We start from the raw sequence: 72089 nt of genomic DNA, 5'->3' as shown, positions 1-72089 counted from the left end.
TTGAAAGTTTCTTGGGAAGATCTGTTTTAATATTCAAAATAAAAATAATCATATTTTTTGTATCCAGATTATACAACTAATCCTATTTAGAAAAAAAAATTAAAAGTACAGAACAATTTGTAATAAAAATGATATTTTACTTTAAAAGATCTTTCTACGCGTATATTGATGATTAACAAATACATACCATTTTTTATTGTTCTTCTAGGGGAATTACTAGGCTTGCTTATGCAGTCGGTTCCGATTCTAACCGGACTGGTTGACCGGTTAACCGGTTTCAATTTTTCAAAAATCCTAGAACCAGAACCGAAGCTGACTGGTTCCGGTTTGGAACAGGCCAGTTAAGAACCGGTCGGTTCCGGTTCCGGAACTAGAACCGATATGTAAGCTTAATCCGAATTTATTTATAATTTTAAATAATTCAATACTAATAAAATAATAATTCAACATCTGGAAACATAACAAATAATAACTAAAAATTAAAATATATACACAAAACCTATAAACCAACAGTACAATAATATTCATATAAGGGTAAGAGTGATGCCAATTATAGTAGGTCGGACTAGTTTATGTTGGATATTCTTGAATAAAAAGGAATTTTTAAATTTACCATTTTTTTAAAAAGGTGTTTTAAAATTGAATTCCGTTTTCCTTTTTTTTGCAAATAAATATTCAATGGAATTTCCAATACTAATAGATCTTGTTGTGACTTTTTGGTTTGATACAGAATAGTTAATAAATTATTCACACACATATTAAAATCGTATATTAAATGAATTGTTACATAAATTTTTTATAAAGTTAAATTTCTATCGTATGAAATGATATTTTATTTGTATAGTTGTTTTATAAATTATAAAAAACTTACGATGTTCTACTCGTAGTAGTTAGTTCATAAAAAATGGATTGGATAAATAATTGTAGATTCAAAGTAACATGGTTTAAACATTTCACTCAATATTTCAAATTATTTTATTTCAATTCAATATTAATTCAATATGATAGATTTATTAGTATGTTAAACTACAAAAGAAATAAAATTGAATTGTAATCCGGTTCCCGGTTAGGAACCGGCCGGTTTCGATTAGAAAAGGAACCGATTTTATATAAAATGTTGGAACCGGAACCGGTTTTCCGGTTCCCGGTTCCTCAATTAACCGGCCGGTTCCGGTTAACTGAAAACGAGGAACCGTTTAAGCACCCATAGGAAATACTAAGAAGAATTCTGGAATATCATCGTTGAAGTATATATTCTTTGTTGATTTACCCATTTGTTAACAAAGAGAACGTTTGGAAGATGGAATTGGTTTGAGATATGAGAGAAGATTCGTACGAGTAATTGATTTTGTGTAGTTGTAGTGGTTCTTGCTTTTATTCGAAACGCGAAGCCGAATGTGAATGCCCCTCTTGTTGGTCGTCGTCGGCGAGGGCAAGTAACAAGGCCGCATTTCGATCTTCTTTCTCCTACGAAAATTATACAACTAAGTAAAAATACTAACACAAAAATAAAACACATAGACACATAGATGTTGAAAAATGAAATTATGAATTTAATAAAAATGAATTAACAAAAAATTAAAACATATTATAACTTACTTGAGCTCGAAGAGCGGCTAGCCTTCCCACCTCCTCCGCAACTTGTGCTCTAGAAGGGGCACGTCGACGACGAGTATCACTTCGATCTTGGGCAATTCCCTTGCCCCGATCACCACCACGACGAGATGAAGACTTGATATAAATATTTATGGAAATTGAAAGTGGAGAATAGAGAGTAGTGTGATTGTGTGAAGATGATAACGTGAACAACGTGAGTAAATTATGAGCGCAATTAACGTAAACAACTTGAGAGAATGAGGATGGAGAATAGAGAAATTGAGATTGAGAGAGAAATTCTTATTAACACAAGAATGGGGTGAGTAGAAATGAAGAGGATGGGGGTATTTATAGGGGAAAATTGTGATTAAAAAAAATTTAATTTTTGAAAATAACGGCCGAACCGCCGATTTTCGGTGAAAACCGGCGGTTTTTCGTCAATTTCAAATTTCAAATTTTTAAAAACAACGCCGGAACCGCCGGTTTTTTGGTCGAAACCGGCGGTTTCCGTCAACCCCCAAACCGGCGGCCGCGGGAGCGGTTTCTGAAAAGGCTAGGAAGTAGGCCTGAAAAGGTGTCGGGAGTTGTCGGGAACCGCCGAACCGGCGGTTCGGAACCGCCTGTTACGGTTCTTCAAAATTCACAAACCTGAACCGGCCTGTCGGAACCGGCGGTTCCCGTCCCGGTTTGAACCGCCGAATTCTAATCAGGTTCCCGATTATGAACCGATCGGTTTCTGTTAGAACTAGGACCAGTTTTGTATAAAAAGTTGGAACCGGAACCTGTTTTTCGGTTCCAGGTTCCTCAATTAACTGGCCGGTTCCGGTTCCGATTCATGTTAACTGAGAATCAGGGAACCGTTTAATCACCCCTAGGAAATACTGTGAAGAATTGTGGAATATCATCGTTGAAGTATACATTCTTTGTTGATTTAGCCATTTGTAAACAAAGAGAACGTTTGGAAGATGGAATTGGTTTGAGATTTGAGAGAAGATTCGCACGAGTAATTGATTTTGTGTAGGTATAGTGGTTATTGCTTTTATTGATTGGTAGGTGAAAATGATTTGAATTCTTTGTAGTATTGTCAACGAAATAATTAATGAAGAGTCTAAAATTGCATTGATACAGTGGTTGAGGTAGAATAGATAAGGGGTACAACTGTACCTACAAATTTTCACAATTAGCACGCATAGGATCCACTTTCATTTGCGCTTTGGTTGTATGATACTAAAATTGAGATTATAGTGGTTGAGGTATGATACTAAAAATGCATTGATACAGTGGTTGAGGTAGAATAGATAAAGGGTACAACTGTACCTCCTAATTTTCAATATTATTACGCATAGGATCCACTTTCATTTGCGCGTTAGTTGTATGATACTAATATTGAGATTATATGCAATAATGAACTGCATCTCAAATTCTCAATGGCAATAATTTAGATTCTCTATGCACGAAAAACCCAACTCAACTATAGAGATAAACACAAATATTTAAAAATATATTCAATATTCTATACATACGCATTCTCCATTGACAACTCACTAATTCATTACTATGATAATTAGATGAATGCCTAAATAACTAATATTATAATTAGATGAATACGTACAAAACACCAAAAAAGAATACAATTGCATTCGAAAAATCCCCCATCCATCGTCCAAGCATAATCTTGCGTTTGAAGTTGTTGTGATTTTTGTTTCCCATGTTTTGCCGAATCAATCTTCTAAGGTGCATGTTGGTCCACTCTTGTTTCCAAATAATCTTTTAAGGTTTATTGGGAAGATCTGTTTTATTATTCAACAAAGAAATAGTTATATTTTGTGTATCCAGATTATACAAATAATCCTATTTAGAAAAAAAATTAAAAGTAGAAAATAATTTGTAATAAAAATGATATTTTACTTCAAAAGATCTTATATTGATGATTAACAAATACATACCATTTTTATTGTTATTCTATGGGAAATACTAGGCTTGCTTATTGATAAGTCGTATTCTAGGCCTTGGTTACTGGTCAGTATATCGTGCATAATTGGATTATATCTGCAAAACAGATGCTAAAGTGTGCCGGGAAAGGGTTCTAGTCAGTATGGAAAGAGTCGGACAACTCAGGTGAAAAGGGCATCAGAATGTTGCTATACTGACCAGTATGCATGCCAAAAAGGCTCGAGATGGAGAAGAAGGATTGCTGGGAAGATCAACCACAAACAAGGGCAAAAGAGTCATTACATGAAGAAAGTCTACCCTAAAAATCAAGGGCAGGCCTCCATATAAATAGAAGCCACTTGAAGAGAGAATCATAATCAACTTTAGGACTTCTACACTTAGTTAGAATTCTCTCTCGGTAGATCATTCCTTTCAGCATTGTCCTACATCTTCTCGTTCCTCGCCACAGCCATGGTCACCTGAAGTTCACCAGTTCGCTGGAGTTCCACATTATCTTGTTCCAGCCAGTTCGTCGCGTAGTGATAGTCGTTTCATCTCCCGGAATGGCAAAACAATCTTTAATTGCTTTCGTAGTTAATCTTACTTGTTTTTCTTACGTTGGATCTGTTGTATTTTCAATACTTGCTAACTTTGAAGTACTTTGGTTGATATCCAGACGATTTATTACTATGAAGTTGTTTTTGTGCATCGGTTTCTGTTTGATTCAGTTTCTTTCTGCTTAGATAGTGTAGATCTAGTTGCTACTGTAATTTGTTGAATGCATATTTTCATTTCTAAGTTGATCGTTCTGAGTTTGTGAATTGAGTTTGATGTTAGATTTGGATTTAAGTGTTAAATGCGAAGGCTTGGTTCACGTGATTTCTGCCACCTTACATGCTACCCAGTGAACATAATTTCAGTTTCGCTAGTTTAATCTTTTGATTTGGAGTTTAAATTGTTAGATCTGTTTTCGTGAGTTGTTAATCTGAAACTCTCGTTGATGAATTCTGGGTTTGTTGATCTGAGTTTATTCATGTGGAAGAAAATAACACCTACATCTAAGTTTGGGACCACTTTTGCTTTTTAATTACTTTTTGCTTTTGTCATTTACTTTTCTCTACTTTTTCTGCTGGTACTCTACAGATTTGTCAGCCTAGTCACCTAACTACCACTTATTCTCTGATATTCTGTTTAGCCTTTTATAGTAACCCGTACCTTCCAGATATTTTCTGAAACATAATGTTCCCTCAATCTCACTTATACAACTGCTTGTTAATCATCTTTCACACCTCCTAGTCAGTAGTGTACCACTTTAATTTTCAGTCTAGATAAAATCTCAACCCAAAGCGTGGTAGCTAACCAACAATTCTAGAATATCACCACAATTACCAAAGTGCATTCATCTCTGTGGGATTCGACCCTTACATCCACTATACTAATCAGTAGAAGTGGGTTGAGGAATTATTGATACCAGGTTCAGGCTTAGCTGGGACTTCCATCCTCATCAGTAGGATACATCCTCTGCTTGACGCGACACCTGCTCAAACCTGGCACTTATCACTTATGCAGTCGGTTCCGATTCTAACTGGACTGGTTAACCGGTTAACCGATTTCAATTTTTCAAAAATCCTAGAACCGGAACTGGGACAGGAGCCGACCGGTTCCGTTTTGGAACCGACCAATTAAGAACTGGTCGGTTCTGGTTCCGGAACTAGAACCGATATGTAGTTTTAATCCGAATTTATTTATAATTTTAAATAATTCAATACTAATAAAATAATAATTCAACATCTGGAAATATAACAAATAATAACTAAAAATTCAAATAAATACACAAAAACTACAAACCAACAGTACTATAATATTCATATATGGGTAAGAGTGATGCCAAGTGTAGTAGGTCGGACTAGTTTATGTTGGAAATTCTTTTATAAAGAAGGAGTTATAAAATTGAATTCCATTTTCCTATTTTTTTTTTTTTGCTAATAAATATTCAATGGAATTTCCAATTGATCTTGTTGTGACTTTTGGGTTTGATACAATCCAGTTAATAAATCATTCACAAACATATTAAAAATCTATATTAAATGAATTGTTACATAAATTTGTTATAAAGTTAAATTTCTATCATATGAAATGATATTGTAGTTGTATAATTATTTTGTAAATTAAAAAAATGATTTTCTACTCGTAGTAGTTAGTTCATAGAAAAATGGATTGGAGAAATAATTGTAGATTCAAATTATCACGGTCTAAACATTTTAAATACTTCTGAAAACAGAGCTTGCAAATTTAATTCTATTTGAATCTTAAATTCTCTCAATATTTCAAATTATTTTATTTCAATTCAATATTAATTCAATTAAGTTAGATTTATTAGTATGTTTAATAATATATATATAAAAAATTGAATTCTAATCAGGCTCCGATTATGAACCGATCGGTTTCTGTTAGAACTGGAACCAGTTTTATATAAAAAGTTGGAACCGGAACTTGTTTTTCGGTTCCCGGTTCCTCAATTAACTGGCCGGTTCCGGTTCCGATTCCTGTTAACTGAGAATTGGGGAACCGTTTAAGCACCCCTAGGAAATACTGTGAAGAATTCTGGAATATCATCGTTGAAGTATACATTCTTTGTTGATTTAGCCATTTGTTAACAAAGAGAACGTTTGGAAGATGGAATTGGTTTGAGATTTGAGAGAAGATTCGCACGAGTAATTGATTTTGTGTAGGTGTAGTGGTTATTGCTTTTATTGATTGGTAGGTGAAAAGGATTTGAATTCTATGTAGTATTGTCAACAAAATAATTAATGAAGAGTCTAAAATTGCATTGATATAGGGGTTGAGGTAGAATAGATAAGGGGTACAACTGTACCTCCAAATTTTCACAATTAGTACGCATAGGATCCACTTTCATTTGCGCTTTGGTTGTATGATTCTAATATTGAGATTATAATGGTTGAGGTATGATACTAAAATTGCATTGATACAGTGGTTCATGTAGAATAGATAAGGGGTACAACTGTACCTCCAAATTTTCACAATTATTACGTATAGGATCCACTTTCATTTGCGCTTTGGTTGTATGATACTAATATTGAGATTATACGCAATAATGAACTGCATCTCAAATTCTCAATGGCAATAATTTAGATTCTCTATGCACGAAAAACCCAACTCAACTATAGAGTTAGACACAAATATTTAAACATATATTCAATATTCTATACATACGCATTCTCCATTGACAACTAACTAATTCATTACTATTATAATTAGATGAATGAGTAATTAACTTATATTATAATTAGTTGAATAAGTACAAAACACCAAAAAGGAATACAATTACATTCGAAAAAATCCCACATCCATCGTCCAAGCATAATCTTGCATTTGAAGTTGTTGTGATACTATAGAATTAGACACAAATATTTAAAAATATATTCAATATTCTATACATACACATTCTATATGGACAACTCACTAATTCATTACTATTATAATTAGATGAATGAGTAATTAACTAATATTATAATTAGTTTAATAAGTACAAAACACCAAAAAAAGAATACAATTACATTCGAAAAATCCCCCATCCATCGTCCAAGCATAATCTTGCATTTGAAGTTGTTGTGATTTTTGTTTCCCATGTTTTGCCGAATCTATCTTCTAATGTGCATGTTGGTCCAATCTTGTCTCCAAATAATCGTTGAAAGTTTCTTGGAAAGATCTGTTTTATTATTCAATATAGAAATAATTATATTTTGTGTATCTAGATTATACGAAGAATCCTATTTACAAAAAAAAAATTAAAAGTAGAAAATAATTTGTAATAAAAATGATATTTTACTTCAAAAGATCTTACTTAGCATATATTGGTGATTAACAAATACATACCATTTTTTATTGCTTGTGTTGGGGAAATACTATGAAGAATTCTGAAATATCATTGTATAAAGATACATTGTTTGTTGATTTAGCCTTTTTTTTTTGCTGTTCTTCACAAAGAGAAGGTTTGGAAAATGGAGTTGGTTTGGGACAATGTTTTAAAAACCGGACCGATGAGTGAACCGGCAATGCTACTGGTTCATGGTTTAACCGCTCGAACCGGTTTAACTACTGGTCGAACCGTTTTACTAATGTAAATATATAATATTAAATATATAATGTATAAAATATGTTAAATTTTGCAATGATAAAATATAATTACAAATACATAAAAAAAATTAAATCTTAACCATAATAAGTTATATATGTGAAATTATAAAATATAAAAATATGAAATATGGTGAATGATAAAAATAATTAATTTTTTTAATAAATATATAATTAATGTAGATAAAAGTTAATATTTTTATATAAAAATAGATAAAGATCATATCAATTATCATATATATATATAAAAAATTAAAATATGAATTGTTAGTTAGTTTTGGTAAAAACAATACTTTATTAATATCAAAAATTAGTTTATAATTAAATACTATTACTGTATACTCTTAAAAGAAAATATAAAATTATACATGAATTATAAATTTGTGTGGATAAAAAGAATATGTTTAATGTATAAGAATATATAATGTTTACAGTACCATCAAAAGTTAATGTGGTGGAGTGGTAGTAGTGTTGGTCTTCTTGAAGGGAAGTCTCGAGTTCAAACCCTTCAAGTAATAAATTTTACAAATTCTGACATTCAATGATAAAAACCGGTTTCCGGTTCACGGTTGGACCAGTTCAATCAGCCGGTTCAAACGGTTCATAGCGGTTCAACATGCTACTGGTTTAAAGAGGTGAATCGGATCGGACTGCTTGCCGGTTCGTGGTTGGACCAGTCGAACCGGCCGGTCCGGTCCGGTTTTTAAAACACTGGTTTGGGAGAAGATGAAATTGTGTAATTGATTTTGTGTTGTTGTATTGATTGTTGCGTTAATTGATAGGTAGGTGAAAAGGTGTCACGACCGCACTTTCTAAGGATAGAAAGCTCGGTTTACCGCGACCAAGGGAGGGTGAAAGAAGCGGGGAAGAATGGGGAAAGAACTTTGGGACAACTGAACATAAACTTTGGGTAATTGAAAATAACTCAAAATGTAGCGGAGTGCGACATATTACAATAAATTTGGAATATCGCTAATTAGGACTAACAAAACTGAAAATGAACCAGACATTTGCGGAAGCGTTCAAGAGAGAATGCCACCGTGTATGGAGACACGACGCATCCAAGTACTATTCTATTGAATGATCTTCATCGTCTGTGCTCAACGCCTCCCACCATCATCACTGCTCAACCTGCACATTTTTAAAACATATGCAGGGCTGAGTACTCAGTGTACTCAGTGGACACGTGCCGAAATATATTTTACTGAAAAGAAACTGGTTTTGTCAAGCCATTACTGAGTGAGCTCGGAGTTTTATCTTAAAAGGCCTGCGGACACTAAAAACATTTTCCAAGTAAAACTCTGTGACTGCAGTTTATTTTTTCTGGAATTAATGTCATATCTGAAACTGTGTGAACTGGGTATGCATGGGCTCACCTCACTTACAGACCCGAATTCGATTAAACTGAATTACAGACCCGAATTCGATTAAACTGAACTGGTCTAGAGGGACGTCGCCCTTGCTAGACAAACAGATAGACAAAGTTCAAAACAAAACTTGGCAAGACAAAACATACTGATAACTTAAATAACTGAAAGCATTCGTACTGAGAATGTAAATAACTTGAAGCATTCATACTGCAAATCATACTGGGAACATAAGCAACTCGAAGTATATTATATAAAGCCCATGTAATATCATTTCACAATAGCACTTTTCATAAAAACTATAATCTAATAGAAAGCCCACTATAAATACTTTTCGTAACAACTGAGATCTAGACAGAAAACCCACATCGTTCGCTTAATTTCCTTAACTTGAATTTCTCGCTCTAATCTTAACTCGCAGAGATAGCCCTTTGTGGAAAACATAAACATAACAACATACTACTTAGATTCGAGACAATATCTCATTAGAATGCATGCCTCCTATTAAATTCCTTTTATTTTTTTTCGTTCACCTTTATGGAAAATTCTGGAACTTGCATATTAATTAAATCAGGAAATTTAATTAATAGCACTTCTTTATTAAACATAATTATTTCTGTGACTTGAGAACGTCGTCTCTCTTTTTCTTTTCTATTTCCTCAGCGGCCGCCCGAGGCGTCGAGGGGCGATGCCGGTCGGTCCTTCACATTTCCAACTTCAACATTTTCCATCTCCGGAACTTAGTAGCTTACTCAGGAATTAATTAATTCAAGCTCAATTTCCTTGAATTAATTCTGACCCAAGCATAAATAATTTCCAAGCCAAACAAAATTAATCTCGGCATTAAACTATTTAATTTAGGCAACTCATTCCTTACTTGATTTACATTGGTCTATTTCTCCAACATATTCCTTAGCCCCTACCTTAAATAAGATAATACTTGGCCCAAAATAGCAACACATGATTAGTGAAATCCTTAAAATAATCGGCCCACTTTTCCTTACTATATCCTTTGAGTCCATCTTACTTCATTTAAAATACTAAGGCCCAACAATTAAGAATGCACATGAATCATTTATATTCTCCTCACATCCATCGGAACTCTCTCTCTAATCCCCAATTCTCCTTCAACTGACAAAAATCCTTAATTGAAAGGAATCAACGGCGGCGCCTCCACCAATCCCGCTCCCTCTTCTTCCTTCCGACGAAATTGCTGACCGCCGGAGCCCTGTCAACGTTCGTCATTTACCGATTCTCCCCATGTCTTCCCATCTCCTTCGCTCATCTCGGGTATCCAGTCCCGATTGTAATTTTGATTTTTTTTAATTTTTTTGAAAATTAATCACAAAGTTTTACAATTGATTTAATATTATTTTGTTCGAATTTAATACAAAGTTGAAGTAATATTTAAGAGAAAATAACTACAAACTTTTAGACATACAAAATTCTTGTAGTAGTTTGAATTTAAGAGAAAATTAACTACAACCTTTGAGAAATATAAAATTCATAAGCTATAGTAATATATTAACATCTTTTATCCATCCATAATAAGAAAATAAATTACATTAAGAAATTAAATTACATATTAACATCTTTCATCCATCCATCCACATGTAATCAAGAAATTAAATTACATTTTTCATCCTTCATCCATCTACAATAAGAAATTAAATTAAATTAAATTACATCTTTCATCCATCCACAATAAGAAGAGATTGACATATTAATACCTTTCATCCATCCACATGTAATTAAGAAATTAAACTGCATTTAATTATAAAAAAAATATAATTTATTAATTTTAAAAAACAAATCGGATAATTCAGGTATACCCGATTGGGTATCGGGTAACTCAATACCCGATCATCCAAAATTCTCACTACCCGATCCCGATCCGATACCCGAAAAATTGGGTTTCGGGTATCCAATTACCCAACTTTTCGGGTTTGGATATCGGGTATCCAATACCGAATATCCATTTTGACAGGCCTAGAAATGACACACATTTCAATCCTTGTTGACCCCACTATGCTCCTAATTCAATTTTAATTCATCAGAACATTTGTCCAACATATTCAGACTCTGCTACTTCTTAATCACTGAATACTAGTAGTAGTAATACTTTTCACTCACATCATAAGCTATTTTATTTAGAAGTTCAACGCCCATATTATATTATCTCTAAAAATATATTGGGGACCATTAAAATAGAATATTTCATAATATAGAAAATATATTGGGCATCTACATAAATCCAACTGGAGAGGGCCATAAGACTAGATTACGGCTTGATTGCATTATGCATATATTGAATGGAGCAAATATTTAAAATAATTATTTCGTTGTCGATGTTTTGTTTATTCATTATGGAACCATTTACAAATAATGATATGATTGATAGAAATCTATGGGTTCCATCCTAAAACCAATTGGTGATAGGAGGAGTGACCCATGGGATTTATATACTACTTTTAGTTTTCTTTTAACATCGATGTGGGACAGTTATATGTTATTTTTCTAGTTTCAATTGTCAACACCCTCCCTCAAACCCTTCAAGGTGAACTTGGAGGGGTTGGACTTTTTTTTTGATCGATTGGACAACTGGCCCAATTTTTTCCGATCGGTTGGACCACTGGCCCAAATTTTAAGCCCAAATATACTGTTGGGTCAGTCATTTTTTCGGTTTTAGCCCAGATATACTGCTGGGTCAGTTAAATTTGACCCACAGTCGGCGACCCGCTCTGATACCATGATAAAAACCATGGGTTCCATCCTAAAACCAATTGGTGATAAGAGGAGTGGCCCATGGGATTTATATACTAGTTTCAGTTTTCTTTTAACACCGATGTGACTCAGTTATATGTTATTTTTCTAGTTTCAATTGCCAATACTGATATTACTTATAATTAAATTCATAGCCATATTGAAAAAATTGATACGGACGTGTTATTATTAATAATGATTTTGATATTATTATTGTTATTTTTCTTTTAGAAAGCTGAATAATTGTACCTCTTTCATGATTTCATTATTGCATTAGTCAATGGATTAGGACTTAATACATCGAGATCTCTAGATTACGGTTTGATTGTATTATGCATATATTGATTGGAGCAAATATTTAAAATAATTATTTCGTTGTCGATGTTTTGTTTATTCATTATGGAACCAACCATTTACGAATAATGATGTGATATTCCTTATAATTAAATTCATAGCCATATTGAAAAAAATTGATGCGGACGTGTTATTATTAATAATGATTTTGATATTATTATTGTTATTTTACTTTTAGAAAGCTGAATAATTGTACCTCTTTCATGATTTCATTATTGCATTAGTCAATGGATTAGGACTTACTACATCGAGATCTCTAGATTACGGGTTGATTGCATTATGCATATATTGATTGGAGCAAATATTTAAAATAATTATTTCGTTGTCATTGTTTTGTTTATTCATTATGGAACCATTTACGAATAATGATGTGATATTCCTTATAATTAAATTCATAGCCATATTGAAAAAATTGATGCGGACGTGTTATTATTAATAATGATTTTGATATTATTGTTATTTTTCTTTTAGAAAGCTGAATAATTGTACCTCTTTCATGATTTCATTATTGCATTAGTCAATGGATTAAGACTTAATACATCGAGATCTCTAGATTACGGGTTGATTGCTTTAAAAGATTATGAATGAAGAACAAAAGATAAGAACACAAGTTGAAGAAGATGAACTCCTTTTTGAGAAACCGAATGGAAAACTCTTATTGATCGAGTAGTGAGTGTATACAACTGATTTTTCACACACTACAATGAGTAAACAAACTAACTACTTATACTAGAACTTAAGTGAAAGAGATCTTCACAAAAGTTTATTGAGCTAGTTCATAACCGCCTCCAACGGCTATCATCCGTTCTCCTTGATCAAGCTATCTTCCTTTCTCCTTGATCAAGCTGCAACTCCACCGTAGTCTGCAGTTTCACCATACGCATGCATGCACCCATGCTTACGCCTTGATCAACCAATAATGCTAACAATCTCCACCTTGGCTGGTCATGGCTTGATGTTCTCAAAATTTCATAGTATACAAGTTTACTAGCCTGCAACAATACTCAAATTTTTCTTTGCTCAACGGCTTGGTGAGCATGTCTGCATGGTTGTGGGCAGTGTCAATTTTTAACACCTTAATCCACCCACTCTCAACTTCATCTCTAATGAAATGGAGCCAAACGTCGATGTGCTTGCTACGCTCATGAAACATTTGATGTCTAGCCAAGCAAATCGCCTCATTGTTGTCACAGTAAATAGCAACTGACTTCTTATCTATGCCAAACTCTGAGACCAAACCAAGCAGCCATTTACTCTCTTTTACTGCCGAGGTAAAGGCCATGTACTCGGCCTCTGTTGTAGACAACGCTACTACACTCTGCAAGCTCGATTTCCAGCAAACACCCGAGCCAAACAAAGTAAAGATATAGCCTGTAGATCTTCTAGTATCAACATTGGCTGCATAATCTGAGTCACAGTACCCAACCAAAGGATCCCCCTTAGCTCCACCTTCTGAAGTGAACAGGATTCCAAGATTCTTGGCTCCATTTAGGTATCTCATCATCCACTTTAAAGCACTCCAGTGCTGCCTGCCATAATCTACCATGTATCTGCTTGTAGAACTTATAGCATGAGCAATGTCTGGACATGTACAAATCATCATGTACATCATACTTCCAATTATGTTGGAATAGGGAATGAGTTGCATCTCCTTGTTCTCTACCTCATCATTAGGTTTCTAATGTTTTGACAGCTTGAAGTGAACTGCCAGAGGAGTGGTTGTACTCTTCATGTTGTCAGCCTTGAATTTCTTCAAAAATCGGTTGATGTAGTCGGTTTGGAATAGCCATAGCTTCCCCTTACTTCTGTCTCTGATTATGTCCATCCCTAGTATTCTTTTGGCAGCTCCAAGGTTTTTCATTGTCTTTCATTTCAAGGAGTGAACTGAGCTGAGCTGGCTCTTTATTTTTCTGATCTCAGTAACATCATTTCCTGATATTAACATATCATCCACATACAATAGAAGATATATTGGCTCCTTATCCTTCTGCCTTTTTACAAAAACGCAGTTGTCATATTGTGATCTATTAAAGCCAAGCTGTGAAAGATTTTCTCCAAATTTCAAGTACCATTGTCTGCTGCTTTGTTTCAGACCATACAAGCTCTTTTTGAGCATGCAAATTTTTCCTTCTGATCCAGGGACTTTAAAACCTTGTGGTTGAGCCATGTAAATGGTCTCTTCTAAGTCTCCATTCAAGAAGGCTGTCTTGACATCAAGTTGCTCCAATTCCCAATCTCTCTTTGCTGCTATAGCTTACAAGACTCTGATGGAGTTGTGCTTGACATGTGAGAAAACTTCATTAAAGTCAACACCTTATTGCTGGTTGATGCCCTTACCACCAGCCTACCTTTGAACCTGATGTTGTCAGCTTGAGCTACCTCAATTTTCTTCTTAAACACCCATTTGTAGCCTATCACTTTCCTGAATTCTGCTTTATCAACAAGTACCACCCATGTTTTATTCTTGAGAAGAGAGTCAATCTCCTCCTTCATGGCTTGGATCCATTGTTTTGATTCTGGACTAGAAATAGCCTCTGCATAAGAACTAGGCTCTGAGTATTCCAGTTGTTCAGCTATGTGGAGAGCATAAAACAGCATTTCAGTGTCTCTGAATCTTGATGGAAGCCTGATATTTGTTCTTCTAGTCCTATCCCTTGCCAACTGATAGCCAGTGAGATCTTCCTTAGCATCCGAGCCTTCTGCTATAGTATGATCTGTGTTTTCATGTGCAGGATCAGTGATCTCACTTTATCTTTCATCAACATATGGGTCATTCTCAGCAACTTGAGCATCATTCTCCACCTCAAAGTGATGATCATTATCCACAGCTTCGAAAACTGATTCAATTTGCTTCTCTTTGAGAAGAGGCATCTTGTGCTCAATGAAGGCCACATCCCTACTCACCAATATCTATTGGTTACCAGGCTCTAGGCACCAAATCCTAAATCCCTTCACATTTTTTTGGTATCCAAGCATGATACATCTGAGAGCTCTAGTATTCAACTTCTCTTGCTTCTGATGTGCAAAGGCTAAACAGCCAAAAGACTTCAGTCTACTATAATCTGACTTCCCACCATACCATCTTTCATCTGGAATTGCTCCACCTATTCTAGATGCTGGGCATTTATTGATCAGATAGGCTGCAGTGGAGACTGCTTCTGCCCAGAAGTCTTTGCCTGCTCCAGATGAACTGAGCATACATCTTACTCTCTCAAGTAAGGTTCGATTCATTCTCTCAGCAACTCTATTTTGTTGAGGGTTTGCAGGGACAGTCTTGTGTCTCTTGATCCTCTTCTCTTGGCACAAAAGATCAAATTCTCTGGACAAATATTCCAGTCCATTATCTGTTCTCAAGGCCCTTGGTGCAGAAGCTTTTTCATTACTTACCTCTATGCACCAATCTTTGAATGTTTTGAATGCATCAGATTTTTCTTTCAATATGTACACCCAGACCTTTCTTGACCAATCATCAAAGATTGACATGTAATACCTCCCTCCACCTAAACTCTTGACTGGTGCAGGCCCCAGAGATCTGAATGTATATAGTCTAGAGGAGATGAGGAGGTGTGTTTACATGTTGGAAAGCTTTGTTTCTTGGACTTTCCCAGCAAGCAATCCTCACAAACTTCCATCATTTCCTCTGCACTGGCCTCTATCATGCCCATCTTGATCAATGCTTTCAGACTTCCCTCTGTTGGATGTCCTAGCCTCTGATGCCACATTTTCAAATCTGGTGTGGAGACTAAATGTGACTCACCTTCAATTACTGCGGCCTGAAGATAATATAGGCTACCATTCCTTTTAGCAACCATTTTGACCTGAGAGTCCTTACAAATCTGCATCTCACAATGCTGTGATATAAAGGAATATCCTTTTTCTCCACAGTTCCCAGATATATTAAATTCCTCTTGACTTCAGGAATATATCTGACATCAGATAGCACCTTGATAGATCCATCAACTAATCTTAACATGATGCTTCCCATCCCTCTGATGCAGCATGGCTGATTGTTTCCAAGAAGCACAGTGCCATGTGCCTCCCTCATATTCTGAAACCATTCTTTTGTGGGACACATATGAAAAGAGCAACCTGAGTCGATTATCCAGAACCCTTTCTTACATTTATCTGTCACATTCATGACCTCAGGCACCTCATCAATCTCACCATTCACAACATTAGAGTAGGAATTCCCTCCATTAGCTTGCTTCTTCTTCCAGGCATAGCACTCACGCTTTAAATGCCATGGCTTCTTGCACCAATGGCAAGAACGGGTCTCTTTAACTCCAGAGACTTCAGAACTTTTTGATATTCAGGGATTCTGACTGCTGATCAATCTTCTTAACTTCCCATTTCTGCAATTTCTTGGCCATAAGAGCAGCATGAACCTCAGCAAACGTAATCTGCTTGTCTCTCCCATATAAAATGAATCCCTCATTTGATCATATGAATCTGGCAGAGCATTGAGCACAAAGATGGCTATGTCTTCATCAGCTATCTTTACATCTACTGCCTCTAGATCATCAATGGATTTGGAGAAGTCTTCTAGCTGCTCAAGAATTGGTTTATCCTCCAAGAAACTATAGGAATATAACCTCCTTTTCATGTAGAGACAGTTAGCTAAGGATTTGGCCAGATATACCTCATCAAGTTTCTTCAAAATTCCAGCGGCGGTTGTCTCAGCTTGCACCTCTCTCAAAACCTTGTCTCCAAGGCACAAGACTACTGCACAATGCGCCTTGAGAAGCATTTCATCGTGCTTAGCCTTAGCCTTTTCGTCGAGAGCAGGACCTTTTCCCTTCGCATCTTCATCGGCTGGGGTTAGAGCAGCGGCCAAACCCTGGTGCACAAGAAAGGCTCGCATTTTCATTTTCCAAAGGCTATAGTCATTCTTGCCTGTGAATTTTTCAGCATCAAGACGTGTCGCCATTGCTATCCTCTGGGATCGTTCGAATCCTTCCCACAGACAGCGCCAATTGTTAAAATATTATGAATGAAGAACAAAAGATAAAAACACAAGTTGAAGAAGATGAACTCCTTTTTGAGAAACCGAATGGAAAACTCTTATTGATCGAGTAGTGAGTGTATACAACTGGTTTTTCACACACTATAATGAGTAAACAAATTAACTACTTATACTAGAACTTAAGTGGAAGACATCTTCACAAAAGTTTGTTGAGCTAGTTCATAACCGCCTCCAACGGCTATCTTCCGTTCTCCTTAATCAAGCTATCTTCCTTTCTCCTTGATCAAGCTGCAGCTCCACCGTAGTCTGCAGATTCACCGTACGCATGAATGCACCCATGCTTACGCCTTGATCAACCAATAATGCTAACAGATTGCATTATGCATATATTGATTGGAGCAAATATTTAAAATAATTTTTCGTTGTCGATGTTTTGTTTATTCATTATGGAACCATGTACGAATAATGATGCGATATTCCTTATAATTAAATTCATAGCCATATTGAAAAAATTGATGCGGACGTGTTATTATTAATAATGATTTTGATATTATTATTGTTATTTTTCTTTTAGAAAGCTGAATAATTTTACCTCTTTCATGATTTCATTATTGCATTAGTCAATGGATTAGGACTTAATAACATCGAGATCTCTAGATTACGGTTTGATTGTATTATGCATATATTGATTGGAGCAAATATTTAAAATAATTATTTCGTTGTCGATGTTTTGTTTATTCATTATGGAACCAACCATTTACGAATAATGATGTGATATTCCTTATAATTAAATTCATAGCCGTATTGAAAAAATTGATGCGGACGTGTTATTATTAATAATGGTTTTGATATTATTATTGTTATTTTTCTTTTAGAAAGCTGAATAATTGTACCTCTTTCATGATTTCATTATTGCATTAGTGAATGGATTAGGACTTAATACATCGAGATCTCTATGTTAAATGGTGTAGTACAATGGTCCCTAAAGTTGATCGTGCAAATAAATCAAGTAAAAATACCACTTGATTAACAAAACAAAATTTTATGATTCTGTCTGTGTCTCATTGCATTATTCAGTTGGGGACCAATTATTTGTTCGGGTGCAATTTCTTACAAATTGACCAATGGTGTCACGCTCGTATGAGTTTAATTATTGAATGGCTATTGTCTACAATACAGACTAATTAAATTTTAATTACAAAAGTTAAGAGTAATTAATGTTTAAGGTTTATCTAAAAAATCCTCAATCGTATCAAATTTTGAATTGAAAGACGATATGTAAGTAGTATGTTATTTTAATTAAAGAGTTTTTGATAGATGTAAGGACATGGGGAAAATCGCAGCAATAGGCTAGTTTGCCTTTAAAATAACGAAAATGTACTCATTTTGTTATCTATTCCACATATGGGAAAAACGCCAATGCCAATGGCGTGTATATAACTAAAAACGCCAATGACAATGGCGTGTATATAAGTAAAAACGCCAGCATGGATGGGGTTTTATACTGTCTTCATATTTCACCCGTATTTTCTCCAAATATAGTTTAAATAAAACACGCCACTCAAGTTGGCGTGTATAAATGAAAAACGCTTCTGAGGTTGGCGTGCTTAGGAAATAAGAAACGCCGAAACGAATTGCGTCTTTTGGTAAAGACGCCATCGAGGTTGGCGTGTTATAATTAGAGAGTAAAGACGCCAACACGAGTGGCGTGTTTACACAGAATCATATAGCCGCCTCATCCAGATCGCGAATAAACGCCAACCACACACTTCGCGAAAACTCATCCAAAGCAGCGCCCCTCTCGTCGCAATTTCGCCCTCCTCTCCGTGATTTCTCCATCCATTCATCAATCGGTGCTTGTTTTCCCCAAATTGGTATATTTTTTTGGTTAGTATGCTTATCTTTTACATTATTAGAGTAATTGTTGGATAGTTAGCTAGGGTTTGTAATGGGTTGTGAATTGAGTTGAAATTGATGTTGCATTGTTAGGGTTTAAGTGAATTTGTGTATTGTTGAGATAGTTGAGATATTTGATTTATTTGAGTTTTATTTGGCTTATAAACGTAAACCCTAGTGACAAATTATTGATGTATATTGTTTAGTTTGAATTGTTTAATTATTATTAAGCATATTGGCTTGTTTGAATAGCATTATTGTGGATTAATAGTTGAGATGTTGGTGTTTAGTTAGAGTATAAATTATTGAAATTGTTTAGGTTGATGTATGTTGTTTAGTTAAAATTGTTAATGTTTTGTAGTTAAACTGATGTAGTTAAATTGATGTATGTTGTTTAGTTAATTGATGAATTGATGTAGTTAAATTGATGTATGTTGTTTAGTTAATTGATGAATTGATGTAGTTAAATTGATGTATGTTGTTTAGTTAATTGATGAGTTAACGTAGGTGAATTGATATTTGTTGTTTAGTTAAAATTGTTATAGTTAAAATTGTTAATGTTTTGAATTGTGAATGTTGTGTAGGTGAACTATGGCATCATCTTCAAGTGCTCGCCGAAGACTCTTATGTGGTCCTGAGGACCCCTCCGTATTATATCTGCAGAGACAACACGTCTCGAATAACATATGGGCAGGAGTGCCATCAGAAGATGTACACTGCAGAAGGTACGAAGGAATCATTTGGGATGTTCCCATACATCCGCGTGTTTTGGCTGTAATTGACGAGATGGGGTTTGGCGGGATGTTGAGGTGTGGTCAACCGAAAGACGTTGACCACCATCTTATCACCGCATTAATTGAACGATGGAGGCCAGAGACTCACACGTTTCACTTTCCAGTCGGTGAAGCTACAGTGACTTTGGAAGACGTGGAGGTCTTATGGGGCCTCAAAGTTAACGGGGAAGCTGTGACGGGTTATATCCCCAGTAAGGATGTCGGTTATTGGACGCAAGCGTGTCTGGATTTTCTTGGCTTTATACCACTGTTGAGCTGAAAGAACTGGTTTGGAAGCAGACGAGTTTATCAAAACAACTGAGGGTTGAGTTGAATGATGACCACGACCAGTGCATATACGTTCAACGCGCCCGTGTTTATTGTCTGCTATTACTTGGTGGTCTGTTAATTCCGAACGCCTCCGGTAATAAAATTCCATTCTTCTACCTTCAATTTTTCATGGATGTAGGACGTTGTGGTAGCTATAGCTGGGGTGGTGCGACTCTTGCCTGCTTGTACCACAATCTTTGTGAAGCTGCACTTGCAAAGAGGTCCGATGTCGGAGGAGCTCTTACTCTATTACAGTTGTGGGCTTGGGAGAGAATCCCAATTATTAGACCGATGATGCTAAATCCCATGCCCATAGACTACGTACCATGTGCAATCGCGTAAGTTGTTCACTAAATATTTGTTTTTAAGCATTATTTTTATTAATTTCCATGTTATTCGCTCATAATTTAATTTTTGTAGATGGAATGGTCCGGCCTCTTATGTGAAAGCACCCGGACATTGCATTGAAACTTGCAGAGATCAATTCTCTAGAATGCACTCCAACCAAGTAATTTACGTAACTGAAATTGTTGTTTGTTTGTTGTTTTGATTGAACTTGTTTTGACTAAATTTGTTTCATATTTAGTTTATTTGGAGGCCGTATGTCATGCGAACTCTGCCGGAAGTTTGTGTTGCCGGTCGTCCTATATGGACGTCGATCACAACACTTATTTGCTGGAATATGGTTGAGCCACACTTGCCACAGCGAGTGTTGTGACAATTTGGGATTGTCCAACCGTATATCCCGTTTGTCGACCGGTTCCACGGAATTGATTTTGCGAAACAGGATCGGCGAGGCAAAGCTGGCCGGAATTGGGTTAAGTGGCACGCCGCTCATATACAAAATTGGGATAATAGGCACAACATGGTGTGGACCGATTCGGAGTACTCGATGGAGCCTATAGCAACTTATGAGTACATGGATTGGTTTCGCCGGATAACCGTTGTGTACCTAACAAAACCCGGCGTGCATGCTCAGGAGGGCTTCCATGAAACGGCGTCCTCCCATAACTATGCGGTAAATTGAAGATGGTCTCCAGATATCTGGGGAAGTTGAGACGATGGACTACCGTCCTTCCCAGCACTCTGAGCTGGACATTGACATGCCCGTGCGGCAAAAAGGGAAGCGGCGTGGAAAGAAGAACGCTGGTGGAGAGTCGTCATCGGCAAGGATGGATACTCAGTTGGGTGATGAGTCCGATGGCGATTTTATGGCTCCACCTCCACCAAGATCTGCCGTTCGGGGTCGTCACTCTGTCAGCCACACTGGTGGTACAGGTGAAGATATCAGTCTCAGTGATGTCCACCAATCTCCACCACGGTCTTCTGTGAGAGACGACGTTTTTGGTATTGATTTAGAGAATGCCGTAGTTCAAGATACTCCTCCGTCTAGAATCCCTACCTCCAGAATCGGGAAGGGAATCTGTGGTCTGTTTATGCGGAAAAGGCGAGACCCGTGAACGTTACTTTGCTATTTTTTGTTTATTTATTAAGTTGAACGTTGTAATATTTATAATTTTGCTTGTTTATTGAGTTGATCATTATAACTTTTCAACAAATAGTTTTGCTTATTTATTGGACTGAACATACTGAAGTGGAGTATTGGAATGAACATATAGTTTGTGCATAATTATTGTAACTTTGTCATTGGAGGAGGATTGTAAAGAAACATTATGCGCAAAAACACGTGTTGGCGTTTTATACTTGGGGCGATTTCTGCTCGAGATTTAGACACGAAAACAGACATTCTGCATTGACTCGCCCTTCCGGTTGGCGTGTTATAAAAAACGCCAATGTTGTTGGCGCCTTTATGAAAAGACGCCAACTACATTGGTGTGTTATACTTGGACGATTCCGTTGGAGATTTTAGCCACGAAAAACAGACATTCTGTATTGACTCGCCCTTCCGGTTGGCGTGTTACAAAAAACGCCAATTCTGTTGGCGTCTGTATGGAAAAACGCCAACTTGAAAGACGTTTTATAACGGAAAAACGCGCCTTTATAGTTGGCGTTTTATGTGAAACACGCCAATTCCATAGGCGTCTATAATTAGTAAACACGCCAACTGTGGTGGCGTTTTATCACGTAACACGCCAACACGAGTGGCGTGTTTTATTTAAACTGTATTTGGAGAAAATACGGGTGAAATACGAAGACAGTATAAAACGCCATCCACGCTGGCGTCTTTACTTATATACACGCTATTGGTATTGGCGTTTTTCTCATATGTGGTAGATAACAAAATGGGTATATTTTCGTTATTTTAAAGACAAACTAGCCTAGAAATGCGATTTTCCCTAAGACATGTAACCAATGAACTATTTTATGATATATAGTCGGCTACATGACAGTAATATAATCTCATTTGAGAATAATCGTTATCCATATAGCATTTCATTTGTTTCTTTCAGTTTCTTATCCTGGTAGACCACGAGATAATTAAGCTGGCAAAAAATTTTATATTGATTTAGTGATACCGAGTAAAATTACTATACTCCCTCTGTAAAAAAAATAGACTAATACATTGGTAATATGAGTTTTAATGAGAAATCAGTAAAGTAAGAAAAAAAATTAGGTAAAATATAGAGAAACTTTTCAAAATAGTCTGCCTAGAGAATATGAAAATTTTAAATCGTTCTTCTAACGTCTGGGATCATAACCCTAGCTTATATTTATATAAATTATAAGCCTTTTATTTTCTATTCGGTCTCTTATCAAATAGAAAATCTCATATGGTATTTACACTTATTTTCATAACAAATAAATACATATGCTCAAACTTAATCTTTATTAGATCACTTTAATTGAGCTACTAAAAGATAGTCATACACATTGAATTAGTCATGTAGAAGCCCAAATTTCTAATATACTCCCTCCGTCCCGGACTACTCGCACATTTCCTTTTCGGTACGGAGATTAAGGAATGAGTGTATAGTAAAGTCAACAATTGCGTCTGTAGGTGATAATTTTTACTAAAAATGGAAAGAGTGCAAATAACTTGGGACGCCCAAAAAGGAAATAAGTGCAAGTAGTCCGGGACAGAGGGAGTATTACCCTTTATTCTTATTTTCTTCCTCTGCCCAATGAAGTTAGTGCATTTTCATTTTGAACAAATTTTTTTTCTCTCATGAGGTGGGCTTCATTTTCAACTAACAACACTTCAATTACTTTTTTTCTCTCTAATACTTTATCAATTTTGTATTAAAAGCTATGTAGTATCCAAAGTTCTTATTTTCAATGAGAAATGGGAGTTTAAAATTTTATTTATTAATACTCTCTCTGTCCCTGCCTAAGCGAGACGTTTTTATTTTGGCACAGGAATTTAGGTAGTGGTGTTTAGTGAATTAAATTATTAATAGTAAAGTAAGAGAGATAGTAAAGTAAGACACAGAGAGGATAAAGTAATAAAGAAAAAGAGAGAATAAAGTGAGAAAGAGAAAAAAGTAAGAAAGAGAAAGAGAGAATAAAAAAGTAAGAGAGGGAAAAAAGTAGGAGATATAAGAGAAAAAAGTAGGAGAGATGAGTGAGTTGATTGTTGCCAAAAAAGGAAACGTCTCACCTAGGTTGGGACATACCAAAAAGGAAAACGTCCTACTTACGCTGGGACGTAGTATAAGATTTGACTTTTAAATTTTTTTTAAAAAAATCTAATGTAATACTCCCTCTGTCCCACAATAATTATCACTCTTTTCCATTTAGGTCTGTCTCACAATAATTGTCACACTTTATTTTTACCATAAATGGTAAGTAGGTCCCACATTCCACTCACTCACTTCACTCACATTTTATTATAAAACCAATATAAAAAAGTCGGTCTCACATTCCACTAACTTTTTCAGTCCCACATTCCACTCACTCACTTCACTCACATTTTATTATAAAACAATATAAAAAAGTCAGTCTCACATTCCACTAACTTTTCCAACCAATTTTTTTTACATTTCTTAAAACTCGTGCCCACAATAAGAGTGACAATTATTGTGGAACGGGGGAGTATCACCTAATCAAAAAATTTAAATTTTCTATCAGAATTTCTTACCCTAGAAATTTTGATAAGCTTCATAAAATTAACCGTTTTTTTTCTTTTAATACTTTAATTTGGCTTTTTTTAAGCTAATTCTTCTTCATCTCTATTAAAAACAAAAATTTTAAATTTCTTTCACCCAGTTTTTTTTTATCTAATTCTCTCAAAGAAAATGTAATTTTTTAAAAATAATATGAGTTGTGACACTATAAAGTAAGAGGAGAGCGTACATAAACTCTATCTATATTCTCATTGATCCCCAATATTATGGTCCCATGGTTAAAAAAACGTTATTCTTGATAATCATTTATTAAACCTTAGCTCCAAATGATACAAATCGAGAATTGCTATATAAATCGCTCATTCACATAACTCAACAACTGCACATACTAATAATATCCCAATCATTTATTCAAAGGAAAAAAATATGGAGACTCTAATGTCAAACTGGCTCAATCCCGTGGAAAATACACCTGAAAAATACATATTCCCAGCCAACCAAAGGCCTGGCTCCCAACCTTTCCCAGTCATGAACGACATCCCTCTCATCGATCTTCAACACCCCAATCCACAACACATCATTCACCAGATCATCGATGCATGCCAACGCTTCGGAATCTTTCAGGTCATCAACCACGGGATCCCAGGAAGCCTGATGGAGGACACGATGGCCGTGATGAAGGGATTCTTCGCAGGGCCGGCCGAGCACAAGGCGAGCTTGTACTCGACCGACCTCACCAAGAAATGCCGAATCTACTCTAGCACCTTGAACTACGACTCCGAGGAAGTCCATTACTGGAGAGACAATCTCACTCACCATTGCTACCCTCTCCATGATCACATCCACCTCTGGCCCCACCACCCTCCCACTTATAGGTATTGAGTCGTATCATAGGGTCCTGTTAGGTTGCTAACTATCTTAAATTGCTAGCTATGTCAACGGTTGACATACAAATGCCTTAGTGTTGACAAAACATAGGTTGTATACATAGTTATTAGCAGTTAGCAATTAGCAAATAGCTACTGTTCACATTCCACATATCATATCATATATTTCTCGATAACAATGGTGATTCTGACTCCTTTATATTAAAGTTGACAAGTCTCCCCTTTATATCAAGCCTTTTAAGGGGATGAGTGATTCGTTTCTAACATTACAAATTGCAGACAAGTTGTTGGGGCATATGCCGTTGAGACGAGGAAGTTGATGGTGAGGATTTTGGAAACCATATGTGAAGGGCTTGGGCTGAAACCTGATTACTTGGAGGGGGAGATGACCAAAACACAGCTGTTGTCAGTGAATCATCACATTCCATGCCCTGATCCGAGCCTCACGCTCGGGATGCCGCAACACACCGATCCCAACCTCATCACCATCTTGCAGCAGTGCTCCGTCCCGGGCCTCCAAGTCTTCCGCCACCACCAGTGGATGGACGTCCCCTCCGACCCCACCGCGTTCCTCGTCGTCCCTGGCCTCCAACTCAAGGTTTCAAAATTAGATTATAATTCCTTTTTGCGCGTCATTTCATTAAAATAAGTATTTTTTTTTTCCTTTTCTTATTTGATGAAACAACGTTGTTTGACCATCATCCTCAGATGACATCGTTTTGTATGAGATAATTGAAAAAAATGAAATTTTATGATTTTTTACAAACCTTTGACCGGGATCTTAACATACTTCATGATTTAAATGACTATTAACTAATTGTTTTATTAAGGTGATGAGCAATGGGAGATTTTGGAGCCCGATTCATAGAGTGATGACGCATCGAGAAGAGGCGAGGACGACTATTGGGACGTTTCTGATTCCGTCGAATGAGATCGTCATTGAGCCAGCCGGAGATAGCCCTGCAGCCTATAGAGGGTTCACTTATGCAGAGTTTTTCAAGTGCTTCACTCGGAGCAACTGTGATGCTGATACTGCACTCACCTACTTCCAGACCAACTCTAAATCACCAACACTACTCAAATGAATTTCTCTTTGTCATGCTTGATAAATTTATCAATCTATATTTACTTTTATTACGAATTATATGTACAAGCTTGCAAGTTTGTGTAATGGGATTGGGGAGTCATGAACTTTATGTATAGAATAACATTTGAATTTAGATCTAATTGGACACCAAATTTACAAACATGTGATTTGAATTCTGACCCCCTAAAGCTGTAGAGCTTATTTAAAAAAATAGAACTGAAATACAAAAATTAAATAGGGAACAATGCATTTTTGGTGGTGATCAAGTTATAGCCTGTTAAGGGTGTTTGAGCATTCATTTTTGGTCGGTCTGTGCGCGGGAGTCGCTCCCGTCGGGCAGATAACTCGGCGGCTGGTAAAACACTCCGCCGTCCAATTAGGATCGGCGGAGGGAATCCAAAATTAGGATTGGAAAACACACGTATCTTTGGTGGGGAAAATATTTCATTAATTGATTGAATAAAATGATAACAATCTCTACTATTTATAATACTCTAATACTACTACCATAACTTATTGAACAAGAAACAAATATCTAAACAAATATGGAAAATATACGGTAAACCAAAATATAACTAAATAATTCGGAGATATATAGGATCGTATCAACTCCCCCACGGTTGAAATCCACCTTGTCCTCAAGGTGGAACCATAAAACCACGAAGAGAGTTGAAAGTAGAAGCTTTCGCGCGGTACCTCCTCCTGGATCAAATGCCCACCACATAGTTGTGCGTCCCCCTTCATCATTTCCATCAAAAAACACCAATAGAGAACCGTGTTGGGTATAAGATATGGCGGACACCCCCCCCCCACATTGTTGTCGTGACAATTCAACGCTAAAATGAAAAGTTTTGCTACACCTCCATGAATGCTCAAACACGGCATGTCATTTCCCAGAGGAATCAACCTTGCATCGGCGTCGAGCGACGGTAATCGAAGATTCATATTTGTAACATTACTGACATTCAAATCCACATAGACACAAGCAAGTGCTTGCGAACCGAAGTGAGCATCCCTTGTCTTACCCAATTCTTCCTTTTTAAATTTAAACTCATCCTCAGACAACCTTCGCTTCTGTTCCATTTCCTCTTGACTGTCCTGTTTTTTCATATCAATTCCAGCCTGGATGTCATTAACAAGGCTCTGATTCTACATGCACTCTCTCTTGCTCGGCTTCTCAGTCAACACATTGAAATCTTTTTCTTTCGGCTCTAAACTAGATCAAAGGGCATCGTCTTTATTTTCTTTCTCCAGCAAGGTCGCTATATCTTCTTTCATCTCCAATTCCTTATGTGTTGGAACACTGAGATAATCAATCTTCTCATCATATGCCCCGACGAGCACTTGCAGCAGCGTATTGTCGGTCTTGACGATCTCTTCGAGGGACTCGTCATTTGGTACAACAAGATTAGTACCCCCATTGTGAGCAACGTTGTGGGGAACATCCTCAGTTAGATTATCGTTATCAATATTCTCCCCAAACAATGCATTCACGCGGGCGAGAAGGGCGGCTTGGTCAAATTTATAAATACGCAGTTTCTCGTTGTAATCACTTACGGTGGCTAATTGGGCTGGGCAAGGCGAACGACCCATGAGATAGAGAGTATTGGGCAGATCATGCTGCTTCCCCGAATCAATAAACTTGCTGAACTGTTGTGGCCGGTGCGTGAAGTCGGAGCGTGGCGGGGCAACGGCAGGCAACGGAGTTGTGTCGTGACTCAGGAATCGGTCGAACTGCGGTGACCGGTATGTAGGTTGCTCGGCGCGGCCATTATGAAGATGTTAGTGTCGCCTCGAATACTCCTCAAAACCCTGTCGCTGACGGTGGTCTCTGCGATCGTCCCACCCCCTTGATCCCAATTATTAGCAATGGTTCGCGGATAGGGTTGGTCGTGAAAGCGCCCCCGATACCTCTCGTTAGGATGTCATGGAGGAGTTGGTCCATCTGCGAGCGGGAGCGGCGATGGGTCGCCATGGCTGTCCTGCACTTCGATGCTCTCCCCGTCGAGAGCCGGCTCAGGTCGTGGCGGAGCATATATTCTTCCAATACGACGATCCGTGGCATCCCACTTGTTCTCCAACTTATCAAACGCAGCAAGGAGATGATCCAGCTTGGCATGAATCTCTTTCCCGCGTGCGGTCTATGCTGTTCTAGGAATCGTCCAGCGGCTATACCTGTCCGGCTGGTAGAGTGGTTGTTGTGGGTGGTCGAACTGCGAGGGCTCTCCCCCCTCGGCCTTCCAGGCTGCTGGAACACGTTTGGGTGGCAGCTAAAAGCTGTTAAACCTGTGTGGCAGGGCTTTGCGATAGCGGAACTCCAAATCGGGCAGCGACTGTGTATGCTTGTGAACGAAATGGCGATGGTGATTGTGTGTCATGATGACGGATCGAGGTGTGGTTGTGGTGGATGATGATCGTCTGACTTCAACGCAGAACGCGGGAATCCTTCCCGTCAGGCGTTGCAGAAGCAGAGCTGTCTGACGGCCTGTGCTCGGCAGACAGGTGGGACAACAACCAAAACAGTTGCTGTGCGCGGAATGGTTTCCGTCGGGCAACGATGTAGCTTTAGTTCGAGATGGTGGAAGGGTGAGATCACGATGAAAGCACCAGTTGTTAAGGGTGTTTCCCTTAACAAGCACCGGCGGCGAGTTTCGCTCGGCAGTGGAGATAAATTTCCAACGGCCAACAGGCTCGGCGGACGGTGGTGGAGTTTCTGTGCGCGGGAGTCGCTCCCGTCGGGCAGATAACTCGACGGATGGTAGAATAGGGTCATGACCATTTCATTCGAGTCTGATGTCATGTGAGAAGTGTCTGTATTTGTGTGTTTTTTTTGGGAATCTTATTCTTTTGTTTCCACCGGCATCGTCTTTGCCCCCTTTTCCTGGTTTAGAAAGACTGGTTTGAAAGGACCAGGAAAAACCTATTTAGAGTAGAGGTAGTCGCGGAACCGCCATCAGGCCTGGTTCACTCTTGGCTAAGCTCTATGGGCGGTGGTTTTTCGATCTGATTTCTCACTTGAATGAATAGGGAAATAGTAAACCTTCTTATAATACGATATTTCGAGTTGGATGAAAAGAGCATCGACGGAAACATTCCTCACAAATCGGTCATACTAACTCCGTAACGTTTTTTATGCCATATGTATTGGTGTTGTACCCTGCGATCCTAGTTGAACCTGTTTCATATCTACTAAAAATTATTCAAGATTAGGTTTTTTTAGCATGAATAGGAAGGCATTCATGATATAAGGGTCAAACTGTTGTGCTTTTGTTTTTCTTCTTCTTTATTGTTTGAGTTTTTTAATTGGCAGACATTTGTTAGCATGAATTTGGTTTTTGAGCATGAATTGGGTTTGGGTTATTTAATTGGCAAACATTTTTAAGAGTTGTGTTGGTTTATATTTTATCATGATTTGGTAGGCATTCATCATATAATTGGCAGACAATTTTTAATTTTTTATATTATGTGGATGATGTGGAGCAAAAGGAAGAGAATGTATAAACTAAGGTTCTGAGTGTTTCTGTAGCAATTTGTTTGATATTTTTAATTTTGTACATTTTCAGTTTGGAGACAGAATTTATCCGCATATGTGATAATTGAATAAAGAATTTACTTTTATTTTTAGCTTTTCTTAGGCTTTGGACATGTTTTGCTTGATTAATACATATTCATAATTAGAGCCAAAATATAATTCATGCAAATTTAAAACTTTGTAATTAGGATTTGATTTTAACTTCAATGGTTTATAGCATTGTAACAGTTGACAGTAATTTTGTTCATGGAATCTCATCAAATATAATTATGAGTGGATTCTTCTTGCTTATTGAAGACATACTACAAAAGCATCACACACGTACCATGATCATTATCCGTGAATTCTTGAAACTTAGTAATGGTTCTAAGCGGATTAAAAAGAACTAGACACGACGTTTATTTCGCCGTTTGGTACGCATACTACCTAGATCAGTCATCTTACTAGATTGATATGTGTTACTGATCGGGACTACATAAATAATCTACGCATGGACCGAAATTATTTTGGGAGATTATGTATTCTTCTTAGTGAAGGAGCTGGGTTGGTAGATGGATCATTTGTTAAAGTAGAGGAACAAGTGGCTATTTTCTTAAGTGTTTTATCACATCATAAAAAGAATCGGGTGGTTAGTTTTGATTTTTGGCGGTTCGGTCAGACAGCTTTATTCTATGTCCATGTTGTCCTCCGAACCATCATACTGGTGCATAGAATGTTTATATCTAAGCCAACTCCGGTACCTGACTAACAGTGTTAACCCTAGGTGGAAGTGGTTTAAGGTAAAATGTCTAAGATTTACTCACATGAATCGGATACTATAGAATTTTCGTAGACGTTTTTTTGTCTAGTGTTCATTGATAATTATATATGTCTTGACTTGTAGGGTTGCTTAGGTGCGTTAGATGGGACATATATTAATGTCTGAGTTCCAATTGGCTAACAAGCCAAGTTATCAAACTAGGAAAGGACAAATAACCACAAGTACCTTGGCTGCGTGCACAAGGGACATGCGTTTTGTGTATGTTTTACCGGGTTAGGAGGGGTCCGAAGGTAATGCACGTATCATACGAGATGCAGTTTCTCGTCCATTTGGTATCAATGTCCCCAAAGGTAATCCATGTGCATGTCGTCTAAGCTAATAGTCTATTGTAGAATGTTTATCTATAAATTCCTTCAGCATAAATCATAACAACAATGGATTATGCACTTGTAGGTAATTATTATTTGTGTGACAATGGGTATGCAAATAGTGAAGGTTTTTTGACACCTTACAAAGGAGTTCGATATCATCTGCAGGAATGAGGTCCGGACACTAAGAGGCCTAAGAATCCTCGTGAAATGTTCAATATGCGACATACGAGTGCAAGGAACATAATTGAACGGGCTTTCACTGTTCTTAAGACGCGTTGGGTTATTCTATGTAGTGCATCTTACTATCCAATCGAAACATAAACTATGTTGATAATGGCTTGTTTTCTGTTACACAATTACATAAGAGGGGAGATAACAATCGATCCAATTGAATATTTAGTTGACAATAACATGTTTGACAATGAAATTTTTGCTGAGGAAGATGATACTGAATATGTAGAAGTTATTGATCCTACAATTGATTAGAATAACAGATGGGATCAAATGTCAGCTGACATGTGAATGCGTGTGAGTATCATATGTGTCTAAGATTGAAGCAGCAACCTTATTCCAATAACATAGTTTGAGTTGTGAACCTAGGATGAGTGTTGAAGCCATGTAGTAGCTTTATTTAAAGAAGATACTATGCGTTGTTACCTCATGAAGCTGAAAAGTATTCAGTCATCACATGCTTGCTAGAAGACCAAAAAACGTAACATTCAAAGAATGCAATTATATCCAGATTGAATATTATTTTCTTCTCACTTGTGTAGCTTTATTCCATAGTTTGAGTTGTGAACCTAGGATGAGTATCATTGCTTCACACCGTAAACAAAAAATGGATTCGAAACCCAAATCTCAAGATGAATATCTTTATCATGGGATATGGATGGATGAACTAGACAATTTGATTCTTAGTTGTATTCTGAGAGAGAAGCAATTGCATAAGTTCGAGGGTATGATCATCCCGCCAGAATTCTTGTATGAGGCCGAAGCCACCGTCGAGGAGGAGACATGCAGTCATGTTAATAGGGACGACGTCTATAACCAGTTGCAATTCCTGGAGCGCCGCTACCAAACCTTCAAATCATTGGTCGAGCATCCGAATACACGATTCGAGCCCTCGTCGAACAAGATTTTTGCATCTGAAAAAACTTTGATGGTCATCCTAAAGGTTATTTTGATTTCAATTTTTTATTATGATGTACTGATAATATTAGAGGTCTCCAAACCGAACCGGCCCGGACGAACCGCCCGGAACCGTCACCGGCGGTTCCGAACCGGAACCGGAACCGTCGGCAGCGGTTCGAACCGGGACCGGAACTGCCCGAACCGCCGGGCCGGTTCAGGTTCACAAAAATTGAAGAACCGTAACCGGCGGTTCCGAACCGCCGGTCTCGCCGGAACCGCCGGTTCGGCGGTTCCCGACACCTCCCGACACCTTTTCAGGCCTACTTCCTAGCCTTTTCAGAAACCGCTCCCCCCGCCGCCGGTTTGGTCAGAAACCATTGACGGAAACCGCCGGTTTCGGCCGAAAAAACCGCCGGTTCCGGCGGAAAACCGGCTGTTCCAACGGTAATTACAAAAATTTGAATTTTTAAAATCGACGAAAACCGCCGGTTTCTAATTTTTACGTTGTAATTTGTAAATTTTACGTTGTAATTTGTAATTTTAAAGTTGTAATTTGTAATTTTGAAGTTGTAATTTGTATCAATAAAATTGCATTTGTACATCGCTTTATTCTAATTTTATTTATGCAAAAATATTTACATTTTTTACTTGAATTACAAATTTACAAAAAAAAAATTAAACGAACCGGCGAACCGGCGGAACCGGCCTGGAACCGGATTTGCACCGACGGTTCACGCGAACCGGCGGTTCACGGTTCACTAACCGGAACCGCCGAACCTTGGTTGGGCCGGTTCAGGTTCCATCATTTTCCGAACCGGAACCGGTGGTTCCGAACCGTGAACCGCCGGTTCCCGAACCGTGGTGACGTCTAGATAATATGCTCTATGTAATAATAGAATTTTGGAGTTTCTTGTGATTAGAAAAATGCATGTGTTGGAGCATATACAAACAATGGAGAACCAGAGTTCAAGCTGCTCCAGAAGCATTGTGCTCTCGGACAATACCATTGATCTCAATCTGGATGTTGATGAGGGCCAAGGTGAAGAGCATGAAAGTGGATATAAGCATGAGAGCCAGCTACTACCACACAAGTTGTTCGGTGAGAGTTCACACTCCTGAGCCCGTGAGTCATCAAATTCCGAGGAGATTCGAGCTTATGCACGTGATCGTGACAGGGAGCTTGGACAATGATCTGAAAATTTCAATTACCACGGCTTTGACAACGCCCCAACAAGAACACTAGACTCCTCAAACAGTAGCTCTTGTGCTTCGTTAAAGCCAACTTTATGGTGGCGCCGACCATAATCGTGAGGTGAAATGCAAAATGAACAACACCATCATGAATCTTATCTATTGTGCTGCAAACAGAGAATTGCCACTTGGCAAATAAGTCGTATCTTGCGACATGGTTGTTGTCGTCTTATGCATGTTGTGAGTGCGTGGTTTCATGTGTAGTCCATAGAACTATTTCAATTCTAAAAATTTCACTCTGCGATATGTTATGTGACTTTGTTTGTGAAATTAACATGAGTTTCAGAAAATATGGCCAAGTGTAGTTCATTCAATTTGCTAATAGTTTGTATTAAAAGAAAAGTTGTATGAATTAGAAGCATGGATGTTGTCGTTTCTCAACATTAATTTACTAATGGTTACCAATGTTGGCTAAAAGTAGAATTGGAGTTTTAAAAGGTGCTTGTTTTGATAGTATAAGCATCGCTTCTGAGTTATGTTAGAGCTGAAAATGGCTTTTGGTCACTGATTTTTTTGTGATAAGGCATCCATGCTCTTAACATAAAGTAAGCATTAAAACACTTAATCTTTCATTTGATTTAAAAAATGAATACGATAATTTATATAAGAAAACATAAGCATACTTCTTAACATCTCACCTCATCATTTATATAGATATAGTATGACTTCACTCCTACAAATAATGATTCCGAAACAATTACTAGTTATACTAAATATAAACCAAATAATTAATAAAAAATCATTTATTCTTATAAGTCCATGAGGGCACAATAAGCATAAGCAGGGAATTATAAGTAATTGGACACAAAATTACAGTCATAATATGTCACATATATATTCTGAGGTTCCATAGATTCCACTAATAAAGTCATAACAACAGTCACCTAATACAGACCAAGGCCGAAGCCCAATATTTTAAGCTCATACATTTGAGCATGACAACAAAATAGACAAAAGATCATGAGTGCAATTATAGTTCACTGCACATAAGGAGGATTAGATATCATCTCCCACAAAATAGCTAAGTCAAAAGATCAAACATCACGAATTAATGGTGATTCTTCTCCAATGCACGAAGAACGAAGTATGGTAGAAAGCTTCAGGAAGGTTATTGAATAAGTCCAAATGTTCGACTTTGCTGAAGATGAATTCAGCGGTGTCGATTTGGTGCCCAGGAGTTATGCCTTGTATATTACCAAGCATGCCAAACACTTTCTTTCTTGCCTTGCTAACATCGAACTCAAACTCAGTCCTATTAGCCAACTTATCAAGCCTAGAGCTGGTTTCATCTTGTCTTTTAGCAAGCAATTCAAGAAAAACGTCAGTCCTATCAACGAGTTTGCGCTTCTTACCTGTTCTCTTTGGCAATTGAGTTGGGGTGTTACCGTTTGTCTTTGCGGAAAGCTGAGTTCCGGTTTCATTGTCTCTCGTACTCTTATCAGCACTAGCTTTAAACTCAGCCTCTTGACTCTCATTACCCACATTGAGATTTGAGCGCACGCCATGGTAAAGCTCCTCCAAATCCCGGCCACCAGAGCTCGTTGCCCGATCCTTGCCAAACATGTCTTTCCATTCATCAAACATATGCCACGACTTGAAACGCTTGTAGCTTGCATTGTTATCCATCTACAACAACATTAAACACCCATCACCAATCAAACACATTAGCTCTTATAAAACATGTGTAAACATAAGGGAGGGCCAATAATAGTAAGAAGCACACCCTAACAATTTGTTCTCATTAGTCGTTATCACAATCAATCTTGTGATCGCCCTTGTAATTGAAGCCAACGCCACTTCGTTTGATAATGTTAAAGAGAATAGTAGATTTTTTTTCCATTGTTGGAACTGATATGGGTTCACCTTAATGTCGCTTTTTGGGCATTCACGCTTGATGATTTCCTCAATCCAGGCTAGATACCCGCCACAGAAGCCGTTATCTGATTTCCACTTGTTCACAACAAGGATCTTTTAGGGCTAACAGTAAGGCCTCTTCCTCACGAGTAGACCAGCTCCATCAAGACCGATCTGTCTTCGGTGTGCAACCAGCCATTTCTCCAAGGAAATCTATACCAACAAAATCATATGGATGTGGCTAGGGTATTATGTAGCTAACAACAAAAGATAAGGTAAGTCAAAATAACTCACCTTCAATCATTTGAGATGTGTTCCAATTGGACTCTGATCAGCCAATGTCTCCCATAATGAGCCAATCTGCTAGGTATTAGGGGATGACACATTCTTAGAACAAAAAAACATTGGTTCTCGATGGGTATCCCCATTCAACTTCAAATAACTATCTCCTAAAATATGAACCATACACCATTCCACTTGGTTTTTTGTTGGGAAATTAAGTGATATGCAGAATGTAAGTTATATTTTCCTAATATGAAAGTTCGCAAATGAGTTAAAAATATCCAAAATCTGCTCTCAAAATGTAAGGTAATATAGGGGTTTGAAATCAATGTTGTCCATAAATTTCAGTCAAATCCATAATAAAGATCAACTTTCGTCTAAATAAATAAAAAATTGAGCTCATACAGGGAGCGCACGATATAGCTTGAATAATTATTTACAATCTCCAAAAAATAGCTTGCTCTTGATTTCCAGCAAGATAGTGTTAATAACTTAGGATTAAATCAAACTTTAAGGTAATTTAATTGAAGACATACATGTTTATACAAGTTTCGTCCGGAGTCTTCGAGCGCACAACAGTGAGATGTTGAGGAAGAATAAATGAAAGGAAATTATATACTCCATATTTCAAGCGCTAGGGCAGATTGTGGTGTATTGGAGAGAAATAGAAAAGATTGAGGGCAATAACGTATACACAATGGATATCCCATTGTGTAAGTGGTGTGTCAAACATGAGGTGAATTTTAAAAACTTACCTTATAATGTACTATCAAACAACAATCGATAAATACGCTTACTCCATAATTTGGATTATTTTCTGATTTTGTTTCTTCTCATGCATTTTCCAACTTATGCTTTTAAACATACCTCTAGTCTAATAGATGTTACACTTTCTTATTCAGTTTCTCCCATAAAAAATACTTCATCTGTCCCAAAGAATATGACTCATTCCTAGAGCGGCACATGAATTTATGCAACTTTATTTTGTGTATGGAGTGAAGAGAGTAAAGTAAAAGAGAGACTAAAATTGAGATAAATGTGTTTCTATTTTTAGTAATGAGTCATCTTGATTGGGACAAACCAAAAAAGAAAAGTGGGTCATCTTCAATGGGATGGAGGGAGTATTACATTTTCTTTTTTAAAAAATTTTTCTCTCACATTAATATATATAAATATATTTTCTCTCGCCACTAAACACAAAAACATATCCTAAAATCTTATGTCATCACCCAAATGACATCTATTATGAGGGACGGAGAGAGTAATATTATTGGTTTCCTAAAATCTTATGTCATCACCCAAATGACATCTATTTTGAGGGATAGAGAGAGTAATATTATTGGTTCATGAGAGAAACACCAAATTCAAAATATTTCAGTTAGGAAATTTCCTTCTTTACATGCATGTATCCTCCATCTGTCCCTATTAAGAGTCTTATTTGGTTTCGACACGATATTAGAAAATGTAAAGAAAAGTTGGTTGAATAACTTGGTGGAATATGAGTCCTACTTATATATGCTCCCTCCATCCCTAAAAAGTATGAACTTTCTAATTTTACAATAGTTAAACAACACATTACCTCAACACATCATTTTATTTACAACCTATATTATTACATTTCACCGCTAATAATGTGGAGCCCACTCTCCACTAACACAATTTCCACTAAAAAGTATGAACCAAGATGGTCATACTTTTCAGGGTTAAAGTGAGTATTAGTGTTATAATAAAATGTAGAGTGAATAAGTTGGTGGAACATGTAACTAAATTTTTGATAAAGGTGAAATAGAACTCTTAATAAGGGATGGATGTAAATGATATAATAAAACACCTAATGGAGAAGGAAGGTGATAGAAAATATCCCTTGGTTGTTGAAATCTTGATTCGCATTCGCATCCACTCATATCCACTCTTATCCATTGACGTGACCAAAGACGACTTAACGGACGTAACTTTTTTTTTAAAACGGACGTAACTTGGTGAAGTTAAGTAGGGATGTCAATCGGGTCGGCCCATCGGGTTTCGGGCCGGCCCTACTCGGGTTGCGGGTCAATCGGGTGCGGGCTAATCGGGTTGTGAATTTTTTCGGGTTGTAAAAGTTCAACCCTAACCCTAAAAGCTCGGGTTTCGGGCTAGCCCAGCGGGTTAATCGGGTTGCTACCGATAAGATTAACATGCAATCAATCCAATAAATAACGATGAAAATTAGTTATATTCATAAAATGTAAAATATTTAATTATGATACATTTGAGATATATGGTCAAACTCAATCATAAACATGATCAAATACTAATATTTGAGATATTTCGAGAAATTTTAATGCATGTTGTAGAAATTTAAATATTTTTTTAAGTGAATTTGAAGTTTTTAATTTATTTATCAATTATTATATTAATAAAAATTCAATATATAATTTATATATTTAATATAAAATTGAAAGTTATTTTTAGTTATCTATATTATAAAATTAATCAATAAAATGTCGAATTATGAGTAAAAAATAGAATAATAGAAATTTTATCGGGTTTTCGAGTCAGCCCATCGGGTTTTCGGGTCTAGCCCTAATGGGTCGCGGGTTAATCGGGTGCGAGCTAATCGGGTTTTAATTTTATCGGGCTAGAAATTTCCAGCCCTAACCCTATAAATTTGGCGGGCTATTCGGGTCAGCCCACGGGTTGCGGGCTTGTAATCCCTAAGTTAAGTAACAATAATTGAAGCATTACAATTATTGCACATCACCTTGTTCGAATTTCATCGCCGATCGCTGTCGCTCTACGCTAAGGTCAAAATTGCAGTCAAAATCTAAATTTCATACTACTAACTCTGAATCGTGTGTTGTTTGGTTTGGAGAGGACGGATGTTTGAATTAGTCCCATAATTTTTGGTTGTTTTAGGCCGACTGCAGATGGAGAGCAACCAAGGGCAGGTGATCAGCGGCGAAGCAGTGCCCTCCGGCGACGATTGGAGGAGTCAGCTGCATCAGGACTCCAGGCAGAGGATTGTAAACAAAATGTAAATCTCCATCTTTCCTTTGAATTATTTTGGTGGGGTTTAATTTTTGTTTCTTTTCTACTTGAATTTTTTTTTTAATTATTAAATTACTAAAATAATATTGTAGATGAATAATCGGCAAAATTTGAATAGAGACAGACAAAGGCTGGACTGAATAATTACAGAACTAAAAATTCATATTTTTATAAACTGAGGAAGTAATGGAGATTAAAATATTTAAAATCTCGCATGCGTTTCTTTCATAAAATGTTGGGTTTCTTGCACCGCCATAGAATGACGTGCCTTTATAGGCACAACAAGGGATCCCACTTTGAAACTAAGTACCTAAAATGGCCAAAAATAATTAAGATATTTTTTTACGGACATATGAAGTACTATAAGGTCGAAAATATTTTTTGCGTCCGCCCCCTGCACCTATGAGCTAAGGAACTTGTATGTTCTCTCCGTTCCTATACTTGAGAACATTTGAAAGTTGAGTAAATACCATTTCATATGATGCCTAATTAATATCATGGTCAAGTTTGCCATTTTTTTAGTCAAAATATACTTTTTTTTGTCATCAATTACAGACTAACACTATGATGCTCAATTACTAGATTGAAGACATTGACGATGCATCTTCCTTTTTCTGGAGAAGAGGGACCGCAGGAACTCAAGAAAATAGCCGTCAGATTTGAGGAAAAAATATACACTGCGGCAACTAGCCAGGTATATATATGGCCACATGGTTTCCCTTCAGCTATTTGAAAAATCTATACTAACTTGGACCTATTTCATTTTTTTACAGTCAGATTATTTAAGAAAAATATCTCTCAAAATGTTGACAATGGAGTCGAAATCCCAGAATCCTATGGCGAATTCTGTTAATAGAGAAAATCCCCAAGATCCAAGTAAAGAAACATCTGTTCCATTTTCAATATCCTTGATGTTTCTATATGTTTCTGCTTGATTTGTAATGTGAACTAGTCATATCAATATCTCCTGAATAAGTAAAATATTTAGGAATTTTATGTTATACTGTTAATTGGAATGTGATGCTAAATCAAGAGTAACACATTTAGATTGTTATCTTCATATCTTACCACTGATTTAGTTGATTGCTTCTCCTTCATTTAGTTCTTGCAGCAGTGGGCCAATATCTTCTCACAGATGATCCGGAGATATTGGATTTGTCGAGCGCCCTCTTAAACATGCCCCCACTTGGTTCCCCGTCAATGGATGAATGAAGGAGAAAGAGAAGAGAACCACTGCATTCCTTTGTCATGTTGTCACTTTGCTTTCTTAGTTATGTTTCTGTGACTCTATTGCATGTTTTAACCTTTGGAGAAACCCTAAAAAGGAACTTATTAGATATCGGAGTCAATGGTATCTACTAAGTTTTTTTCCCACCCTTTTCTCTTTTTAATCTCTCTTTTTATAGGATTCTAATGCATGCTACAATAAATTGGAATCAGGCACCAACTTGTGTGGTGCCATTATCTACACTTTCCTTTGTTTTAATGAGTTGAGTAAATTTACTATTTTATTCTATATGTTCCACTGAAGATAATTTACTTTCTTTTTTGATTTGTCTCAACCAAAATAGTTCATTATTAAATATGAAAATACTTTTATCTTTATTTTATCATCTCTTTTACTTTACTTTCTCCATCATATTATTGAGTGACACGAGATTTGAAGAGGAGTTGTTAGGTGGAATAAATAGAGAAATAAAAATTGTTTAATATTTTAATGAGCAAAGATGCGAAATAGATTTATTTTTAAATATAGGAAGTGGATATCTTGAGTGAGACAAATTAAAAAAGAATATGAATATCTTGAATTGGAGTGAGTATAATTTATCTAATTTGTGAATCAAAGTGGAAAAAAATGCTAAGTGTTCGAAAATTTAATTAATCTAGATTTAAACATTCAGTTAGTTAATATAACTTGAGGAGGAATTGAACCACTAGCATTGTTGTGCAAGGACAATTTTTTCTATCATTTTGCTTTTATTAGTATTCTTAGTTTTCCGCATACGACATATGCGGTTCTATATACTGCTCCGTCCTATAAAAATAAAAATATTTTTTTTCGTCCATCTCATAAAAATATCTCATTTTTATTTATAGAAAGTTCTCCCAAATTCATTACCCATATAAAAATTAGTCTGAACCCTTACAGAAAGTGGAAAATTTAACTTTACAAATTCAATTGATATCCAATAACACCATAAAATAAATAAAAAATTAAATCAAATCCAATAATTACCATCTACAATATATAATTAGAAATCAACAGATTTATACTCAAATTTCTCATTATTATATGTAGCAATAAATATACAAATTTATTAATAGGACCCAAAAATAATCATTCGATATTTAAGAACTAACGAATGAATTACATCAATTTAACAAAGATGATCCTAGTAATATAAAACCTTAATATCAATCGTTCTAAATTACCGATGCTAATAAAACGAAAAAGACCAATATCAATAGTCTAAAATATTAAAAAATATACATATTTACTTTACTAATAAATTATGTCGCTTTAAATGGATATCAGTTATAAAGTTGTGATCAAACTATCCGGGCCTCACAGTCGTGGGTTGGGCCTGCATAGCCCCTTTGGCACATATCCCTTCTTGATCTCACTTTTTTTATAGATAAATAAATATAAATTTAAAATATTTTTTGGATTTTATAATGCAAAATATGACTATATATGGTATAAAACTCACATATACGGGGAAATAACCGAACTTTTGCGTAAACCGAATTTTCGACTATTAGGTTGTAATCGAACTTTTGCGTGAACACTATCCGAAAACAAATCGAAACCAATAACCAACTTATTCGGTTTGATTGTCAGTTAACTAATAACTACCTAACCATTAATAACTTCTAAATATGTGAACGAATTAGTATATTTAAGACCAAATATCAATTTTGTCTCATGGATCATTTACTTGTAAATATTCACGTTAGCTAACTTATCATTTTATTATATAAAATTAAGTATTATATAGAAAAATTCCAGCAATCAAAACATTCCTAAACTAAATACTCCATGCTCTATTTTTGGTTTACCAAAGGAACAAGAAATTCCATGGTTTTCGATTACGAAATTCTTTTTTTATTTTAATATGGAAAAACAGTATAAAATCACATAAGTAGCAACGTCCATAATCACAATTTAAATATAAAATAATTGCTTTGTACATTGATTAATAACTTGATCTACAATTATTGTATTTCGCCACAACTGTATTTCTTCCATTTCCATCTGCGGTCTCTCTCTAAATCCTATCAGGTCAAAATTGCAGTCAAAATTGCAATTTCATACAATACCTACTTTCAATCGTCTTCTCTTGGCGGTGTTTGAATCACTCGCAGAATTTGTAGTAGCTGTTTTAGGCGGCTGTGAATGGACGGCAACAATTGGCGGACAGCGCAAGGGCAAGTTCAGATGCCCGGTCAGTTAATCGGCGGCGAAGCAGTGACCTCCGGCGGTATGGAAGGCGGCGATTGGAGGACTCAGCTGCAGCAGGACTCCAGACAGAGGATTGTAAACAAGATGTAAATTTTTCCATATTTCCTTTGAATTACTATTTTGGTGTTGACCGGGCTTTCTCGAGCTTGCCAATTTTGTTGGTTTATCTAGATTCTATACCTGTTTCGGAGTTTCATTCCTCCTTGGGCGGTAGGGAAGAGTGTGAACCTGTTTTTGGGCTTAATAAGGAGCTTGTATGCTAGTTTATTAGTTGATGGAACCTTTTATTAGGCTTCTTAACGAAGATTAGCCCCAAGTCCCCATCGTTTGACTCTCTCTTAGCTGCTGCTTTAGTTTGAATCCGATCATCGGTAGATCAACGGTAAATCTATATCAACTTAAACAATAGTTATGATGGAATGGAATGTGATTCCTACTTCCATTCTACTCATTTGCTAGGTACGATGGAATGAAAATGCAAAAAAATTGTCATTTCGTTCCTATCTTCATTCCATCCCACCCTAATTCCATTCCATCATACCAAGAAGGGCCTTAGTATTTCATTTTGACACTTATTAAGATGGAAAAAAAGACAAGCATGATTAGTATTTGTATTGCACTTGCAATGTCTGTAACACTGTCAAGTAACATAATGTTACTCATCATTCCTTCCTCTCGCCAACTGTATGTATCTGTTTGTCATGTATATTTTCTATAGGATTTCCTTCTCATTATGTTTAAATATTCAAGGATATTAAGAGATCTGTATGTTTTATAGCCTTCATAGAGTGTAGGACCTGCTGCTCTTCTAGTAGTGTATGTTTTATAACCTTCAAGTTGATTTTGTGGTTTAGAACCTCTAGCCAAGGATGTAAATATGGGCATGTTCGTGATAACAATTTTTGCTAAATATATGTTGATGTCAATATCATGGGATTATGTAATCTAATATGGTGATAATATTGGGTATTGAATGTGAGTTAGTGGGCAGCTGAAGCTAGAATGTCTGGTGTGGTGGATTTATTCAACTGGTCCCTGTTGTGTGCTCTATGCAATTTTCCCAGCCGAACGTCCAAATTGGGAGGGATAGGAGAGGGGGTGTGTAGAGGATATGACATAGTCTGATGACCACTTGTCAAATAGGATAGGTAGTTTTAAAGTTTTTCTTTCATTCTTGGGAGGATCTAATGGTGATTTTGCATATATAAAATGCAAGTTGAAGTGGGATCTATGTTAACGGGGTATGCAAAGTTCAAGTGCAGATGAGATGAGGAAGGAGATGTCGTATTTAAAATTCTTGTACGGCATTGCAATTATGTAGAGTGTGTTTTTTCTAAATAAAATAAATAAATATTAACAAGCCTGAGGCGCTTTGGCTTTATATTTGGAGAATCGATTGATGAGATCAGTCTAGAGAAAACATCCCATATCTGGTTGTAATGCATTGAGGCTATCCTTGAGAACATCTGAAAGTTGAGTAAATACCATTTGATATGGACTTATGCTGACCAATATTATTGTGAAGTTTACCTTCTTTAGTCGACATCATACTCTTTATACCCAAAGATCAGTAAAATATTTTTCTACACAAAGCTTTCATTTCCAGCTCATGTCATCAATTTCAGACTAACATTGTGATGCTCAATTACTAGAATGGAGACATTGAAGAGGCATCTTCCTTTCTCTGGACAAGAGGGACTGCAGGAACTCAAGAAAATAGCCGTCAGATTTGAGGAAAAAATATATACTGCAGCAACTAGCCAGGTATACATGGCCCATGGTTCCCTTTAGCCATTTGAAAGCCAATATTGTACTTGACTGCTTGGTCTTCTCGTACTGAAATCCATAGTAACTCTGACTTATTTCATTTGTTTACAGTCAGATTATTTAAGAAAAATATCTCTGAAAATGTTGACAATGGAGACGAAATCTCAGAATCCTATGGCGAATTCTCTTCAGCCTAATGCTGGAAGTAATAGCAAAAATCCCCAAGATCCTGGTAATGAAACCTCTGTTGCATTTTCAATGTCCCTTATATTTTTCACGTTTCTGCCGGATTTGTAATGTTAACTAATTGATATCAATATTTCCTGAAAAAACGGAAGTATCGAGAATATATATAGGATGTTTAGATATTTCAGACATTGCTCAAAGTATCTCGCTTCCCTGGGAGAGCTAATCGTACCACCAATTAATTTACTTTTTGATGTCTGCTTTATGTTATCCCTTTAATGTATATTGTGTAGTAAGCCAGTAACAGTGTAGATTGAAACTCACCCAACTTATGACCATATTAGAGTTAAACATGTAATTTGCTCAAATTAGCAATGCATTAGCTTGCTTGGCTCTATAGACTTGTTAGTTCCTAATTTCATATCCCTCTTAGTCTCTTCAAAGATTAGTGTCTTTGAATGTCGAATTAGTACAAATAGTGGAATAGAGAATGAGGTTTAAATTGTAATTGTATTAAAAGGTTTTAAACACTCGCTTGGCATCTCACCTACATTCTTTCTATATTGTGCTTGACCCAAATAACTCTTTTCATTCATCAGTCCTTAGAATTTCTTATATCTTAATAGACGAGTAGGAATAGTGTGTGTATAACCATGCAATATATTTGAAACAAAGTCCACATTCAGAGAGGCATGATGAACAAACTTATGAGATAGATTTAGTGGGAAAAGTCAAAGTTATTCATTTTGGTCTATTACTGGTGCATTTAGCATTGTGTAGATTGCTTAATTACTAAGTATATCTTAATTATAACTAAAGCACTTAACCAGGCTATATTGTTTGATAGTTGAGTACTGTCCATCATGAACTACGTCCCAGTGTAGTCTTAGATTCATTCCTGTTTTAGTAGATGGCCGTTTTCAGCTATCCTGGTACATTTTCTTCTTGTAGATGCCTATACTCTGAATTTACATGTAATATAGCTCTCCGTACTTACTCGATCTAGTTGCTATAGCTTCTTTCTTGGAGATTGATGATTTTTTCCCATAAACAGACTTTGTATTCATTTGACTTGACATGATTCCTAGCTATTAATAGTTAATATACTTGTCCTCTTTGTGTGCATCTTTGGCAGCTTCGCAAAGCATGCAGTCCCAAATGCAAAATCAGGTTCAGCAATTACCAATCCCAATGGTCTCCAATCAATCTCGGCAACAGATTTTATCCCAAAATATCCAGAATAACATCCCATCAACTGGAGTGTCGAATTCTGCTGGTTTGACTTCCTCAATGCCCCCTGTTGGTGGCATGTCCCAGGGTGCCATGCCCAATGTTTCTGTCCAGAATCCTAACATGCAAAACATGTCTAATGTTTCTGTCCAGAATCCTAACATGCAAAACATGTCTAATGTAACACCGAATGCGGTAGGGAATTCAATGGGGCAAGGTGTGCCTGCTAATATGTATGCAAACTCTCAGAGACAAATTCCAGGTAGGCAGCAACAGGTCGTTTCTCAGGATGCTCAACAGCAGTCTCAGAATTCACAGCAGTATCTTTACAATCAGCAGCTACAACAACAATTTTTGAAGCAAAAATATGGGCAGGGAGGTGTGCAACAATCCATGATGCAGCTACAGCAGCAGCAGCAACAGCAGAACCAAAACCAATTGCAGCCGAATCAGCTCATGTCCTCTCAGCCGGCAGTTATGCAATCTTCTTTGAGGCAAGCATCAGCTTCATCAACACTTCAAAATCAACAGACAACTCTTCAGCAATCAACTCAATCTATGCTTCAACAGCAACCACAACCAATCCCCAGGCAACAGCAGCAACAACAACCTGCCGTCATGCATCAGCAGCAAAGTTCTATGTCTCAGCACCCAATGTTGTCCAGTCAGCAGCAGCTTAGTGCGCAGCAGCCAAGTACTGCAAACATACAACAAAATCAGATGATTGCCCAACAGAATAACATGCTCGACACACAGCATCAACATCAGCAACAGCAACAGCAAAGGATCATGGCTCAGCAGAACAACATCTCCAACATGCAGCAGCATCAGTCAATCAATCAACAAAATAACCTTCCAAACATGCATCAACAGCAGTCAACTGGTCAGCAGAATAACCTCCCAAATATGCATCAGCAACAAACAGGTGGTCAGACAAATATTTCAGGTTACCAACAGCAGCAAATGGGTGGAATTCAACATGGTAATTCCAGCTTACAACCAAATCAGCAACCTGTTCATATGCTACAGCAATCCAAGGTTGCAGTTCAGCAGCAAATGCAGCAGAATATGACAAATATGTTGCCTAACCAATCTCAACCATCCCAGTCACAGCCAATGCAGCAGCAGTTGATGTCACAGATCCAATCACAGCCAGGGCAGCTGCAACATCAAATGGGTTTGCAACAACAGTCAAATACATTACCGAGAGACATGCAACAAAGAATTCAATCATCTGGTCCCATGCTTCAACAGCAAACCACAATCGATCAGCAGAAACAGTTGTTGCAATCTTCAAGAGTTATGCCAGAGGTGCCATTGAGTAAGTTTTCACTCGTTAGATATTTCAGTTTTTCCCTTTTTCCACTTCGGTCCCATATTCTAAGTATGTAATGATGCCATGTTTACATATACGTTGTTTCTATCACGGTATTTTACTGAAAATCTTTTTTAAATAAATATATCTATGCTGGTTGCTCTTAGTTATACATTTCCAAAGTCTTCTCTCATTTTATCTTTGTTAAGTAATTGAGTTATGGACTACTCTTACCTTATACTACTCATTTAAACATTGTGAGCATTTATGAAGTCTCTAGAAGCATCTTGACTATTAGACAGACTGTGTCTGGCCATTTCTCAACAACCTGTTGCTTGATTGATGGATTATCAATCTTTAAAAGATATCTATTGTATAACTTGTATGCAAGAAACACGATATTATCTTTAAGAAACAAGAGTGATAGCCTTAGATTGTATATATGCTTAAAATATAGTTGCTCGCTTGAAAAGATGATCAAACTGTTTGCATCTCTTCCTCGCCGCTGCTGCAATAAATTAATTTTGCATTATAGGCATACATTCATTCCTAGGAATTGATATGGATTCAGTGTATGCTGCAAAGCAAACATTGAATGCGAGCTATATATTGTTGTTGAGATAATAAGATTGTTCTTTCTCTTGTCCTCACAAATTCCGTTGCATGTGCTATTGCTTCGATCTATTTGTAAGAGTTGGTGTACTTTTCACCTAGCTAACCCACAATAACTGTAGCATCTTTAGATTCCTCCTCACAGACTGGGAATGCAACTGGAGGGGATTGGCAAGAGGAAATTTATCAAAAGGTATTGTTCGATGCATCTTTCCTTTTTCAATCGAGGAGAATTTTTAGGTGGTTAATTGCATGCATTCTCTACTAATTTCATTATATAAACTGTTGTGCTTTACCTTATGGGTCTACATGATTTTTGTGTATTAAAATATTGGTTTACATTATGAGCTGTTCTTTGTTGCAGATTAAATCCATGCATGAGATGTATTACCCTGAACTGAATGAGATGTTCCAGCGAATGGCTGCGAAGCTGCAACAGGTAGTTACTTTAAAAAGGACTTAGCTGAATGGTGAAAAGCAAGGCAGTCTAGTTTTCAAAATTACACCAGTCTCATTATCCTTGCCCAAATACATCTTTTCTTGATTTTGATTCTCTCCAATGGACATGTCTTAAATCTGTTGCAGCATGATTCTCATCCTCAGCAGCCCAAGAACGAGCAACTTGAAAAACTAAGATTTCTTAAGCTTATGTTGGAACGGCTAATTATGTTTCTGCGGACAAATAAGAATGACATCCAGCCCAGTCACAAGGAGAAGATTGTGGGAGTTGAAAAGCAGATTGTGAATATTCTCAACTCAAATAGGCCTAGAAAGCATGTTCCTTCAATCCAAGGGCAGCTCACCCAGCCTCACATGCATGCCTTGCAACAGCCTCAGCAACAACAGCCTCAAATGTCTCAAATGCACTCGAATGATGGTCAAATGAATTCTCAGATGCAAACAATGAATATACAGGGTTCTGTGATGCCTACACAGCAGAATAATTTGACCAGTATACAGCATAATACCTTATCCTCTAGCTCTGGTGTTTCGAATTCTCGTCAAAATATGCTGGATGGACTGCAGCCTAGTTCAAATACTGATCCTGGGCAGGGAAATTTACTTAACCAAATGCAGCAGCAAGGAGCTATGAACCCCATACAACAAAATTCGGTGGGTGGCTCTCAGCAGATGGCTAGCTCTATATCTTCACAAAATGGGCTGACATCGCTCCAGTCAAATGTTAATTCCTTGCAATCAAATTCAAATATTCTTCAACCACAGCAAGTAAAACAGGAGCAGCAAATATTTTCGACCCAGCAACTAAAGCATTACCAGCAAAGGCAGATGCAGCAACAATATTTGCAAAGACAACAATTAATCCAGCAGCAGCAGCAACAACAAACTTCTCAGCAGCAATCGGGACCGCTGCCTGGACAGCAAATGATGCAACTCAATCAAATGAATGACACAAATGACATAAAGATGAGACACCAGATGGGTGCTAAATCTGGAGTTCTTCAACAGCATAACTCGTCTGGCCAACGAACTTCATTTCATCACCAACAAATGAAGTCTGGAACGCCATTCTCCATGTCGTCACAGAATGCTCTTCAGGCAGCATCCCCACAGATTGGTCATCATTCTTCTCCACAAATTGACCAGCAAAATATTCTGACTTCACTTAACAAGGCTGGAACTCCCTTGCAATCTGCAAACTCACCATTTGTTGCCCCATCTCCTTCAACTTCCATGGCTCCATCACCGATGCCAGGGGACTCAGAGAAAATGAATTCTGGTGTATCATCAATCTCAAATGCTGTAAATGGCATGCATCATCCAACCACTACAGTGTCAATGCCAAACCAGTCCCTTGCTATCGGAACTCCTGGGATATCAGCTTCACCTTTACTTGCAGAATTCCACAGTCCTGACGTTACTCATGGTGTTGTTCCAACCATTGTTTCTGGAAACTCTAATGTTGTTGAACAGCCAGTTGAACGGTTAATAAAAGTGGTATGTAGAACCTTGTGTCCTGGTATATGGCAAACCAATTCAAATCCTCACATTCTTTAAGGGTTTTAAAACCTCATTATTGCATCTTATCTAGTTATACTTCTTTGCCTTTTTTTGACAGGTGAAGTCCATCTCTCCGAAAGCTTTAAGTGCCTCTGTTAGTGACATTAGCTCTGTAGTCAGTATGGTCGACAGAATTGCGGGATCTGCTCCGGGTAATGGATCACGTGCTGCTGTAGGTGAAGATTTGGTTGCTATGACTAAATGCCGCTTGCAGGCCAGAAATTTCTCCACTCAAGATGGACCTAGTGGTACGAAGAAAATGAGACGTTATACTAATGCAATGCCATGTAATGTTGTTTCATCTAGCGGGAGTGTTAATGATAGCATCAGGCATTTAAATGGTAATGAATCTGATGGAGAATCCACTGGAGCATCGAAAGCCAAAAGCCCTAAAATTGAGGTATGTCACATGCTTAACTCTCTTCTCTGCTCCTTCACGGAAGTTAGTGGCATGCGATTGCACATTAGTTTTACTTATTTATGTTGACCCATGTAACAAATTATCACAAGCTACTATGTTGATGGGCTCAGGGATTATCTAGCCAGTAGGCTCAGTACATGGAAAACAAATATGATGTCAATGTTTTAGCATCAATATGACTGAATGGTGCCAAAAATATGATTAAGTAGTGTAGTAAATCAGCACTGGTATCTAACCTGTCCTTCTGCCACCTTGATAAGCATATAAGCTAGAGAGCCTTAACTTAACCCAAAATCATGGGCAAGGGTAAAGGTTTGACTCCCACTTATATATCATTCCCCTCTTTCATGTGGAACTGATGTATGATTCGTATCAATCCATCTCCCTTTTGAACCGGACGTCCATGGATGATGGATGGCACACACCGGGTGGAAACCCAAATACAAAGCCCAGCATCCATTTGATAGCCCTTAGGCCCACATCTTCGGGGGAACGAACCCCTTTGGTCACACCTTTTGGTAGCCCCTTTCCATAGGATGTCTGGATTTACGTGATAAGCACATAAGCTAGGGAGCCCTAATATATCCCAAAGCCATGGTCAAATTTAGGGTTGGCTCCCCCTTATATGCCACACTTTCATGTGGAACTGATGTGGGATATGTATCACCACCCCAGAAAATGAAAAAGTTCTATCTCTGGGTTTCTTGGGAATGTAGAAGGATTAGAAATAAAGAAAAAAAGGAAAGTTCATTGGTTTCTTTAGAAATAGATTGTTCACTACGCTTATAACATGGTTCATTTAGAAATAGAAGTTCACTAGGCTTATAATATTCCTTTAAATTATTGTTTAATCAGACCTACTCTGTTTATTGACTTATACCTGATTACTTAACAGGTTGCCTTTGTGTTATTAACTTTCAAGTTGATTTTTCAATATTGCAGGCTAACCATGCACTTGAAGAAGAGTTGCGAGACATAAATCAAAGACTTATAGACACTGTCGTCTATATCAGTGAAGATGATGTTGATCCAACAGCAGTTGCTGCTGCTTCTGAGGGTGGAGAAGGAACTATTGTGAAGTGCTCTTTCAGCGCTGTGGCTCTTAGCCCGAATCTGAAGTCACAATATGCTTCTGCCCAAATGGTGAGATTTTGACTACTTTTAGCCTCATCACCTTTTCACCAAATTTTACACACTTATTGTGTGCGTTTTACTTTTACCAAAGTGCAGTCTCCAATTCAACCTCTAAGATTGCTGGTTCCAAACAATTATCCAAATTGCTCTCCTATACTTCTGGACAAGTTTCCAGCTGAAGTCAGGTGAGTTACACAGATTCAACATTCATTTTTCTGGCCGCCATTCTCTTGTTTCTTTATACCATAATACTATGACTTTATGTTCAAATTATTCCACTAGTGGTATATAAGGATGATACTCAAGAAATTCTATTTTTAAACTTGTCATGGTAGTCCTTTAACTCTCCACATCCTCCTAACAATGCTGGTTTCTGACATTCCATGCCTGCTATTTTGTTCATTTTTCCCGTTTCTTAAGCCAGATTGAACCTGTAACTGGATTTGGAAGTCAGAATTATTTATATTTGAATTAATTTTGTGAAGTTAGATCTTAAGGAGGAAAACAAATAAAGGAAACTTAAACTGAAAAAGGTAGGGTCCTGAAAGTTTGAGTGATGCATGTAAACCAAGTGTGTTTTCTGTTCGTCAGATAACAAGTGTATGTTCTATTGCTTTCGTTCTTATTATTTGAGTTCCTGAAGGAAAAGGATACCACTAATACGTACTAATACGTTGTGAGGTATATGCACTCTTTTCTTATGTGTATTTTCTTTCCAGCCTAATTTATAAGTATAAATATATCCTATCATGGTGCATAGTAACGTACGATGACTGAGTATTGAATAGCCTAAGACCACACAACCTACTGTGGGTCAGATTCATTCCAATTCTCTCAGCTATAAAAGTTACTACAAAATTGGAGATGTTTCTTCATGAAGCAAAAAACTTATTTTTAATAACCCTCGGGGTTAGAATTAGATTATATAGTCAAATGTAAAATAGTTATTGAACTGAAGAGAATACCAAAAATAAGATATGTCTGCATCAAGAAATTTATTTAAGATTTTGGCTTTTTCACATCAGCCTTGGACACCTTATTTGTTTAGGTGATGTTACCTTCTCACTGTGAAAATGGGCACATTAAAATCCTTTTTTCGCTTCATTCACAGTAAGGAATATGAAGATCTCTCCATAAAGGCCAAATCAAGATTTAGCATTTCTCTGCGAAGTCTTGCACAGCCAATGTCACTTGAGGAGATAGCCAGAACATGGGATAATTGTGCTCGCGCTGTTATTTCTGAATACGCCCAGCAAAGTGGCGGTGGAACCTTCAGCTCAAAATACGGAACATGGGAAAACTGCCTCAGTGCAGCCTGAATGAGTGAAACATAGAGCTCGACGAATAAGATACTTGCCATGTCTAATGTAACCTCTGTGAACTCGTGAGATGTGGGTTTGCAAGCTTCTGTAAAGAGAGTGTCGAAAATCGTTTTTCACGTATGAGAAGTTGTGTATTTTATGCGATGTATATTAATGTCTTAATCTATCTTAGCTATAAATGATTTTAATGGAGTTTTGGTGTGTGACCATGTACACATGAAGAGTGGTGAATATGCAAAATGTCTGACATATACAGATATATTTGGGGTGATGCTGTAGCAGCTTATCAAAAATTTGAAGAGTTTGATCGCTGTTATAAATAGTATCATAAATTTTTGATAAAAAAATCATGGACATTGGACAATATTGTCGGTTGAATAGCAGATATCACCGTCATTACAAACAAAAACTTTACAAATTTTTAAGTAAATTATTTTCAAATAAAAAAATTGTAATACAAACAACAATTTGTGTAAAAAGAACTACCAAGACAGATTTATATCGAGAAGAAATTACTAATAAATTTAGAAAATTTGGGAATAAGAATAAATATTTATTTTAATACCTAAAATTCAAATTAAAATATATACTACTTCTTTATTAAATATTTGACACTTTTAATAACAACAAAATTATTACTACACCCGTCCCATCAACTCGCACTTTTTTTTTACATCCCAGAATACTTGCACTATTTATATTTTAAATAAGAGTTATGGTATTTAATTAAGATATTAGAGTTAATTAAGTGTTCTCTTATTGTATTTAAAATACTAATTTCATTATAGTGATTAAATTTATTTTTTTAGGGGATAGTCTTTAACACCTTGGTGTTGCACTATTACCATGGCCTGGCTCACCCCAACCAGTAACATGTTTATCATACCCAACACATCTTGATCGGTTGTTGTTGCTCCACTTGTACTTAGATGAATGATGTAGTTATGTATGTAAGGACTTGAAATGCTTGAATATGCTGCTGTGATGAGAGCAAATTTGTCACCATAATAAGCAATTTATAAGTAAAGGAAGATGGGCTCATATCATCTTTTAAAGGCTTATAATCTTTTTGACATATTAACCAATATCCATGTGTGATTTAGCATGATCAAATCAAACTCCCTTGAACGGCCTCTCTCCACAATGACACATATGGACTAGAGAATGTTATCTTGATGGTTTTTGGTTCTCCATCTAACATGTAGACGATATAATCATGACCAAATTAGCGTTCTTTCTCACATCCTCTAGATCGGAACTCAATTGCTCGTACAATTTGATCATTCATTAACGTTATTTGAGACACTTTTTTCACTCGGTTTAACAAAATGATACTAATAAATAGTTAAAACGGAGAGAGAATAATGTAGAGAAAAGGGACCGAAGGGAGTATAATGTATTTAGAAGGTTTATGTTTTTATGAGGATTTATGGAACATGTTAGCTAATTTACAAAATGTTACTCCTACAAGTAAACTGATGTGAGCCTTGGTAGGGTCAACCCTAGATTTAATCAAAACCCAAATAAATTCTCATCAAAATAGTTAGGTCATCCGCAACACTGTCTCTTATCCGTCCCTTACTATTCATGGGCCCCACTGTACTTTTTTACTCCATCTCTTAACTAAGGGACGGAACCTGCAACCCTCCATCTCTTATCCGTCCATTTAATTACTATTCATTCAATTTCATTTTTTATTTTTATTTCCAACAAATTCAATTAATAAAAACACACTTCATTAAAAATAAAATAAAATTACAACATAAAATAAAAATACAACTTAGAATTCAAAAAAATAAAAAAAAACACATAATTAAAATCCTAAAAAATATAAATTACATAATTTAAAATACAATTTTATAGAAAATAAAAAAACTACCCCGCCGGCGAATCATCCCCCGAAGGCGGTGGAGGTGCCCTGAAGCTACCTGGAGGCGGAATACCAAGTTAACTTGCCATAAACTCAATTCCGGCAAGATATGCTTGGTATTGGGGAGGCGTCATGCGGGAAGTGTCCGCCATTGTGGCGGTCATGTACATGGACATTTGGGAGTTTGAGGGTGCCACCGAGCCCGAGCCCGCCTGGCTTGATTCGGCTCAGCCCCTCCTCCCTCTAGCCGCCTTCGCCGCATTTCTCCTTTGCGGCCGACGGCGCCCACGGGAGGACCCCCGACATCGTCTGTCGTGCCCTCAACCTCCTGCGAGGCAAACTCTTGTGCGGCGCTGCCAGAACCGCCCTCACTAGACGAGTATTGGCCACCCGCCGTGTGCTTAGTGCGCTTCGAGGTCGAGCCCGAGCTGGACCGGACACCACCGGCCCACCTTTCCTCGTCTTTGACGACCTCCCAAACATCGACATATTTGAATTGTTTGGCGGTGTCATCGTAGTAGACTCGCAAAGCCTACCTCAGAATGTCGGCTCCTGTGGCTCCGCTTTGGTAATGAGCCGCTTCACTCTTGTAGATGGCGCAGAAGTTTTTGACCTCTCTGTCGAATCGGTCAAAGTGAGCGCGGAGCATCTTATATGTGCGGCGGCGGGACCCCTTCGGCTTAATCTCGTGGTAGGCCTCGGTGACCTTTTCCCAAAAGCACTTCCGGGGTTGTTGATTCCCAACGATGGGATCGTACGAGACGCTGATCCAGGCGTTGTACACCACCAGCGTTTCTTCGGGGCTGTACGGATGCCGGCCTAGATCCTCCTCCTCCTCCTCGTCCGCCTCCGCCTCCACCCTGGAGCTTCCACCGCCTCGGACTCCTCCCCCGCCTCGGCCTCCTCCACCGCCTCGGCCTTCTTCCGGAGTGGGTTCAACGGAATAATCCTCCCGAATCTGGGATAATCCCTGCGAATACCCCGGGGCGGAGGGACAGGCGTATGCATCCACATCAAAATGGGGTGGTTGGTACCCCCCGGCGTCGACGAACCCTGGGCGCCCGGCGTCGAAGAACCGGATCCACCACCCATGACATTGTACATGCCCCCCAGTCCCCGAACGCGTTGATGTCGAACCCTCTGGAGCCGCCACCGCCAGAGTTTCCGTCGCCGGACATTTTGTGATGAGAGGTTAGATGAAAATTGGAGAGGCAATGGAGATGATTTGGAAAGAATAGATGTGTATTTGTGTGTGAAATGAGGATGAATTATGAGTATTTATAGAGTAAAAAAACAAAAAATAAATAAATAACGGTAATATAACTGTAATATTACCGTTTTTTGTTTTTTAATTTTTTTAATTCAGATTTTAAAAAAATGATTTATTGCTTCAGTGTGACGATGCCCACTAGTGGGTCGGCGAGTGGGCGCCACGCATTGCGCCGGAGCGCGCCACGTCGCCCTGGCGCGTGGCGAGACGTCTCGCTATCCGTCACGGCGAGACGGAACGTGTGGCGGGCTGGGGACGAGACGGGGCGCTGCAACACGTCACACCGCCGTCTCGTCTCTTAGTGACGGATTACGGGCCACCCACGTGACGCCAGTGACGGAACCAGAAATATAAACAAGCCGGTGCTGAAATATTAAAATTATTTTAAAATTTAATAATATTCATTTTTTTAAATAATAGTATCAGAATTTTTAATTTTACTTATAATCTTTTTACAAAGTCAAAGAGAATAACATTTTCTCAAGTGAAACTACCAAATTCTAAGACACTTTGATAACATATTTTTTTATAACTATTCACCATGAAATTATAAAGATAATAAATTTTTAAAAATATTACTCCCTCCGTCAACAAAAAAATAGTCTCTTTTGTGTTCGGCACAAGTTTTAAAGAGAAATTTAGTAAAGTAAGAGAGAATGAGAAAAAATGTGAAGTAAGAGAGATATGAAAAAAGTAGATAAAGTATGAGAGAAAGGAGAAAAAATGGATAAAGTATGAGAGAGACTTTCCATTTATAGAATGCGATTGTTTTTTAAAGACATCCAAGAATGGCAAAATAGATCTATTTTTCATGGACGGAGGGAGTACCATTTTCTTGTATGAAACCATATCCCCTAAACTCTTACTCTCATTAGCAATTAATATAAAAAAAATAAATAATAAAGTATACAAATAAAAAATAAAGAGATTTCCATCTAATACACAAATAATAGATACATAAATTGCTGATATGAGGAACTAAATTCATACACCACGCAAAATTGATAGTACATGAATTTGAACTTATAAATTGATAGTATAGTTTTGTATGCGGAAAAGAGAAATAAATAGTATATGACTTAGAGTTATAAAAGTAATTATAGTACTATTACTTCTTTCGGATTGATGATAATTGCTAATAAATGAGTCATTACCTGTCAATAAAAAAAAACAGCTAGAGAGCCTAGGATAGTATATTAGATAGTGAGAGATATTCGGTCAGGAATTAAATAGGAGTTATATTAAATAGCTTCTACTCAACTAAATACTAATGGCCCAATTAAATTTATTATGCATTCCAGCCCAACATCAAAACCTAAGCCACTTCATCTTCTTCCTTAAGCGCTCAACAGATTCTGCAACTGGGCGGCACCCTTACAATTTCCTGTGGTACTAGTGATCAGGAACCAGCAAGATGCTGGTTCCGTCACTGCGTGACGCGTTGCGGGTGGCCTTACAAGTCTGACTATCGAAATCCTACTTAAAATGCTTCTTCACAAAATTATTTGCGCTCGATCCAGACTCGATTTATAGATTACAAAGATGGTTCGAACAAGATTTTTATCCTCTATTAAGACGGCATTTTGCCATTGCACGTACGTAGTTATTAATTTTTAACCTCGATTAAGATTTTTATCTATTTTGTTGTCCAATTTAATTATTACTCTCCCTTTTCCACTAAAATAGTCCATTATTAATTTTTGGATCAAATTATAATTCACATGGATCTTCAAAATTCCTCCCATGTCAACTGAGAGAAATAAATGGGAAAGAATTGAATGATAATAAAAGTGGGGAAAGTTGGACATGATGATTTTGGTACTATTGGTCAATTGCGTTATTGATCGGTTATTATTAACCGAAATTAAGTTTGGTACAATTTTGGCTTTCGGTATGGTTGACCAATAATCGAACTGGCTTTCGGTATAGATTTATCGTTGATAATCATTTAACATTTATAATTTGTCTCAAATATAAATACCCAAAAAATCATTAATAGATACTCATTGATCTCATTTAACATCTACACAACGAGACATTGTAATGTTCAGAGAGGCAACGATCGATGGTGGTGTGTTTGAGAGAATTGTCATCTTTGACAAAGATGACTAATCAAATACTCCCATCCGTCCATCATTAATATCTCATTTTTCTTTTTTCGTTCGTCGGTAAATAAATGTCTAATTTCACTTTTACAATATTTGCTAAGTAACTCATTCCATTACTCCTACATTTTATTATAAAACTAATACTCCCATTCGATTGCCGCTACTCAATCTCAGTCACCGGATTATCCTATGTTCGGTTACTATGACAGAGTTATCACTCGGCCGCGTGATGTGAATCTAGGTGTCCTAAAGAAAAATCGAAGAACCGGATTTGAGGACAAATCCTTTCACAAAGAAGGATGATGTGAATCCGGGTATTCACAATCATAGAATACAACGATGTCGAGGGCCATGGGTTGATTGGGGTCCGAGAAGAGGGTGGAGACATGTCAAGGTGCCAAGCCAAATTCAGAGGTCTGATTCAAACTGGAATTTCACTGTGAAGATACAATCCAAATGCACTCCTCAGACCACCATTGTCTTCATCGTCAAAAGAGCTTCGCGTGGGTATCTTGCATGCCTCAATCGGAGCCCGGATGAGGAAGTTATGATCATTTTAAGAAAGTCGCGCAATGTAGAAAGAAACATGCGTGTGGGTTTTTTGCCAACCCAAACACACCCGGCCGGGTGTTTTTGCCGAGAAATCAGTTTTTGTCCAGAGACTTCACGCGGGCGGGTGAAATGAGCCGTGGAAAACACCCGGTCGGGTGTTCTATCCGGAATGTGACTTTTTGGCCAAGAATTGTTTTATTTTGCTTCTTTTTCACTCTAGTATAAATACTCTTGCTAGGGTTTATTTCATAGCAGACTTTGAATGATATTGAAAGAACAAAGACTCCATTGTGAGCACCATCTTCATTTTTGAAGATTTATCAAAATCCCTTGTGGTTGCATTCCAATCTATTGCCGGACTTTGTTAGCCATCTTTCGATGCTTTACTGATTTCTATACCGAAATCACATTCTAGATTCGTATTAATTCAACCATAACACATAACACATCAAAGAGATGATATACCAACCTCCATCCATAGCTTATATTTGATGTAGGGTTGTATTCCACGAGTTGATGTTTCCCCTAAAAAGATGCGGTTGATCTTTTCGTCTCTTTGGCCTTTCCTTTATGAATTCTTTTGATGGAGAAGAATTCAATATCAATATGACTTTTCTGTATATAGAATTCTGTAGTAAATTGTGTATCTAAAGCTATAAAATCTGATTGTATATATAGGCAACACACAACCTTTCAAGAAGAGTCGTGTCCATTCGTTCGCACCTTTTCATATATACATCAGATTTATCCTACCGCTTTTAATATTCTATACATATTAATATACACATATTTATATCATCTATGCAAGGCAAGAGAAGAGGGTTATCAATACACCTGATTCTAATTCTTTAATCGAAGCAGATCCATCACGGTATCGTCTTTCATATTAGAATCCAACTGATATGTTTGAGCTTGATCTTTACTATTAAACCAATATCTACATAGGTCACATATAGGAATAAATATTTCTCCATTCTCCCACTTGACCTTTGTAGCTAGGCATGCACAAACCGACCCGGCCCGGCGGTTAACCGGCGGTTCGGAACCGCCGGTTCATGAACCGGAACCGGGCCCAGAACCGGCGGGTTGAACCGGCAGAAGGGTCGCAGGGTCATAAGGGCTGGTTCAGGTTCGGCAATATCTTGAACCGTGAAGCGGCGGTTCAAAACCGGCGGTTCGGCGGTTCGAACCGCCAGTTCAAAGGGTCGAACGGCATAGGGTTCGTAGGGGTTCGTAGGGGTTCAAAGTAGGGATTGGTATGAACCGGCGGTTCGCCGGTTTTAGGCGAAAACTGCCGGTTTTGGACGAAAACCGCCGGTTTGAACCGGCGGTTCCGACCGGTTTCCGCCGGTTCCGGAAGCTTTTCAGGCGTAGGGGCTAGGTGAGGTCAGAAACCGGCGGTTTGTGTCGGAAAACCGTGGACCAACCCGCCGGTTTTGTGGTTGAACCGCCGGTTCAGGCGGTAAACCGGCGGTTCGGCCTAAAATTTGAAAATTTGAAATTTGAATTTTTTTTTATTTCTTCTAATTTTACTCCTATGGCTTTGCATTTCAAGCCGATTATGATGACCTCGACGCGCAATCCCAACTAGCCGACCTATACAACTACAGCACCGGCGGAAGGTCCTCAGGTATGGTCAGTGAATTAGATTTATATTTTGAATCACTCTTTTCCTTTGGTGATGAAGGTCCTACTCCTCCCGCCCAAATCGACGTCCTCGATTGGTGGGGAACCCACGAGAAAGATTTTCCCATCCTTGCTTTAATGGCCAAGGAGATTTTTTTCTGTTCCGGCTTCCACCGTCGCCGTCGAGTCCGCTTTTAGTGTTGGCTCGCGCGTTTTGGATGAATCAAGAAGTAAGCTCTCGGCGAAAAATATGGAAGCCGTGATGTTACTTGATGATTGGGCCAAAGCTGACGTCCGAGAACAAGAAAATGATTGGAATGATCGTCAAGAGGGATCACAAGATGAATTCACCGGGGATGAAGATTAGGCCAACCGTCAACCGCCGCCGGCCAAGCCAAATAGGTAAGTAAGGTAAGAGAACTACGTGGACTTTGATTCCCTAATGCAAATGAGCAATTGGGATACGTAGGCACCTCAACTTAAATTTTTTAATTTAAGTTGAGCTCAAGTCCTTTTTCTTTTATTTCTTTTTTTTCCCATTAATTCCTACTTTAAAAATATGCAAATACAATTACATAATTGTATTTGTATATACTCTAGTCGATGAAGTATTGAAACGAGGATTTTTTAAACACGTGTGCACAGAAATAGATCACTGCAAGCGCTTGGTCAAGACACCACGCTCCTTAAATCCACTAGAGCACAAGGTCTAGGAACTTAAGAGAACATAAAGTGCTTGGTCGTTGGACACACATCGACTCCCCTTCAAAAAAATATAAATCCCTCAACCCGAATACTATGAATTAGTATAGGGAAGTGGGGTCGATCCCACAGAGATGGATTCGCAAAGTAGTGCTCAGAGACTTTGGACAGACAAATGGCTGCTGCCACGCAACAAAAGGGTTGAGAATTTTAAACTAACTCTAGACCTAGGCAGAAAATGTAAATGCTAGACCTAGGACATGTTAAACTTGTAAATTCAGACTTCGACAACAAGAAACATAACCACTTCCTAGACAGTGTAAACAACTACCTAATCTAGCTAAACAGAATATGACTGAAAGTGGGGACCATAATTCCAAAAATGGCAAGTACGGAAAGAACTGCAGATTAACAAACTCTGACGCTAGCTCGCAGCAAAATGCATCCTCTCAACCGAATTAAACTTGCAGATGAACAAAACAGAGCAAAAGCGAGATTCGACAGAATATAGAGATTTGGTCATCGTTATCTTGCTGCAACTCGGAAAAACATCAGATCTGCGTACACTAGACGGAATGAAAGTAAAACACGTAAACTAAGCATGAAAATCAGATCGAAACTACTCAGATTCACGTCAGAATACTTGATCCACTCCGGATCCAAGACATCCGAACCCAACAACCAACAAATCCAGCAAATCCAACCAAAATTCTTCCACAATCCAACTCCAATCTCCCGGATCTGACCATTAACCTACAATAACTCAGTAAACAGCTGCGAAACGCATCCAACTCAGACAATTTAAAACTCCAAAATCTCAATAAGCGAAACGATCAAACCAGAAATCAACACAATCGCCATAACGGAAAATCAAACTTGCATTTAAACCAGAAACTATTCGGTGAAAACAGCGAACCGAGCTTCGAACAACGAAGCTCGGCAGAGTAAGTAAAATGCGGAAAGCGGAAAATAAATTGTTTCTTCGCTCCTAACAAGAGCGGTGTTACACCATATCGGAAGCTAAGATGAAACCCGAACGTGCGAACTGAGATCTCCTCAAAACTAGTATCAAGTGTGTGTGTGGGAAAGTGAACTAAGCAACAGGCTGTGGTGAGGTCTCCCCCGAGAAGATCCCTCCAGCTTGCATGCTTCTGCCTTTTATAGATGCGGACATAGCCCTTGAGTCTTCGTAGAAATCCCTATTCTACCCTTCAACTCTGGAGCTTCCTCCGTCGAGCAATTCTCTTCATAATTATTCACTAAATCGCCAGTTCCTCGACCTTGTGATTTTTTGGTCTTCTTTCCTGGACCTGGCGAATTCCTTCACACACCTGGCTTAAAACGTGCGTTAGTCCTAGTAAAATCACGAATTAAATCCCTAGACCCATGCATGAAATTAGCCTTATCAAACTGCTCACACTTAAACCATGCTTGTCCTCAAGTATGAAAGACAAGAAAAAGAAATAAGGCGAATTTCAATGCACGGCCCCCCCCCAAGTACTATTCTACAAACAAAACAGACTCCTAGACCTAGACAACTACAACACGAAACACATAAAAATCACAAAAGAAAAGAAAACACATAAGCGCATAAACTGGTATTTTCCTAGCAGCCATCCCCACAAGTTTAAGGTCAATCCAAGCGTTTACAGCCTCAGATTCCTCCCCCTCCCTTCTTCTGTCTAGTCAAGTTGTCAGTTCGTCAAGATAGCCTTCTGACTTCCCAATTGTTAGATTCACTCGATCACTCATTCCTCACCAGGGATGTTAGGATCGGATCGCTCTTAAGTTAAAGTTACTCCACTGATGCATCGGGTTATGAGAGTTTCTCCTTCCTACCGTCTCCTTTTTATTCCTGGGTCTGGTTACTACTGCTTCCTGCCCTTAAATTTTTTTTTTTTTTTTTTTTTTTTTTCCTGGACTTCGTCCAGCTTATACCTCCGGTTTTATTATTTTAACTCCTCCCCTGGACTTCGTCCAGCTTATACCTCCGGTTCCTGGACTTCGTCCAGCTTATACCTCCTTTTCCTGGACTTCGTCCAGCTTATACCTCTTTTCCTGGACTTCGTCCAGCTTATACCTCCTTTATTCTCTACTCCCTAAGCATCAAGTGGTAGCCCATTCTTTTTACAAGTTAGCTCAAAGTGTATAGGCTTATAACTCGCTCTTATAGTAGGGCTGCACAACTGGGTTATCTAAGGCATCCTCTATCGTTCTTACTTCATCCAACTGACTTTGATTTATTAAGAGAAAAGGATTCACAATTTAGCATGTATTTTCTCTTCAATTACTCTCCCTAAGGGGCTTTTTGCTATTTATTTTACCAGTTATGCAAACACGAAACCTAAAAAAAACTTCTACAAACTCCTAGACCTAACAGAATATGTACAAGACACTAACTGCACTAACTGCGTCCCCCCTCCCACTTCATTTATGCTTGTCCCCAAGCAATCCGTATGAAGTGGAAAGCAGGCCAGTTAGTGGCGACATGAAACGAACTCAACAAAACACAAACTTCTCACACTTAGACCAAGCATTGGGCTAAGTGGGAGAAGGAACAACATACAACACAAAACATGTTATGACATATAACCCCTTCTCACACTTAGACCAAGCTTGGTCTAAGTGGAAGGGTTCAACACATATATACAGAACCTAGCATGCTGGCAGGTAAAATAGAAATAAAACGAAAGAACTGTTAAATAAAAGAAAGAAAAAGTTACTTGGGTTTGAGGGGAAATTCAATTCGGTGTCTGGCCCCCGTGGGAGCCAAACTTTGGTGGCACCGTCGGCTGGGTCACCTTTGCTTTCTTCCTGGCCGGCATCTCCGGCTTCTCTGGTCTGTCATCAGTAGGTCGGGGTATGGCTGTCCTCAGGATCACGGGTCTAGCGGAAGAGGGGGTGATGTGAGGCCTCGGGCCTTGTGATGGCTTCTGCGCGGATACACTTCCTGGACTTAGCGTTGTAATGTTGCCGCTAGACCCAGGAATAGTTTCTGATGCATCCGGGAACTTTTTGTGCAGCCATTTCAGCATGGTCGTCATCAAAGCAACACCCTCCGCCATCCTGTTGGTTTGCTCACTTGACGAAGCCACCCAATCGGTGATACGTCCCCTCAGGACTGCGGCCTCTTCCCTGCTTTTTCCGAATTCCCTTCGGATCTCAGTCATTTCCTTGCGTACCCCGTCGATTCCTTTCCTTACCTCCTCAACTTCTTTCTGAACTCCCTGAACCATCAGCCTGACTTCGTCCTCAGTGGCTTGATCCTTTACCTCCACACCATCGGGTTCCTGCTTGACTTGTGCCTCTGACTTACCGACCTCATAAAAACACACCTCCTTCCCTCGGGCGATCAGCAACCCCTTGTTGAAAAAAAAGTCGAAATTGAAGACTTCCGGGGCTGAGCACATCTTTACTACACGGCAGGCCTTGCTGATTTTAATTACAATGTTGCGCTGCAAATAGGCCCCGAGAAGATGGCACGTGTACAGATGCCTGGACGGGTTGGAGGTGACTTGATGGCAGGCTTGGGCTAACCAATAACCCAAATGAACTCGTACTCCTGTGGCCATGCACCACGTAAAGTATAGGTCGGCGGTCGTCAGGGCGTTGTTGGCAGTGCCCATCAAGTTGTAGCTAACAAAAGTTTGGGCAAATCGCAGGACCCGATTTTCTATATGGTGTGCCTTCGAAAAACTTGTTTTAAATTGACCCACTCTTGAGTGAGTCAAGAACTCCCACGCACCTTGTGCCTGAAATCCTGGCGTCAACTTCGGCGGACCAACCATTCTGTCGTTCCACAGGCCCTCATCATCTTCTGTTCTCGTTAGCAAGCCCATCCGCAGCGTCCACTCCCGGATACTCATCCTATGTTCTTCATTAAAAAGCCTGAAAGCTATGGAATCCGTATCCAAATCGGCGGTGGATTTGAACCGGAAGGTGGAAAAGAATTCACGGGCCGCGTCGACTGGAACTTCGAAAGTGCTGTGCTTTAGTAACCAATCAAAACCGATTGCATCTATATACCCCCTGAACTCATCGTTAGAGCTAATATGTTTGAGTTCCGCCGGGGTGGTACATTTTTCCGGACTTCGCCACCTTTCCCTCAGCACTCTTTTCCTTGTATATGGCCACACGTTTTGGATCGTCAAATCTTCTCATATCGTCTAGCAGCTCTTTTGTAATCCAAATCTCCGTCGGCTCAAAGTTCAGTACATCCTCGTCTTGCTCCTCCTCTGAATCACTGGACCTGGCAGGATTCTCGGGCTCTGTGGCGTATGGTACCTTGGCGGGTGGAGGAAGTGGGGATTCAGTAGATTTCCCCCTCTCCTTCTCGGTCGAGGAGGAAGTAATTTGTTTCCCTTTCCTCTTCTTAGCCCCCGGCAACGGCGCCATTTTGAAACGAGGATTTTTTAAACACGTGTGCACAGAAATAGATCACTGCAAGCGCTTGGTCAAGACACCACGCTCCTTAAATCCACTAGAGCACAAGGTCTAGGAACTTAAGAGAACATAAAGTGCTTGGTCGTTGGACACACATCGACTCCCCTTCAAAAAAATATAAATCCCTCAACCCGAATACTATGAATTAGTATAGGGAAGTGGGGTCGATCCCACAGAGATGGACTCGCAAAGTAGTGCTCAGAGACTTTGGACAGACAAATGGCTGCTGCCACGCAACAAAAGGGTTGAGAATTTTAAACTAACTCTAGACCTAGGCAGAAAATGTAAATGCTAGACCTAGGACATGTTAAACTTGTAAATTCAGACTTCGACAACAAGAAACATAACCACTTCCTAGACAGTGTAAACAACTACCTAATCTAGCTAAACAGAATATGACTGAAAGTGAGGACCATAATTCCAAAAATGGCAAGTACGGAAAGAACTGCAGATTAACAAACTCTGACGCTAGCTCGCAGCAAAATGCATCCTCTCAACCGAATTAAACTTGCAGATGAACAAAACAGAGCAAAAAGCGAGATTCGACAGAATATAGAGATTTGGTCGTCGTTATCTTGCTGCAACTCGGAAAAACATCAGATCTGCATACACTAGACGGAATGAAAGTAAAACACGTAAACTAAGCATGAAAATCAGATCGAAACTACTCAGATTCACGTCAGAATACTTGATCCACTCCGGATCCAAGACATCCGAACCCAACAACCAACAAATCCAGCAAATCCAACCAAAATTCTTCCACAATCCAACTCCAATCTCCCGGATCTGACCATTAACCTACAATAACTCAGTAAACAGCTGCGAAACGCATCCAACTCAGACAATTTAAAACTCCAAAATCTCAATAAGCGAAACGATCAAACCAGAAATCAACACAATCGCCATAACGGAAAATCAAACTTGCATTTAAACCAGAAACTATTCGGTGAAAACAGCGAACCGAGCTTCGAACAACGAAGCTCGGCAGAGTAAGTAAAATGCGGAAAGCGGAAAATAAATTGTTTCTTCGCTCCTAACAAGAGCGGTGTTACACCATATCGGAAGCTAAGATGAAACCCGAACGTGCGAACTGAGATCTCCTCAAAACTAGTATCAAGTGTGTGTGTGGGAAAGTGAACTAAGCAACAGGCTGTGGTGAGGTCTCCCCCGAGAAGATCCCTCCAGCTTGCATGCTTCTGCCTTTTATAGATGCGGACATAGCCCTTGAGTCTTCGTAGAAATCCCTATTCTACCCTTCAACTCTGGAGCTTCCTCCGTCGAGCAATTCTCTTCATAATTGTTCACTAAATCGCCAGTTCCTCGACCTTGTGATTTTTTGGTCTTCTTTCCTGGACCTGGCGAATTCCTTCACACACCTGGCTTAAAACGTGCGTTAGTCCTAGTAAAATCACGAATTAAATCCCTAGACCCATGCATGAAATTAGCCTTATCAAGTATATTTCTCTATACGGCTAAATGAGGGAAACTTTTGACAATTCTACTATAATTGTTGATTGTTAGACGAAACTCAACATTTAAAGTTGAATTGCTAAAGGTGTCCTTAATTTAGTTATGTAGAAAGATCTTCTTCGCCGGTTAAGAGTATATATATAATACACTTATACGTTTAAGAACTTCAACGTCATTTCTTGTCATTTGTAATTAGTTCTTCACTAGTAGTCTCATTTGTATTTAAATTTTGTTTAAGACTTCAAGACCGCCATATGTTTTCAATTTGTAATTGTTGTAACTTGTAACGTGTAATTTGTAAACATGCAATTTCAATAAAATTGCAACTGTAGCCGTATTTTTTTCAATTTTATTTACTCACATTGCATACAAAAACAAACTTGAAAAGTGTAATTTAATTTGATTAAAATTGAAAAGTTGAAAAATGCAAAAAAAAAAAAAAATTCGTCGAACCGCCGAACCGGCCCGGAACCGGCGGTTCAAGCCGAAAACCGGCGGTTTTGAACCGCCGCGTAACCCGCCGGTTTCTTGAACCGGAACCGGAACCGGAACCGCCGGGAGCTAGGCGGGCCGGTTCAGGTTCGGCAATTTCTCGACCCTTGAACCGCCGGTTCGGGCCCGGAACCGGCGGTTTACGACCCTTGTGCATGCCTATTTGTAGGTTTCAATGATTTAATTACTTTTCTACGCACTTTACATCAAGTTCATATATCCTTTAAATACCTATAAAGTTAGACTTGATTGAATCATGGCGATCACATAATCATTTAGTCGACATGATTCCTTCCATGTATCACAAATCAATTCTAACTTTATACGAATAAACCTTTCATTGAGATGAACTTTAATTCTCAATATAACATATGTTATCTAAACAACCATACTGTATACAAACTTTAATGATAACATATCAATAAACACACAGAAACAGACTTTTATTGAATTCCAAGTGTCTTACTCCTTATGAGCATAATATAATTCATATAGCAAGGCTTTCTCTATAATACCCATATACTTTTCATGGCCATTTGGGTAATCCTTCATTTAACGTAAACGTTCTCATTATATTGTTCTATTCTGCTCAAAAAGACACTTTATGTTTCTGTACTTCTTCTTTTACAAATAAGTACTCACACTTTTATGTACTTATCTTTCTTTACGAAGAAGATTTCTGCGAAATCATCATAACAAAATCTTAGTGACTTGGCTATAATGTTAACAATCCCAAGTCTCAAGATTTATGTTTCGCAATTACTTTTCATGAACTTTGGCCTCAAAGCGAACCAAAATTCAACTTTCATAATGGAAATAGCAATGACAAACTATTTTCCATTTTCCATGATATTGCTCCCACTAATTAAAGGAACAAATAGCCAATCATCAATTTCTATGAATATCCAATGACATTTAAGTCATCAGATCATCTTTACATAAACATGTGCTCTAGGTGCCTTGCAAGTACCTGAGGACTTTCGTTGCAGCCTTCCAGTGGTCCATTCCGGGATTACTTTGATATCGACCCAACATACCAACCGTGAAGGTGATATATGGTCGTGTACATGTTTGAACATAGTTCAAACTCCCAACCACTGATGCATAAGGAATCTTTTCCATTTCTTTACGCTCCAATTCACTTTCGGACATTTTATTTTACTAAACTTGTCTTCCTTCTGAATTGGAGTAATACCTGCGGAGCATTTATCCATTCTATATCTCTCTAAGACTTTATTGATATAGCCTTTCTAAGACAAACTTAACAATCCTTGTGATCTATCCCGGAATATTTCTATTCCGATCACATAAGATGCCTCACCCATATCCTTCATTTCGAAGTTCAAAGAGAGATACTTCTTTACATCATGTAGTAAACTCATGTCATTTGCGGCTAGCAAAATGTCATCAACATATAGGACCAATACAATAAACTTGCTCCCACTGATTTTAATATAGATACATCTATCAACGATGATCTCTACAAAACCATATGAAACAATGATATCATTAAACTTTATATACCATTGTCTAGAAGCTTGTTTGAGTCCATATATTGACTTTCTCAACTTACATACTAACTCTTCTTGTCCTTCCATCATAAATCCTTCGGGTTGTTTCATGTATACCTCTTCTTCAAGTACTCCATTTAGGAAGGTCGTCTTTACATCCATTTGGTGAAGCTCTAAATCATAATGAGCCATTAAAGCCAACACAATTCTTAAAGAATCCTTCTTTGAAACTGGAGAGAAGGTTTCTTTGTAGTCAACGTCATCCTTTTGAGTGAAACCTTTGGCGACAAGGCGAGCCTTGTATCTTTCAATGTCACCTTTCGAATCACGTTTTGTCTTAAAGATCCATTTACAACCAATGGCTTTAAAACCTGTAGGCAATTCTACTAAGTCCCAAACATCGTTATCGTTCATCGATTTCATCTCATCCTTTGCTGCATTTAACCAATTTTCAGAATTGTCACTTTCCATGGCTTGTTCGAATGAGATCGGGTCCTTATCAATGCTCAAGTCACATTCACTTTCAACAGAGTATACCACATAGTCATCCGATATGGCCGATCGACGTTCCCTTACTGATCGCCTTAAAGGTTCTATTGGTTCATTATTCTGTTCTTGAATTATGACTGGTTCATCTTCAATCTCAACCAGTGGGTTATGCACTTCATGTTGTTCAATAGGAGCAACAATCTTAGGTGCAACAAAAGGTGGATGAACAACATTTTCTTGAACTTCATTAAGGTCCACTTTTCGAGGTTCATCACTCCCACTAGTTTCATTGTTTTCAATGAACCTAGCATTTCCGTCTCAACTATTCTCGTACTATGGTTAGGACAATAGAATGTATATCCCTTCGATTTATCTGGATTGCCAATGAAGAATCCACTGACCGTCTTTAAATCCTGCTTCTTTTCATGTGGATTATACAACTTTACTTCTGCAGGGCAACCCCAAATATGTAAATGCATTAAACTCGGTTTCCTACCTGTCCAAAGTTCAAAAGGTGTCTTTGGAACTGCCTTACTAGGAATCTGATTAAGCATATACGTTGCAGTTTTTAATGCATAAATCCATAACGAAAAGGGTAAATTACATCCACTCAACATGCATCTAACCATATCCAAAAGAGTACGATTTCGCCTTTCCGCTACACCATTCTGTTGCGGAGTACCGGGCATTGTATACTATGCACAAATGCCCTTGCTTTCGAGGTACTTTGCAAATGGACCCAGACATTGTCCAGATTCATTAAACTTTCCGTAGAATTCACAACTTGTCCTTTTTACTTGTCTTTGCCTTACTGGTGCTCGCTCCTCCATGACCCATTAGATTCACAACTTGGCCACCCATCTTCTTTAGTCTCCCTTCCTCTTGTACTAACATTGCCTTTAGCTCTTTAAGGTCCCATTTATCTTTTATGGTGTTATAATTCACCTGGAACTGGCCAAATTCATTAGGAATGGAGTTTATGATGAATTGAACCAAGAACTGTTCGTGAACCTCCATTCCCAAGGTAGAGAGCCTTGCTGTCAAGTTTGACATGTGTGTTACATGATCGTGAATAGGTTGGGACCAGTCAAACTTTCTTGTAGTGAGCTCACTCATTAGGCTCCCTACAATTGACTTGTCGGCCAATTCCGATTGTGAACACTCCTTTATCTTTTCTATGAATTCCCTTGCACTCTATGTCTTAGGCATAGATGGCTTAAAATTTTCCGCCATCGTCATCCTCATAAGATTGAGACTTAGCCTGTTAGAGCGCTCCCAAGTCTCATATCGAGACTTGTCCGTTTCGGAGCTTTCTTCCGTAATGGCTGCAGGCTCATCTTCCGTAAGTATGGCATGGTCAAGTGACATAACACCAGGTGAAAACCGGATCTCTTCTGACCATTCACCATAGTTCTGCCCATTGAACTTTACGATAGAGTTTGCAGATGCATATATATTAGACGAAGCTGCAACAATTATACATGCTTACAATTAGTGCTTTGAACTTTAAACACCGATTCAGATCACTGTAATAAACTTTAAACAACATGCATTCAAGCAACCTTTGGGCAATACTTAAACACACATACTTTCATTGATGCTAGAATAAACTTTAATGATTAATTATATCATACACATATCTAATAAGCATGTTGCCTTTGGGTATACATACTACATGTGATACTGTAGACAAGATTAATTCTTTTCGTTTTATTAACTTATATACAATGATCCACCTTTGGGTGATCTACAAGTATATAGATAATAAAGTTATTGACCAATCAACTTTCATGTCATTTAGCATCCTTTAATCATGATCAATAAATAAATAACTTTACATCATTTTCCATAATCATAATATCATATAACAAGACCACTTTGGTGATTAACATGTCATATAACATCAATATGCAACTTAAAAGGATTAAAAAATAACATGTACGGAATTTTCCAGAAAGTTTGACCAGTCGGGCGATTTCGTACCCTCTAAACGCCCGACCGGGCGTTTGCATCGGTGAGTCCTGAAGGGTTCACCTGGTCGGGTGATTTTGAACCTTATAAACACCCGACCGGGTGTTTCACATCGGTAATTCCAGAAAGTTCGCTCGGTCGGGCGATTTTGTACCTCATAAACGCCCGACCGAGCGTTGTCATTTTCATTCCAGAAACATCACTCGGCCGGGTGTTTTTAATAACTGTAATCACCCGACCGAGTGTTTTTCAAACCGATGCACCTTTTCGAAACGCCCGACCGGGCGTTATAACGCCCGGTCAAGCGAATCGTCTGTTCAATTTTTCTCCCTTCGATTTTCATGTTTCAACATTCCATGAAACAATCACCCAATGCGCAGCGGAACCAAATAACATCAAAATGAAACATAAACATCCATATTTCAATTTTGAACACTTAATATGGTGAATTAACAAATCTAGGTTAGCTCTGATACCAACTGTTAGCCATCTTTCGATGCTTTACTGATTTCTATACCGAAATCACATTCTAGATTCGTATTAATTCAACCATAACACATAACACATCAAAGAGATGATATACCAACCTCCATCCATAGCTTATATTTGATGTAGGGTTGTATTCCACCAGTTGATGTTTCCCCTAAAAAGCTGTGGTTGATCTTTTCGTCTCTTTGGCCTTTCCTTTGTGAATTCTTTTGATGGAGAAGAATTCAATATCAATATGACTTTTCTGTATATAGAATTCTGTAGTAAATTGTGTATCTGAAGCTATAAAATCTGATTGTATATATAGGCAACACACAACCTTTCAAGAAGAGTCGTGTCCGTTCGTTCGCACCTTTTCATATATACATCAGATTTATCCTACCCTTTTAATATTCTATACATATTAATATACACATATTTATATCATCTATGCAAGGCAAGAGAAGAGTTATCAATACACCCGATTCTAATTCTTTAATCGAAATCGATCCATCACGGTATCGTCTTTCATATTAGAATCCAACTGATATGTTTGAACTTGATCTTTACTATTAAACCAATATCTACATAGGTCACATATAGGAATAAATATTCCTACAGGCTTAGGTTGAATGTTAAGGTATGCTTGCTAGTTCTTGTGTTGCTAGTTGGTGGAGCCATTAGATTTTTGTTTGTGAAAGTAGCCATTGTGTTTCCTTTCTTGGGCTTTAATCTAAATCATAACACCTATCATCTTCTTCTTCTTCTCTTCCACATTTTTATTGTCTTATTTCTTGTTTGGGTTATTGAATATTTTTGCAAGAACAAATCCGGGAAACATATGTTTCTTGAACCCTTAAGATTCATATTACCGCATCTCCTTTATCATGGCCCATCTCGATCGATTGTTTTTCAAGCTAATCTCACGACAATTCATCTGGGCCCAATCCATGCGACTAAAATTGTCGCATCTCTCCTCTCCCCAGCTTCTCCAACCCCGCTGTGCATCGCCCTATGCAGCTGGATTTTTTTGACCGATTCATTCTGTGGGTGTGGATTGTATTATTTCCTAGTTGTGAAAAAGGGCTATGAAATTTTTTGGGAAATGGATAATCTTGGTAAATGGTAATTAAATGAAATTAAATATGTACGTTTGGGGAATGGTGTTGGAGTAGGTTATGATAATTAAATAAGTACTAATGCTTGTGTTATATTTATGCTTTTATGTTCTATATTCGCAGTAATCTAATTTCATTCTATTTTTATGCTTTTGAGTTTTCCTCCATATTTTTTTTTCATCACCGAATTCAAC

General features: G+C 37.9%; 3 protein-coding genes across 4 annotated transcripts; all 3 read left to right on the top strand.

Moving 5' to 3' along the window:
• The first annotated feature begins 24516 nt into the window (after window positions 1-24516).
• Window positions 24517-26268, top strand: LOC121773800 (hyoscyamine 6-dioxygenase-like). The gene is made up of 3 exons (XM_042170716.1): window positions 24517-25029; window positions 25321-25639; window positions 25872-26268. The coding sequence occupies exons 1-3, from the start codon at window positions 24581-24583 to the stop codon at window positions 26124-26126; spliced, it is 1023 nt and encodes a 340-aa protein (XP_042026650.1). The 5' UTR covers window positions 24517-24580; the 3' UTR covers window positions 26127-26268.
• An 11720-nt stretch (window positions 26269-37988) lies between these two features.
• On the top strand, window positions 37989-39854 carry LOC121773254 (mediator of RNA polymerase II transcription subunit 15a-like). The gene is made up of 5 exons (XM_042170064.1): window positions 37989-38092; window positions 38205-38322; window positions 38919-39030; window positions 39110-39212; window positions 39439-39854. Exons 2-5 carry the CDS (start codon window positions 38216-38218, stop codon window positions 39546-39548), a joined length of 432 nt encoding a protein of 143 aa, XP_042025998.1. The 5' UTR covers window positions 37989-38092; window positions 38205-38215; the 3' UTR covers window positions 39549-39854.
• A 1691-nt stretch (window positions 39855-41545) lies between these two features.
• Window positions 41546-51997, top strand: LOC121773252 (mediator of RNA polymerase II transcription subunit 15a-like). 2 transcript variants are annotated; one of them, XM_042170063.1, is made up of 11 exons: window positions 41546-41885; window positions 43452-43563; window positions 43678-43798; window positions 44888-46303; window positions 47041-47102; window positions 47274-47348; window positions 47495-48865; window positions 48987-49328; window positions 50292-50492; window positions 50580-50668; window positions 51595-51997. In XM_042170063.1, the coding sequence occupies exons 1-11, from the start codon at window positions 41734-41736 to the stop codon at window positions 51800-51802; spliced, it is 4149 nt and encodes a 1382-aa protein (XP_042025997.1). In that variant the 5' UTR covers window positions 41546-41733; the 3' UTR covers window positions 51803-51997. The 2 variants fall into 2 exon arrangements, with proteins under 2 accessions (XP_042025997.1, XP_042025996.1); XM_042170062.1 differs by having other exon boundaries at window positions 47032-47102.
• Window positions 51998-72089: the final 20092 nt, after the last annotated feature.

Source organism: Salvia splendens, chromosome 17, assembly GCF_004379255.2.
Source record: "Salvia splendens isolate huo1 chromosome 17, SspV2, whole genome shotgun sequence".
Lineage (NCBI taxonomy): Eukaryota > Viridiplantae > Streptophyta > Magnoliopsida > Lamiales > Lamiaceae > Salvia > Salvia splendens.
This window is presented reverse-complemented; position numbering and strand designations above follow the sequence as displayed.

Bases quoted from the DNA above. Each gene is read 5' to 3' on its own strand.
- LOC121773800 (XM_042170716.1), top strand. From the start codon at position 24,581: ATGGAGACTCTAATGTCAAACTGGCTCAATCCCGTGGAAAATACACCT. The intron at 25,030-25,320 runs GTATTGAGTCGT...TACAAATTGCAG, and splicing joins CACCACCCTCCCACTTATAG to ACAAGTTGTTGGGGCATATG. The intron at 25,640-25,871 runs GTTTCAAAATTA...TGTTTTATTAAG, and splicing joins TCCCTGGCCTCCAACTCAAG to GTGATGAGCAATGGGAGATT.
- LOC121773254 (XM_042170064.1), top strand. From the start codon at position 38,216: ATGGAGAGCAACCAAGGGCAGGTGATCAGCGGCGAAGCAGTGCCCTCC. The intron at 39,031-39,109 runs GTATATATATGG...ATTTTTTTACAG, and splicing joins ACACTGCGGCAACTAGCCAG to TCAGATTATTTAAGAAAAAT. The intron at 39,213-39,438 runs GTAAAGAAACAT...TCCTTCATTTAG, and splicing joins AGAAAATCCCCAAGATCCAA to TTCTTGCAGCAGTGGGCCAA.
- LOC121773252 (XM_042170062.1), top strand. From the start codon at position 41,734: ATGGACGGCAACAATTGGCGGACAGCGCAAGGGCAAGTTCAGATGCCC. The intron at 47,349-47,494 runs GTAGTTACTTTA...AATCTGTTGCAG, and splicing joins TGGCTGCGAAGCTGCAACAG to CATGATTCTCATCCTCAGCA. The intron at 49,329-50,291 runs GTATGTCACATG...TCAATATTGCAG, and splicing joins CCAAAAGCCCTAAAATTGAG to GCTAACCATGCACTTGAAGA.